This window comes from Euleptes europaea, chromosome 18, assembly GCF_029931775.1.
Source record: "Euleptes europaea isolate rEulEur1 chromosome 18, rEulEur1.hap1, whole genome shotgun sequence".
Lineage (NCBI taxonomy): Eukaryota > Metazoa > Chordata > Lepidosauria > Squamata > Sphaerodactylidae > Euleptes > Euleptes europaea.
This window is the reverse complement of record NC_079329.1, coordinates 17,955,439-18,026,634: the sequence shown is the minus strand read 5'-3', so window position 1 is coordinate 18,026,634 and position 71,196 is coordinate 17,955,439. Positions and strand designations below refer to the sequence as shown.

The 71,196-nt window shown below is 41.9% G+C and overlaps 8 protein-coding genes and 2 pseudogenes across 8 annotated transcripts in view; 1 reads left to right on the top strand and 9 right to left on the bottom strand.

Annotated features, from left to right (window-relative positions):
• Positions 1–942, bottom strand: part of LOC130490610 (olfactory receptor 14A16-like) — a 969-nt gene extending 27 nt beyond the window's left edge. Inside the window, exon 1 of the mRNA XM_056864427.1 lies at positions 1–942. This exon is cut by the window's left edge and continues 27 nt beyond it. Within this exon, the coding sequence (XP_056720405.1) occupies positions 1–909 (909 nt within the window). The 5' untranslated portion in view covers positions 910–942.
• Positions 943–6,630: 5,688 nt separating this feature from the next.
• On the bottom strand, positions 6,631–7,667 carry LOC130490609 (olfactory receptor 14A16-like). The gene is made up of 2 exons (XM_056864426.1): positions 6,767–7,667; positions 6,631–6,671 (listed from the first exon to the last, which is right to left on the bottom strand). The coding sequence occupies exons 1-2, from the start codon at positions 7,665–7,667 to the stop codon at positions 6,631–6,633; spliced, it is 942 nt and encodes a 313-aa protein (XP_056720404.1).
• A 10,644-nt stretch (positions 7,668–18,311) lies between these two features.
• LOC130490608 (olfactory receptor 14A16-like) lies at positions 18,312–19,292 on the bottom strand. Its single transcript, XM_056864425.1, has one exon. The coding sequence runs from the start codon at positions 19,278–19,280 to the stop codon at positions 18,312–18,314; it is 969 nt and encodes a 322-aa protein (XP_056720403.1). The 5' UTR covers positions 19,281–19,292.
• Positions 19,293–27,908: 8,616 nt separating this feature from the next.
• On the bottom strand, positions 27,909–28,901 carry LOC130490607 (olfactory receptor 14J1-like). The gene has a single exon (XM_056864424.1). The coding sequence runs from the start codon at positions 28,875–28,877 to the stop codon at positions 27,909–27,911; it is 969 nt and encodes a 322-aa protein (XP_056720402.1). The 5' UTR covers positions 28,878–28,901.
• A 4,662-nt stretch (positions 28,902–33,563) lies between these two features.
• Positions 33,564–34,541, bottom strand: LOC130490606 (olfactory receptor 14A16-like; annotated as a pseudogene).
• A 7,376-nt stretch (positions 34,542–41,917) lies between these two features.
• On the bottom strand, positions 41,918–42,435 carry LOC130490605 (olfactory receptor 14A2-like; annotated as a pseudogene).
• Positions 42,436–47,841: 5,406 nt separating this feature from the next.
• LOC130490604 (olfactory receptor 14A16-like) lies at positions 47,842–48,777 on the bottom strand. Its single transcript, XM_056864422.1, has one exon. It carries the CDS (start codon positions 48,775–48,777, stop codon positions 47,842–47,844), a length of 936 nt encoding a protein of 311 aa, XP_056720400.1.
• An 8,103-nt stretch (positions 48,778–56,880) lies between these two features.
• LOC130490603 (olfactory receptor 14A16-like) lies at positions 56,881–57,837 on the bottom strand. Its single transcript, XM_056864421.1, has one exon. It carries the CDS (start codon positions 57,835–57,837, stop codon positions 56,881–56,883), a length of 957 nt encoding a protein of 318 aa, XP_056720399.1.
• Positions 57,838–62,585: 4,748 nt separating this feature from the next.
• On the bottom strand, positions 62,586–63,539 carry LOC130490601 (olfactory receptor 14C36-like). The gene has a single exon (XM_056864420.1). It carries the CDS (start codon positions 63,537–63,539, stop codon positions 62,586–62,588), a length of 954 nt encoding a protein of 317 aa, XP_056720398.1.
• A 4,499-nt stretch (positions 63,540–68,038) lies between these two features.
• LOC130490600 (olfactory receptor 14A16-like) lies at positions 68,039–68,965 on the top strand. The gene has a single exon (XM_056864419.1). The coding sequence runs from the start codon at positions 68,039–68,041 to the stop codon at positions 68,963–68,965; it is 927 nt and encodes a 308-aa protein (XP_056720397.1).
• Positions 68,966–71,196: the final 2,231 nt, after the last annotated feature.

Below are 71,196 nucleotides of genomic sequence, written 5' to 3'. Positions count from 1 at the left end.
ATCTGAGAGCTTCCACAATGCAATTTTGATTTCTTTGTTTCTCATGCTATAGATGAATGGATTAAGCACGGGAGGAACTATAACATAAATTATTGCAAAAAGAACATTCAGGCCAGAGGAAGAGTAACTGTGAGGCTTCACATAGGCAAAAATGCAACTAAATACAAGCAATGACACCACAGTGAGGTGGAGAAGGCAAGTGGAAATGGCCTTTTTCTGACCGTGCACTGAAGGGATTCTGAGCACTGCTCTAAAAATCTGCACATAGCTGACAATAATGAAGATGAAACATACTATTCCAAGGAAAAAGGTAAATATAATCACACCAACTTCAACTAGATACATGTCAGAACAGGAGATTTTTAGAATCTGTGGTACTTCACAGAAGAACTGATCAATCGTGTTGGAGCAGAAAGTGATGGCAAAGGTTCCTCCAGTGTGTAACATACCATTGAGTATACCAGCCAACCATGCTCCAACTGCCATCAGAAAGCAGGCTCTACTGTGCATAATTGTCTCATATTGCAATGGATTGCAGATAGCCACATACCGATCATGTGCCATTATTGTTAAGATGGCAAAATCTGATCCTCCAAGGAAGAAGAGGAAGAAAACTTGAGCTACACATCCTGCATAAGAAATTGACCTGCTGTTCAGGAGGGAATTGGCCATGGCTTTGGGTACCATGACAGAAACTGTGCCAAGGTCCAGAATGGCCAAGTTCATGAGAAAGAAGTACATGGGAGTGTGCAGATGATAATCCAGGGATACAGTGAGGATGATAAGAAGATTGCCAGTCACTGCAGTCAAGTATACTGTGAGGAACATAAAGAAGTGTAAGATCTGTAGTTCTCGGATGTCTGAGAATTCCAAGAGCAGGAAATCAGATGTTGAGGTAATATTGGGCATTGTGCCCTCAATATCCAGCTGCAGTCTGCCTGTAGGACATATTATAGAAGCCATTTTATTTTAGTAATGTCAATTAACAATTCGTCTGGCTTCCTTGTTTTACCAGCTCATTCTACAAGGCAGCCCTGTATTCAACTGAATGTGGAGAAAATTAGATATTCTTCATCGTGGACAAAACAGAGAGGTAACAGGGTCTCTTACCTGCTGTCCTCAAACACAACCTCCTCATATTTAATAGAACTGACATTAGCTTGTACAAATTCTATGCTTATCGATTCTGGCCACTTGATCTGAAACTATATCTAACCTCACAAAATGACTCGATTTGTCTGTAGCTTGTTAATGCATTGACATTGTGCATACAGAATTATCTGTACATGGAAACTGAGACAGTGGATACTTTCCTCAGCACTGATCCACACTCTTATTCTATACTTAAAGGTCCTGCTGTAATCTTGGATTTGTGCTCAATGTAACAATTTCAAATAGTAAAGTAAAAGGATAAAAATATTGTCGAAGGCTTTCACGGTCAGAGTTCATTGGTTCTTGTAGATTATCCGGGCTGTGTAACCGTGGTCTTGGTATTTTCTTTCCTGACGTTTTGCCAGCAGCTGTGGCAGGCATCTTCAGAGGAGTAACACTGAAGGAAGTGTCTTTGTGTCTCTGTCCTTCAGTGTTACTCCTCTGAAGATGCCTGCCACAGCTGCTGGCAAAACGTCAGGAAAGAAAATACCAAGACCACGGTTACACAGCCCAGATAACCTACAAGAACCAATAAAAGGGTAAAGTTGATGGGAAGAAGTCACTTTAACACTGTTCTGCAATAACACACAAACACACACTATCTAATATTATAAATTATTGAATACCTAGGAGGAGGCAGTATTCCAAGTTGTTATAGTTTGTTTATTTCATCTTGGAGTATCTTGTGCCTATTTCTGCTGAGACTGTCTCTGAGTTTGCATATATCAGGTCTTCATTCCATATGCTCATATGGTCAGAATGATGAGCAGCATGAATAATAAACACAAAATTCAGGATAGAAGAGAGTTCAGGATGCTGTGATAACAGTGCAAAAGAAACCAGCTCTACAAACACAATACAATAAAATGTATAAGAACTTTGATAGAAACAGATTCCATTTCTTCTCCAGCTGCTTGAATACAAACATCCTGTCACCCAAGTCCTTCCTTAGATCATGTTGCGGGACTTTTTACAATGTACGCTCCCAATTTCGGTCTAACCAATACCAAAAAGGCTGTGTATATGAGAAAGAGATCCATTTATATTATGTGCTTGGCAACTTATTCCCAAGAGTTCAGCTGATGTAACTACAATCTGATGCTGAAACCGTTTTCCCTCTGCTATATTATTTCTTCTGTTTTTGTAACAAACCTGACTTGATAATTAATACAGCATGTCTATGTCTGAATACATGAAGTAAGATCAAGGTCAGGAGAGAAAAATCCACATTTAATTCTACATCAGATTTCTTCCATTATGCCTAAATCCAGTGGCTAAATGACATAGGATCTATTTTCTAGGATGTGCAAAGAAGGTATGTATGAGATCAGAAAAAAAACTTGAAGAAATCCAGTGTGGTGCAGTGATTAAGAGCAGCAATAATCTAATCTGGTGAACTGGGCTCCATTTCCCGCTCCTTCACAAGATGCCTGCTGGGTGACCTTGGGCCTGTTACAGGCTTTGACATATTAGAGCACATGAACTATGGAATTAGTGTTGTACATATGCAGAAATATTCAATGTAAAACCAAGCTACACATATGAAGTACAAACTATACAGCAGAGGCTTAAATTTCCTTTTAAAAGGAAAGAAAGCCTGGATATTCTTTGCCAGAGGCTTATGTTTCTGAATTACTCTGTCAAAGATTTCAGTGTTAGTGCAGATTTGCTCATCACACTTTCAGCCTTTTTCTATGACCTTTCCCAGCTTTCTCAATGGCTAGAGAGCAAAGCCTTTTCAGCACCTCCTATATTTACATTAAGTAATTTTTCCCACACTCCTGTCCCCAGGCTGATGAAGCCCTCCAGCGAAACATTATTAATAATCTAGAGACCACGTTCTGTTCACCTTGTCTTCTGTACCAAGGCTACAGTTCGAATTTCTATGCAGCTAACTATTATAACATTTGAAAGTTGCGCTAATTCTTCCCTGCGGAGCTTGCCTACTGCGCATGAACTATTTCTTCCAGCAGCCACTTACCTTCAATCTTTCTACTGCGCATCTTTCCAACTTCACTCCGGCAGCCGCTGCATTGCGCATGCCCATTAATCTCCGCCTTTGATTGTTTCAAACGGGACAAGCTTTCACACTTACCAACTTTGGGATTGAACTTTTCAGCCACACGCATTGTTGATTTTCATCTGTTTAGCTGTTAAAATATGTTGCTTTTGCCTATATGCCTATGGTACAGTTTGTTTTTTGTATTTGTAGTAGTGTGTGATTCTACATTCCATATTATTCCATACTATTGTCCTAGAATACAGCATTGTTCTTTGTTAAGTTAAGAGCCTGTGCTGTTCTTTTGTATTGGAGTGTCATTTATACAGTGCAAACCATCTGGTGGTGGCTGGAGATCTGCTGAGATTACAACCAATGTCCAGGGCAGGTGACAGAGATAATTTCCCCTGGAGAAAAGGGCTGCTAACAAGAGCAATGCCCCATGTTTGTACCTTGGGTTATTTTTCTGTGTCACAAACACATACTTTGGTGGTAAGGCAAATATTCCCCAGGTTGTCAAGAAGGGCTGTGTTTCTCCACAGCACTTAAATGTGGCTTGATAGATAATAAAATCACGGGGTAAAACATTTCACAGGTTGTTTTTTTACCTCCTTTTTATTAAAAGAAAGTAAATTGTAATATATGTGACTATACTGGATATTGTTTCCTACTGTAAAGGTGACAATATCTGAAGATGAAACATTTCTAGAGACATTTATGTTTGCATTGCGCCAAACAAGTACAACTGAGGTAGCAAACCACCTTAAAAAAAACATATTACATATTGCATGGTGTTCATTTGTATGTTTTATGTACAGTGCCTTCAAGTCGTAGCTGACATGGTGACCCCAACAAGGGGTTTTCAAGGCAAGTAAGAAGCAGACGTGTTTCACAATTGCCTTCTTCCGCACAGGCTTCCTTGATGGTCTCCATTCCAAACACCCGGCTTAGCTTCCGTGATCTGACAAGATGGGGATATACCATGCCACCTTCTCTTCTGTGTATATTTGTACCCCAAGCCAAATTCCCCATATATCTAGTGATGAAAACTGTCCCACCATTTTTGTTGGTTTGTTGTGTGAGAGGTCATAGTGTTTCACAATTCTAACAGCCCATTCCTGAGGGGGGGAACTCTTAGGAGGCGGCCTGACCCTGCTGGCAGGGAGGGTGGCTCTGCCGACGCCCAAGTGCTGCGGAGCCGTGCCTCTCTCCTCCTCCGGCGCGGCCTCTCCGTCGCACAGGCCACAGTGTACAGTGGTTGCACCGGCACAGGGGGGCATTCCGGGGGCATTCTGGGAGGAGGAGCCACCGGTTAGGCAGCTGCCTATCCCTGTTTGGCCCGGTACGCCTGTGCAGGTAACGGCAGTGCTGCACCCTATGGGGTGAAAGACCCCAGTTAAACAAAACAAAAAAAGTCACGAAACGGCTTTTTTTTTTTGGTTTAACGGAGTGCGCGATTCAGCTTAGGAAGACGAGCCGCTGCTCCTCTTCCCCGCCGACTCCACATGCCGTTAGCTCAGGAATGGGCTGTTAGACACCCAGAGTTTGAAAATACACTTTGCCATTGTTGGAATCAGCTGCTACCATTAATCAGAGGTTATGGATCGTGTGGTTATGGCTAGTGATAGAGTTAAGCATTCGCACACACAAAAGACAGAGTTGTTTGTCTTAGTAAAAATAACCTTTACTTTCTAAAAATCAGGAAAAGGTTCACGGGAGATTAAAACAATAAATTTCTCTCTACATTGCTAAGTTCCCTAAACTTGCCAGAATGGTCCTGGCAGGTTCTAAGCTTACAAGCTTGGTATTTCTAAAAAACAGAAATACCCCATCTTCACTAGATGAGATCCAAATTGTAACTGGGAACTGCCTTCACTACAACACAAAGGAAATAGCAAAAGCAGTAAAATGTAGATTAGCTGTGTACGTGACAACAAGCATGTCTGCAATGAAGTTCTCTCTGACCAATAGCTAATGGACACATTTGGGATTACATCATCTTTTACAACTGGTCAGCATCCTATACAATCAATATTAACCCTTGTCTGTCTGACATGCAATGAAGCTTGCTACCTAATTCCCAACAGCCATGAGGCAGAATGTTTCTTTTGTCCAGATTCAACTCTCCCTTTTTTCCATATGGGATAACTTACACCAGTATGATTCCTTTACAAATAAGGTTGTCAGGTCCCTCTTAATCACTGTCAGGAGGTTTTTGGGTCAGAGCCTGAGTAGGATGGGGTTGGGGAGGGGAAGGATTTCAATGCCATAGAGTCCAATTGCCAAAGCAGCCATTTTCTCCAGGTGAACTGATCTCTATCGGCTCGAGATCACTTGTAATAACAGGATATCTCCAGCTAGTACTTGGAGGTTGGCAACCCTATTTACAAAGCTTTATATTTTTGTGTATTTTGAAACAACAAATGGATTTCCATCTAAGATATTGGACAAATGATGTAAACGTTCATGGTTTTTACCATAGAACAGTAAGGATGCCAATTTGAACTCAACACTACTTTTAATCTTGATGCTCCAAAGTAGCTGTGAGAGAGAACATGGAACTAATGCTCCAAATGGCGGCATGCCCCTTCACTACATTCTGTAAATTCCTGTGATTTCTCTTCTTGGGGTTTGATACAGGACTGTGTGTGTGTATGTATATTTAAGTTAGAGGTATTTATTGAGAAAATCTTTATTTTACCACCAATAGTAAAGCATAATTGATTTGTATTACATTGTTCAGTACATTTCTATCCTGCCTTTGGTCCAGAAAGCTCAGGTTGTGTACATTGTTTTTTCCCTTTTCCACTTTATCCTCTCAACAACCCTGTGAGGTAAATTTCTCTGAGAAAGAATGAATGGCCTAAGGTCAACCAGTGTGCTTGATGTGCGGAGTAGAGATTTGAATCTGGGCCTCCCAGATCCTCGTCTGAAATCCTAGCCATTACATGACAATGGAAAATGAAAAAAAATAGATTACATATCATATCTGACAGAAAAACACACAAGGTAGGATTTGATCTACATAAAGTACAATAGGTCAAGAACAATGCATTTTAACTTCCTATTTTAAATTATCATGAAATTACACATGGATTTGTGATTGTTTATTTAATGCTGTCTTGGTGGACTGCAAAATAGCGAATCAAGGGACATTTGAAATAACAATTTTAAACATGTTAGAAGGGTGAGATAACAATCTGTGTCATAAATGGAATTATTAGGTTTAACTTATTACTTCTTTTGCCACCACAAGAAGTCCTCCAACAGAGGCAGAAGCCTGAATATCACCACAGGTGGGTTGGGTGTTTCTGAAGTCTACCTCCTCCACACTGCAGTTATCTGTTCAAGATGGATCCCATTTCTCAAGAAAGCCCACATTCAGCATAGCATTTTCAACCCTCAAAAGTGAATACTAGGGAGAAGGGGAACCAAAAACTTCAACCTCCGACAGCACCTTCTGAAGTTCTTCAAAGAATTCAACCTAAACTTCCTTGTGTACTATATCTCAAGCACAAAAAAAGAAAATAAATTCTTGTCAGAAGGTTATTCAGTCCCATTTTTGTAGAAAAGCTTAACTTGCAATTATTTTAGGAAAATGCCCCAAATCAGAGATCTTCATCAATGCTGTCTTGATTTCTTTGTTTCTCATGCTATAGATGAATGGATTGAGCATGGGAGGGAGTACAGCGTAAATTATTGCAAAAAGAACATTCAGGTCAGAGGAAGAGTAACTTTGAGGCCTCAGATAGGCAAAGAAGTCAGTAAAGGTAAGCAAAGACACCACAATGAGGTGGGGAAGGCAAGTGGATAAGGCCTTTTTCTGACCGTGCACTGAAGGGATTCTGAGCACTGATCTAAAAATCTGCACATAGGTGACAATGATGAAGATGAAGCATCCTAGTCCAAGGAAACAGCTAAACATAATCATACCAACTTCAACTAGATACATGTCAGAACAGGAGAGTTTTAGAATCTGTGGTACTTCACAGAAGAACTGATCTATCATGTTGGAGCAGAAAGTGATGGCAAAAGTTCCTCCTGTGTTTAATATACCATTGAGTATACCAGCAATCCATGCACTGACTGCCATGTGAATGCAGGCTCCTCTGTGCATAATTGTCTCATATTGCAATGGATTGCAGATAGCCACATACCGATCATGTGCCATTATTGTTAAGATGGCAAAATCTGACCCTCCAAGAAAGAAGAGGAAGAAAACTTGAGCTACGCATCCCGTACAAGAAATTGACCTGCTGTTCAGGAGGCAATTCGCCATGGCTTTTGGTACCATGATAGAAACTGAGCCAAGATCCAGAATGGCCAAGTTCATGAGAAAGAAGTACATCGGGGTATGCAGATGATGATCCAGGGCTACAGCAAGTATGCTAAGAAGATTGCCAGTCACTGCAATCACGTATATTGTGAGGAACACAAAGAAGTGTAAGATCTGTAGCTCTCGGATGTTTGAGAATTCCAAGAGTAGGAAGTCAGATGCTGAAGTAAGATTGGGCATTGTGCCCTCAATATCAAGCTGCACAGTCTGCCTGTAGGATATATTACAGACACAATTTTATTCTAGTAATATCAATTAACAATTAAACTGGCTTCCTTGCAGCCATGTATTTAACTGAGTGGAGAATATCAGACATTCTTCATTATTGAAAAAGTGGAGCGGGATCTAGATCTCTCACCTACTGTCCTCCTCAAACACTGCCCCCTATTAACCTGCATTGAACTAAGCTTGTACAAATTCCATGCTTATAGATTCTGGCCACTTGATCGGAAACTATATCTAACTTCACAAAATGATTAAACATGTCTGCAGCTTATACATGCATTGAAATTATGTGTAAAGGATGATCTATACATGGAAACGGAGACAGAGGATACTGCCCTGAACACTGATCCACACTCTTACCTTATACTTAAATATTCCACTGTAACTTTTAGATTTGTGCTCAATGCAACAATATCAAATAGTAAAGTAAAAGGTTAAACTTGATGAGAAGGAGTAACTTTAACACTTTTCTGCAAAAATTCTATACACACAAACACACACACTTACTGATTGTCTAATATTTTAAATTATTGAATACCTTGGAGGAGGCAGTATTCCAAGTAGTTCTATTTTCTTTGTTTCATCTTGGGAGCTCCTGTGTCAATTTCTGTTGAGTGTCTTTGAGTTGGCAAATACTGGGTTTTCACTCCATATGCTCATGTGGTCAGATTGATGAGCAGCATTAATTATAAAAAAAACAAAATTCAGGATAGAAGAGAGGTCGGGATGCTGTGACACCAGCCCTACAAACGCATGATACAAGAACATGTATAAGAAGATAATGTCAGATTCAATTTCTTCTCCAGTTGCTTAAATACATACGTCCTTCCTTGTTGTGGGACTTGCTACCATGGGAGCTCCTAATTTCTATCTCACCAATACCAAAAAGGCTTTGTAAATGAGAAAGAGATCCATTTATATGATGTGCTTGGCAACTTATTCCCAAGAGTTCAGCTCACTTAACTATAATCTGAGGCTGAAACTCTTTCCCCTCTGCTATATTGTTTCTTCTGCTTTTGTAACACACCTACCTTGATAATTAATACCGCATGTCTGTGTCTCAGTACATGAAATAAGATCAAAGTCTTGAGAAAAACACCCACACCTATTACTACATCAGATTTCTTCCATTACGACTAAATCCAGCTGCTAAATGACATAGGATCAATATGCTAGGATGTTCAAAGAAGGTGTGTATGAGGTTAGCAAAAAAACTTGAAGAAATGATATGAATAACATGAACAGAATAAAAGCTCTTTATTTTCTCTCATTTACAGGAAAATATTAGGATTTTGTATGGAAATATTAGGAAGGGTGACATACAGGGACCCAGATATATGCACCTTGTGGTGGTTCGATGTGCAATTAATTTCTGAAATCAAGTCTGATTACTCGGATACTGATTACTTGACACTCAGAATCTAATTCATATCTTTCAAATCAGTGTATTCCAAATTATTGTCTGTATACTAATTAGATTCCTCCTTACAGTGTCCTAACAAAGCATTTGAAAAAAAGGAAGAGAACATGTGAAATTAGGACACTACCAGATCATTCCTGAGGAGGGGGTGGATCCATGGTGGCTGGGAGCAGCGTATTCATGAGCCCCCTCAGAGGCTTCCTGGCTGCCCCAGAGAATTAAAAAAAAAACCTTTTCTAAAAATAAAAAAAGGCAAAAATGGGGGAAATGCCCTCATTGAAACTGGGGGGCTGCAATACCCAAAAAGGTGTTATAGCAGTGGAAGGGGCATTCCTGGGCTGGAAGGGGCTAGGAAGCTGACTAAAGTCAGCTCTGCCGTTTGGAACTCCCAGGACCACCCCCTCCCATGCCAATGCCATTCTCTTCTGGGATTTAGTTCCTGGAAAGGCTGCGCCAGTGGGGGAACCCCGCACAGATCCGTAGCACCCAGGTGGCAATGTGAATGCCACCCATGGCAGTGGAACTGCCCTTTATACAGTGATAAGTAGTCACTTACGCTGGGGCGGGATCATGCCACCTCCAAATGACTCCCCTCCTCAGGAATGTGCTCTACATTTTTGAAATTAAAGATGGCTATCCCAGGGTGCTTTGGAGCACTGTTGTCTTCTTCTATCCTGAATAAATAGAATCTGTTCATCCATATATATATATATTCTGATATATATATTCTGAAGATAGGATTAAACTTCTCCATAACAGCCCCCATAAGCCCCGAATCACTTACAAACACTCTTCAACTCCAATAATAAAGTTCCATTCAAAAATTGTAATAGGAATTGGTTCTTGTAGGTTATCCGGGCTGTGTAACCGTGGTCTTGGAATTTTCTTTCCTGACGTTTCGCCAGCAACTGTGGCAGGCATCTTCAGAGTAGTAACACTGAAGGACAGTGTCTCTCAGTGTCAAGGGTGTAGGAAGAGTAATATATAGTCAGAAAGGGGTTGGGTTTGAGCTGAGTATTGTCCTGCAAAAGTATTGTCCTGTAAGTATCAAGATAATGTGCTAATGAGGGTATGGTATGTTAATATGGAACCATTGTATCCTGAAGTGATCTGTTAATGTGTGTAATCCAAAGCTAATCTGTATGGCTATTGTTGAATGTTGTCTTTGTCTGGAGGTTTTTCAGGGCAGGAAGCCAAGCCTTATTCATTCTTAAACTCTCCTCTTTTCTGTTAAAGTTGTGCTGATGTTTATGAATTTCAATGGCTTCTCTGTGCAATCTGACAAAATAGTTGGTAGAATTTTCCAGTCTTTCAGTGTCTTGGAATAAGACCCTGTGTCCTGTTTGTGTCAGTCCATGTTCAGCCACTGCTGATTTCTCAGGTTGGCCAAGTCTGCAGTATCTTTCATGTTCTTTTATCCTTGTTTGTATGCTGCGTTTTGTGGTCCCGATGTAAACTTCTCCACAGCTGCAAGGTATACGATATACTCCTGCAGAGGTGAGGGGGTCTCTTTTGTCTTTTGCTGATCGTAGCATTTGTTGTATTTTCTTGGTGGGTTTAAACACTGTTTGTAGGTTATGTTTTTTCAAAAGTTTCTCCATCCTATCAGTGACTCCTTTAATAAATTTAAAGCACACACCAACTATTTTGTCAGATTTGTCAGAGGAAGGTGGGGTTTGCAGAGGGGAAGGACTTCAATGCCATAGAGTCCAAGTGTCAAAGCGGCCATTTTCCCCAGGTGAACTGATCTCTTGGCTGGAGATCAGTTGAAAAGAAAAGTTGAATGGCAAATACTGTACTTCTGTGTCTCACTCAAGACGGTCATGGTATTGGAGTTCTTCGATTGTGCCAGCACACACCCCAAAGAAAGATCCCACAACAGTTTTGGGGTTAGGCTTACATTTCTTACATTTTTAAGGTGAAGTGTATATAATTAAAAAAAAAATTGGTTGACCTTCTGTAAGGTTTCCTAGAGTTTATATAGTTGGGTAGGCAGATAACTCTGGTTCCAAGCTTGCCTTGGTATTAGGGCTGTCAAAAAAAAAAATTCGGTACAGTTTGGATTCGGCCAAATTTGGCCCTTGTGGGTTTGGTACGTGCCGAAGTCCAAACTCCCCCACTTCGGATCCGTTCAATTCGGCGGGAATTCAAAGTTCGGAAAAAAATTCGGCCGAATAAAGCCATTAAAAACACAATTGCGCCTTTCCGCGGCTCTGGGGGGGCATTTTTGGGGTTAGAGGTCCCAAACTTTTGGCAGAGCTTCAAAGGACGTTTATTGAAAGACTCCCCAAGTTTTGTTAAGATTGGGTCAGGGGGGGGCTGAGATATGGGCCCTGAAAGGGGTCCCCCCCACCCTTAATGTGCATCTCTCAGCAGAGCTTGCCGCCCACGCACAAAGCTCCCAGCCCCGACAACAGCGGAGAAATTAGCAAAACAACTGCAAACACAACCTTGTTAAACAATACCTTTGCAACACACAACTGAAACCTCCCCCCTCAAACCAGGGAGCGAGAGACTCGAGGGGAACACACACCCCAGGCAGAACCGACGAAAGCCCCCTTTGGCTTCCCCCCCACCCACAGAAACTGCTCCCTCCCCACACACACACAGACTCTGCTTTCCCCCACACACACACACATACACAGGAGAAAAATTATAGATTAAAGCCCCCAAAGGGGTCTTACTGTGGCTGTCTTCTGTTCCATCAAGAGGGGCTGAAGAGAGGACTTGTAATCCAAGATGATTCCAATTAGGCTCGGAACGTTTTGCTCTGGAGAAGATGCACAGGATCTGATCCATTCATCCCAATAGGGAAAAGGGGAAAGGGGAAAGCCCATATCTCGGGACCCCCTGACCCAATGTTCACAAAACTTGGGGGGTATCTTAAGAACACTGGTCTGAAACTCCGCTCAAAGTTTGGGATCTGCACCCCCCAAAAATGCGCCCCCTGCAGCCATGGAAAGAGAAAAGGGGGGGAGGCGATATTTCTGCCCCCACTGAACCCATCTTTACAAAACTTGGGTAGTATCTTAAGAATAATTCACTGAAGCTATGCTAAAAGTTTGGGGGCTATATCCCCAAAAAAGCGCCCCCTGCAGCCACATAAATGGAAAAAGGGGGGAGGGAAAAGGGGGAGAGCCCATATCTCGAGACCCCCTGACCCAATGTTTACAAAACTTGGGGGGTATCTTAAGAACACTGGTCTGAAACTCCGCTCAAAGTTTGGGATCTGTACCCCCAAAAATGCGCCCCCTGCAGCCATGGAAAGAAAAAGGAGGGGAGCCCATATCTCCGGACCCCCTGACCCAATGTTTACAAAACTTGGGGGGTACCTTAAGAAGCTTCATCTGAAGCTCCAGTGAAAGTTTTGTGTCTGTACCCCAAAAAATACGCCCCCTGCAGCCACAGAAAGGAGCAAATGTGCACAAGCACCCCCCCACACACACACATGAGGATTTCGCTCTCTCTCTCTCCCTGGCCAGGCCGCACATCAGCTGATTCCTCCAGTACTCAATCCTGACTGATTGGCCAGAAGAAGACCCAGCTTGCCCACCGATTGGCCGGGGGAGGAGAATGCTGCTTACTGACGGCCCCAAATTTGCCGAATTTATTCGCGAACTCCCAAACTCGCTGAATTCGGCTCCCCCGGTTGCCCTCCATTTTTGAGTTCGGTTCGTCCCAAACTAAAAACCACCGAATCAGGGGAAATTCGGCTGATTTTCAGTTCGGGCCGAACTGAATTGACAGCCCTACTTGGTATTCTCACCACACCTTGCTTTTCTTTGCAGATACAGTCAGCCTGTGCTTAGAGATGTTCAACGACACCCTTTCTCTTTACTCAGCTTATGAGTACAAGGGATGATGCTGAATACTGAGAGTACCACAACAAGTATGCAGGCTGCTGAGCCTCCAGTGCATGGATCCAACTTATCTCCCCATCCACTGATGCCTCAGGAAAGGGTCAGACAACAAGTGACATATGTCAGAACTGTAGGGAAGCCCCTTCAAGTCGTAGCTGATTTGGCCACCCCAGCAAGCGGCTTTCAAGGCAAGTGAGAAGCAGAGGTGGTTTGTTATTGCCTTCTTCTGCACAACCTTCCTTGATAGTCTCCAATCCAAGTACTCATCCAATTTACCTTCTGAGATTTGACAAGATCAGGCTATACCATGCCACCTTCCCTTCCTGATATATTTGTACCCCAAGCCAAATTCCCCATATTTAATGGTAACACATGATTGACAATTTTTGTTTGTTTGTTGTGTGAGAAGTCATCATGATTCACAATACTAAGACTCCCAGAGCTTGAAAAGACACTTTGCCATGAGGCAAAATGTTTCTTTTGTGTAGATTCACCTCTCCCTTTTTGCATATGGCATACCATACACCAGTATGATTCCTTTACAAAGCTATATATTTCTGTTTAATTTGAAACAACTATTTTCCACCTAAGATATTGGACAAATGATGTAACTCAACACTAATGTTAACAATGAAGCTCAGAAGTAGCAGTGAGAGAGAAACTGGAGCTGACAAGTTAAATGGCCGCACGCCTCGTCACCTGTACATTCCTGTGATTTCTCTTCTTGGTGTTTGACAGAGGACTGTGTGTGTGTGTCCGTGCGTGTGTTTGCGTATGTGTATAAAAGTCGGAGTCGTTTATTGAGAAAATCTTTATTTTACCACCAATAGTAAAGCATTATTGTTTAGTACATTTCTATCCTGCCATATGGCCCAGAAAGCTCAGGCTCTGTATATTGTTTTTTTTTTCCTTCTCCTCTTTATCCTCTCAACAACCCTGTGAGTAGGTTAAGTTGAGAAAGAGTGACTGGCCCAAAGTCATCCAGTGTACCTGATGGCAGAGTAAAGATGGCAAAACAGCAAACCAAGGAAAATATGGACTAACAATTTTCAACGTGCTACAAGGGTGAAATAACTATTGGTGTCATAAATTGAATTATTAGATTCGAATTACTACTTGTTTTTGGAAGACGTCTTCCAAGAGAGGCAGAAGCCCCAGTGGCACCATAGTTAGGAGGGGTGTTTCTGAAGCCTTTTTCCTCCTCACTGCAGTTACCTGTTCAGGAGAGATCCCATTCCTTATGAAAGCACCAATACTTAGTATCATATTTTCAACTGTCAAAAGTGCATGCCAAGAAAAAGGGGAAACCAAAAACTTCTACCTCTGACAGCACCTTCTGAAGTGATCCAAGAATTCAACCTAACCTTACTTGTGGGCTATATGTGAGGCACAGAAAAAGAAAGAAATTATTTACAGAAGGTTATTCAATCCCATTTTTGTAGAAAAGCTTTGCTTGCCATTAATTTAGAAATATGCCCCAAATCAGAGAGCTTCAACAAGGCAGTCTTGATTTCTTTGTTTGTCATGGTATAGATGAATGGATTGAGCAAGGGAGGGACTATAGTATAAATTATTGCAAAAAGGACATTCAGGTCAGAGGAAGAGTAACTGCGAGGCCTCAGATAGGCAAAGATGCCACTAAATACAAGCAAGGACACCACAGTGAGGTGGGGAAGGCAAGTGGATAAGGCCTTTTTCTGACCATGCACAGAAGGGTCAAAACAAAAGACAGAGTGAGCTGGGGTGGGCCCCGCTCCCCCTTAAATACCTTCAGGGCGGGGCTAGCCCGTCCTCGCCCGACTCCCACCCATTCCTGTGATTACTCTTCTTGGGGTTTGACAGAGGACTATGTGTGATGCATGTGTATAAAAGTTGAAGACATTTATTAAGAAAATCAATATTTTACCAATATTTTACCACCAATAGTAAATCTTTATTGATTTGTATTACATTGTTTAGTACATTTCCATCCTGCCCTTGGTCCAGAAAGCTCAGGCTGTGTACATTGTGTTTTCCCTTCTCCACTTTATCCTCTCAACAACCCTATGTTGTAGGTTAAGTTGAGAAAGTGCCTGGCCCAGGTCATCCAGTGTATTTGATGGCAGAGTAAAGATTGCCGAATAGCAAACCAAGGAAAATATGGAAGAACAATTTTGAACACGCTAGAAGGGTGAGATAACTATCTTTGTCATAAATGGAATTATTAGATTCAACTTACTACTTGTTTTTGCCAGCACAAGAAGTCTTCCAAGAGAGGCAGAAGTCCCAATGGCACTATAGCTAGGAGTGGTGTTTCTGAAGTCTTCCTCCTCCTCACTGAAGTTATCTGTTCAGGATGGATCCCATTCCTTGTGAAAGCCTCAACACCTAGAATAGAGCCTGGAGATCACTGGCCACCTCCTCACAGATAATGTGGATCATGTGGATGACTGTCTAGGCGGAAGCAGTCCAGGCCCTTGCTGTGCAAGAGCCAGAGGGTGCTGATGCACCCCCTGTACCTGCGGCCCTGACGACGGTGCGACCACCGGAGAGCCGCCCACAAGTCCAGAGCTGGCAGCAGGTGGACCACTCGCAGGTGGCCCAGGGTCGCCCCAGAGAACAGGAGACACAGGCGGGACTGGAAGATTGCTCCTGGTGATTCCTTGGGAGGGACACTGGCAGTTATGATAAGGGAAGGTGTGGTGCTTGGATGTGACCGAAGGTTGGGGCGGTGACTCGTGGTGGGGGCGATTCTGGCTAGACAGTGCTCCATATTTCCGCCGCAGTTGTCTTTCTTGCCGAAACAACTTGTGGTCCCCCCCAGACATCTAGCCTTCCTCTCCTGCCCTGGCCCCACACCCACCCTCCCAGACCCTGCCCCCAATCTTCTTCTCTTTTTTTTTGTATAAATTTTATTAGGTTTTATACTATAAATTTTCCATTGCAATAAACAACATCTATAACAATATAAAATTTCAGTTCTAACTTAAAGTTGTTATAATTCCATAACATATAGTAATAAAAAAAAGAAAATGGAAAATCTGTGACTTCCCCCTCACCTCCATCTGCCTCTTAATAAGAAATTCATCCCGTCGTAGTTAATCTAATCTTGATGCTCTATCAATATCATTTAACAAAAAGAAAACCATAATCTGTTAGTAAATATAATTATACTTATTCATTATAAAAAAGACAAAGAAATCCTCTGGATCAGATTAGAAAATATTCTTCCATTTTTCCCAATTTTAACTCATATTCACAATAATGCATCCACGCCTCCCATTCCCCCAAAAACCGAGCCTCACTTTCTTCATTTAAAATAGCTGTGAGTTTTGCCATTTCTGCCACTTCAAACATTTTAACAATCCAGTCTTTTTTCTCGGGAGTTTCGATCCCTTTCCATTTCGCTGCATAAAGCAGTCTCGCAGCTGTTGTGGCATAAATCAAGAAGGTTCTTTGTGTTAATAAGTCGTCTGGAATCATACTCAGTAACATCATTTCTGGTGTTTTGGGTATATTTTTTTGTAATATTAGTCTCAATTCATTGTAGATCATGTCCCAAAAGTCTTTAGCTTTATCACAGGTCCACCACATATGATAGAAGGAACCAATTTCTTTGTTACATTTCCAACAGATAGGGGACATTGTTTTGTAAATCTTTGCAATCTTCTTAGGTGTTAAATACCATCTATACATCATTTTATAAATGTTTTCTCACACTGACTGTGCTTTTATTCCTTTTAGATCTTTAGACCATAGTCGTTCCCATTTATTTAAGGCAATATCATGTCCCACATTTTGAGCCCAATCGATCATAGTTGGTTTGATCGTGTCCTGCTCACAATATAATGTTAAAAGGAGATTATACATTTTAGAAATCAGTTTTGTATTATTATCTAATAGAATCCTTTGAAAAGAAGATTTTTCTTTAGAAAATCCTTTTTTGACATCTTGTACAAAAACTGATTTAATTTGATAGTATTGAAGCCATTGTAAATCGTCCTTAAGAAGTTGAAAGTCTTTTAGTGAGCATTTCTTTCCATCCCATTTAATTAAATCTTGATAGGTGATAAATTTGTCTGGTCTAAGTGGGCGCAGTGTTAACATTTCTTGAGGCGATATCCACATTGGTGTTTCTGGTTCCAAAATATGTTTATATCTCATCCAAATACGGAATAAAGAGGACCTGATTATATGATTACGGAATGTTGCTTGTAATTTAATTTTATCATACCACAAGTAGCCATGCCATCCGCTTAAGTTATTATAACCTTCCAAGTCTAGCAAACGTGTATTTGACAAGTCCATCCAGTCTTTTATCCATACTAAAGCTACCGCTTCAGCGTAAAGTTGAAGGTTAGGTAGTGCTAAACCTCCTCTAGTTTTTAGATCCACTAAATATTTATAAGCAGTCCTTGGTTTTTTCCCTTGCCAGATGAAATTTGAAATGTCTTTCCTCCAGGTATCAAAGTATTTAGTATGTGATATTATTGGCAAATTTTGGAATAAAAAGAGCATCCTTGGTAGAACATTCATTTGAATCGTTGAAATACGTCCCATTAATGACAATTTTTTATTTGACCATATAATCATATCAGTTTTAATCTTACCCCATAACTTGAGGTAATTGTTAATTATCAGATCTTTATTCTTTGCAGTAATCCAGATTCCCAGGTATTTAACTTTGTTGGCTTTCTCCCAACCAGTATATGATATAAATTCCTGTTGCTGTATTTCCGGTAAATTTTTAAATATTATCTTTGTTTTTTCTTGATTCACTTTAAAGCCTGATATTTTCCCAAAATCGTCCAAAGTCTCCCGAAGTATGTTCATTGACTGTGTTGGATTCTCCAAAATTAACAGGAGGTCATCCGCGAATGCTCTCAACTTGAATTCATGTTTTTTAATTCTTAATCCTGCCCCCAATCTTCTGATGGCCCTTTCTGGGCTCGGGCTGCATCGTGGCAGCCCAGTGCCACTGCCACCCTGCAACTCACCTTCTCCCTTCTTTTTCGCTACTATTTTCTGTGGCAGCACATGCTGCCAACAAGCCCCTTAGGAAGCCTCCTGGCTGTGCCATTGCTGTGCATCTCCCCGCTGTAGTGCAGAGCCTGTGGCCTCAGGAATGAGCTATTAGTATAGTAAAACAGAGAGCTGACAGATAGTCTGAGAGATACTTTAACAAGTCAACGTAACAGGAAAACAGCAGCGTTCCAACTGACAACAAAACCTCCCAGAATGCTTTGCTCTCTCCCTCCAGGAGAGAGGAGGATGTACTAATGCAATGCTGAAACATCCCAACATAACCAAGGCACAAAAAAGGAAGAAATTATTTGCAGATTACTCCTTCACTTTCTGTAGAAAAGCTTTGCTTACAATTAATTTAGACATATGCCCCAAATCAGAGAGCCTCAACAATGCACTCTTGATTTCTTTGTTTCTCATGCTATAGATGAATGGATTGAGCATGGGAGGGACTATAGCATAAATTATTGCAAAAAGAACATTCAGGTCAGAGGAAGAATAACGGCGAGGCCTCACATAGGCAAAGACAGCACTAAATATAAACAAAGACACCACAAAGAGGTGGGGAAGGCAAGTGGATAAGGCCTTTTTCTGACCATGCACAGAAGGGATTCTGAGCACTGCTCTAAATATCTGCATATAGGTGACAATGATGAACACAAAGCATCCTGCTGCAAGGAAACAGCTAAACATAAGCATACCAACTTCAACTAGATACATGTCAGAACAGGAGAGTTTTAGAATCTGTGGTACTTCACAGAAGAACTGATCTATCATGTTGGAGCAGAAAGTGATGGCAAAAGTTCCTCCTGTGTTTAATATACCATTGAGTATACCAGCAATCCATGCACTGACTGCCATGTGAATGCAGGCTCCTCTGTGCATAATTGTCTCATATTGCAATGGATTGCAGATAGCCACATACCGATCATGTGCCATTATTGTTAAGATGGCAAAATCTGACCCTCCAAGAAAGAAGAGGAAGAAAACTTGAGCTACGCATCCCGTATAAGAAATTGACCTGCTGTTCAGGAGGCAATTCGCCATGGCTTTTGGTACCATGATAGAAACTGAGCCAAGATCCAGAATGGCCAAGTTCATGAGAAAGAAGTACATCGGGGTATGCAGATGATGATCCAGGGCTACAGCAAGTATGATAAGAAGATTGCCAGTCACTGCAATCACGTATATTGTGAGGAACACAAAGAAGTGTAAGATCTGTAGCTCTCGGATGTTTGAGAATTCCAAGAGTAGGAAGTCAGATGCTGAAGTAAGATTGGGCATTGTGCCCTCAATATCAAGCTGCACAGTCTGCCTGTAGGATATATTACAGACACAATTTTATTCTAGTAATATCAATTAACAATTAAACTGGCTTCCTTGCAGCCATGTATTTAACTGAGTGGAGAATATCAGACATTCTTCATCATTGAAAAAGTGGAGAGGGATCTAGATCTCTCACCTACTGTCCTCCTCAAACACTGCCCCCTATTAACCTGCATTGAACTAAGCTTGTACAAATTCCATGCTTATAGATTCTGGCCACTTGATCGGAAACTATATCTAACTTCACAAAATGATTAAACGTGTCTGCAGCTTATACACGCATTGACATTATGTGTAAAGGATGATCTATACATGGAAACGGAGACAGAGGATACTGCCCTGAACACTGATCCACACTCTTACCTTATACTTAAATATTCCACTGTAACTTTTAGATTTGTGCTCAATGCAACAATATCAAATAGTAAAGTAAAAGGTTAAACTTGATGAGAAGGAGTAACTTTAACACTTTTCTGCAAAAATTCTATACACACAAACACACACACTTACTGATTGTCTAATATTTTAAATTATTGAATACCTTGGAGGAGGCAGTATTCCAAGTAGTTCTATTTTCTTTGTTTCATCTTGGGAGCTCCTGTGTCAATTTCTGTTGAGTGTCTTTGAGTTGGCAAATACTGGGTTTTCACTCCATATGCTCATGTGGTCAGATTGATGAGCAGCATTAATTATAAAAAAAAAACAAAATTCAGGATAGAAGAGAGGTCGGGATGCTGTGACACCAGCCCTACAAACGCATGATACAAGAACATGTATAAGAAGGTAATGTCAGATTCAATTTCTTCTCCAGTTGCTTAAATACATACGTCCTTCCTTGTTGTGGGACTTGCTACCATGGGAGCTCCTAATTTCTATCTCACCAATACTAAAAAGGCTTTGTAAATGAGAAAGAGATCCATTTATATGATGTGCTTGGCAACTTATTCCCAAGAGTTCAGCTCACTTAACTATAATCTGAGGCTGAAACTCTTTCCCCTCTGCTATATTGTTTCTTCTGCTTTTGTAACACACCTACCTTGATAATTAATACCGCATGTCTGTGTCTCAGTACATGAAATAAGATCAAAGTCTTGAGAAAAACACCCACACCTATTACTACATCAGATTTCTTCCATTACGACTAAATCCAGCTGCTAAATGACATAGGATCAATATGCTAGGATGTTCAAAGAAGGTGTGTATGAGGTTAGCAAAAAAACTTGAAGAAATGATATGAATAACATGAACAGAATAAAAGCTCTTTATTTTCTCTCATTTACAGGAAAATATTAGGATTTTGTATGGAAATATTAGGAAGGGTGACATACAGGGACCCAGATATATGCACCTTGTGGTGGTTCGATGTGCAATTAATTTCTGAAATCAAGTCTGATTACTCGGATACTGATTACTTGACACTCAGAATCTAATTCATATCTTTCAAATCAGTGTATTCCAAATTATTGTCTGTATACTAATTAGATTCCTCCTTACAGTGTCCTAACAAAGCATTTGAAAAAAAGGAAGAGAACATGTGAAATTAGGACACTACCAGATCATTCCTGAGGAGGGGGTGGATCCATGGTGGCTGGGAGCAGCGTATTCATGAGCCCCCTCAGAGGCTTCCTGGCTGCCCCAGAGAATTAAAAAAAAAACCTTTTCTAAAAATAAAAAAAGGCAAAAATGGGGGAAATGCCCTCATTGAAACTGGGGGGCTGCAATACCCAAAAAGGTGTTATAGCAGTGGAAGGGGCATTCCTGGGCTGGAAGGGGCTAGGAAGCTGACTAAAGTCAGCTCTGCCATTTGGAACTCCCAGGACCACCCCCTCCCATGCCAATGCCATTCTCTTCTGGGATTTAGTTCCTGGAAAGGCTGCGCCAGTGGGGGAACCCCGCACAGATCCGTAGCACCCAGGTGGCAATGTGAATGCCACCCATGGCAGTGGAACTGCCCTTTATACAGTGATAAGTAGTCACTTACGCTGGGGCGGGATCATGCCACCTCCAAATGACTCCCCTCCTCAGGAATGTGCTCTACATTTTTGAAATTAAAGATGGCTATCCCAGGGTGCTTTGGAGCACTGTTGTCTTCTTCTATCCTGAATAAATAGAATCTGTTCATCCATATATATATATTCTGATATATATATTCTGAAGATAGGATTAAACTTCTCCATAACAGCCCCCATAAGCCCCAAATCACTTACAAACACTCTTCAACTCCAATAATAAAGTTCCATTCAAAAATTGTAATAGGAATTGGTTCTTGTAGGTTATCCGGGCTGTGTAACCGTGGTCTTGGAATTTTCTTTCCTGACGTTTCGCCAGCAACTGTGGCAGGCATCTTCAGAGTAGTAACACTGAAGGACAGTGTCTCTCAGTGTCAAGGGTGTAGGAAGAGTAATATATAGTCAGAAAGGGGTTGGGTTTGAGCTGAGTATTGTCCTGCAAAAGTATTGTCCTGTAAGTATCAAGATAATGTGCTAATGAGGGTATGGTATGTTAATATGGAACCATTGTATCCTGAAGTGATCTGTTAATGTGTGTAATCCAAAGCTAATCTGTATGGCTATTGTTGAATGTTGTCTTTGTCTGGAGGTTTTTCAGGGCAGGAAGCCAAGCCTTATTCATTCTTAAACTCTCCTCTTTTCTGTTAAAGTTGTGCTGATGTTTATGAATTTCAATGGCTTCTCTGTGCAATCTGACAAAATAGTTGGTAGAATTTTCCAGTCTTTCAGTGTCTTGGAATAAGACCCTGTGTCCTGTTTGTGTCAGTCCATATTCAGCCACTGCTGATTTCTCAGGTTGGCCAAGTCTGCAGTATCTTTCATGTTCTTTTATCCTTGTTTGTATGCTGCGTTTTGTGGTCCCGATGTAAACTTCTCCACAGCTGCAAGGTATACGATATACTCCTGCAGAGGTGAGGGGGTCTCTTTTGTCTTTTGCTGATCGTAGCATTTGTTGTATTTTCTTGGTGGGTTTAAACACTGTTTGTAGGTTATGTTTTTTCAAAAGTTTCTCCATCCTATCAGTGACTCCTTTAATAAATTTAAAGCACACACCAACTATTTTGTCAGATTTGTCAGAGGAAGGTGGGGTTTGCAGAGGGGAAGGACTTCAATGCCATAGAGTCCAAGTGTCAAAGCGACCATTTTCCCCAGGTGAACTGATCTCTTGGCTGGAGATCAGTTGAAAAGAGAAGATGAATGGCAAATACTGTACTTCTGTGTCTCACTCAAGACGGTCATGGTATTGGAGTTCTTCGATTGTGCCAGCACACACCCCAAAGAAAGATCCCACAACAGTTTTGGGGTTAGGCTTACATTTCTTACATTTTTAAGGTGAAGTGTATATAATTTAAAAAAAATTGGTTGACCTTCTGTAAGGTTTCCTAGAGTTTATATAGTTGGGTAGGCAGATAACTCTGGTTCCAAGCTTGCCTTGGTATTAGGGCTGTCAAAAAAAAAATTCGGTACAGTTTGGATTCGGCCGAATTTGGCCCTTGTGGGTTTGGTACGTGCCGAAGTCCAAACTCCCCCACTTCGGATCCGTTCAATTCGGCGGGAATTCAAAGTTCGGAAAAAAATTCGGCCGAATAAAGCCATTAAAAACACAATTGCGCCTTTCCGCGGCTCTGGGGGGGCATTTTTGGGGTTAGAGGTCCCAAACTTTTGGCAGAGCTTCAAAGGACGTTTATTGAATGACTCCCCAAGTTTTGTTAAGATTGGGTCAGGGGGGGGCTGAGATATGGGCCCTGAAAGGGGTCCCCCCCACCCTTAATGTGCATCTCTCAGCAGAGCTTGCCGCCCACGCACAAAGCTCCCAGCCCCGACAACAGCGGAGAAATTAGCAAAACAACTGCAAACACAACCTTGTTAAACAATACCTTTGCAACACACAACTGAAACCTCCCCCCTCAAACCAGGGAGCGAGAGACTCGAGGGGAACACACACCCCAGGCAGAACCGACGAAAGCCCCCTTTGGCTTCCCCCCCACCCACAGAAACTGCTCCCTCCCCACACACACACAGACTCTGCTTTCCCCCCCACACACACACATACACAGGAGAAAAATTATAGATTAAAGCCCCCAAAGGGGTCTTACTGTGGCTGTCTTCTGTTCCATCAAGAGGGGCTGAAGAGAGGACTTGTAATCCAAGATGATTCCAATTAGGCTCGGAACGTTTTGCTCTGGAGAAGATGCACAGGATCTGATCCATTCATCCCAATAGGGAAAAGGGGAAAGGGGAAAGCCCATATCTCGGGACCCCCTGACCCAATGTTCACAAAACTTGGGGGGTATCTTAAGAACACTGGTCTGAAACTCCGCTCAAAGTTTGGGATCTGCACCCCCCAAAAATGCGCCCCCTGCAGCCATGGAAAGAGAAAAGGGGGGGAGGCGATATTTCTGCCCCCACTGAACCCATCTTTACAAAACTTGGGTAGTATCTTAAGAATAATTCACTGAAGCTATGCTAAAAGTTTGGGGGCTATATCCCCAAAAAAGCGCCCCCTGCAGCCACATAAATGGAAAAAGGGGGGAGGGAAAAGGGGGAGAGCCCATATCTCGAGACCCCCTGACCCAATGTTTACAAAACTTGGGGGGTATCTTAAGAACACTGGTCTGAAACTCCGCTCAAAGTTTGGGATCTGTACCCCCAAAAATGCGCCCCCTGCAGCCATGGAAAGAAAAAGGAGGGGAGCCCATATCTCCGGACCCCCTGACCCAATGTTTACAAAACTTGGGGGGTACCTTAAGAAGCTTCATCTGAAGCTCCAGTGAAAGTTTTGTGTCTGTACCCCAAAAAATATGCCCCTTGCAGCCACAGAAAGGAGCAAATGTGCACAAGCACCCCCCACACACACACATGAGGATTTCGCTCTCTCTCTCTCCCTGGCCGGGCCGCATATCAGCTGATTCCTCCAGTACTCAATCCTGACTGATTGGCCAGAAGAAGACCCAGCTTGCCCACCGATTGGCCGGGGGAGGAGAATGCTGCTTACTGACGGCCCCAAATTTGCCGAATTTATTCGCGAACTCCCAAACTCGCTGAATTCGGCTCCCCCGGTTGCCCTCCATTTTTGAGTTCGGTTCGTCCCAAACTAAAAACCACCGAATCAGGGGAAATTCGGCTGATTTTCAGTTCGGGCCGAACTGAATTGACAGCCCTACTTGGTATTCTCACCACACCTTGCTTTTCTTTGCAGATACAGTCAGCCTGTGCTTAGAGATGTTCAACGACACCCTTTCTCTTTACTCAGCTTATGAGTACAAGGGATGATGCTGAATACTGAGAGTACCACAACAAGTATGCAGGCTGCTGAGCCTCCAGTGCATGGATCCAACTTATCTCCCCATCCACTGATGCCTCAGGAAAGGGTCAGACAACAAGTGACATATGTCAGAACTGTAGGGAAGCCCCTTCAAGTCGTAGCTGATTTGGCCACCCCAGCAAGCGGCTTTCAAGGCAAGTGAGAAGCAGAGGTGGTTTGTTATTGCCTTCTTCTGCACAACCTTCCTTGATAGTCTCCAATCCAAGTACTCATCCAATTTACCTTCTGAGATTTGACAAGATCAGGCTATACCATGCCACCTTCCCTTCCTGATATATTTGTACCCCAAGCCAAATTCCCCATATTTAATGGTAACACATGATTGACAATTTTTGTTTGTTTGTTGTGTGAGAAGTCATCATGATTCACAATACTAAGACTCCCAGAGCTTGAAAAGACACTTTGCCATGAGGCAAAATGTTTCTTTTGTGTAGATTCACCTCTCCCTTTTTGCATATGGCATACCATACACCAGTATGATTCCTTTACAAAGCTATATATTTCTGTTTAATTTGAAACAACTATTTTCCACCTAAGATATTGGACAAATGATGTAACTCAACACTAATGTTAACAATGAAGCTCAGAAGTAGCAGTGAGAGAGAAACTGGAGCTGACAAGTTAAATGGCCGCACGCCTCGTCACCTGTACATTCCTGTGATTTCTCTTCTTGGTGTTTGACAGAGGACTGTGTGTGTGTGTCCGTGCGTGTGTTTGCGTATGTGTATAAAAGTCGGAGTCGTTTATTGAGAAAATCTTTATTTTACCACCAATAGTAAAGCATTATTGTTTAGTACATTTCTATCCTGCCATATGGCCCAGAAAGCTCAGGCTCTGTATATTGTTTTTTTTTTCCTTCTCCTCTTTATCCTCTCAACAACCCTGTGAGTAGGTTAAGTTGAGAAAGAGTGACTGGCCCAAAGTCATCCAGTGTACCTGATGGCAGAGTAAAGATGGCAAAACAGCAAACCAAGGAAAATATGGACTAACAATTTTCAACGTGCTACAAGGGTGAAATAACTATTGGTGTCATAAATTGAATTATTAGATTCGAATTACTACTTGTTTTTGGAAGACGTCTTCCAAGAGAGGCAGAAGCCCCAGTGGCACCATAGTTAGGAGGGGTGTTTCTGAAGCCTTTTTCCTCCTCACTGCAGTTACCTGTTCAGGAGAGATCCCATTCCTTATGAAAGCACCAATACTTAGTATCATATTTTCAACTGTCAAAAGTGCATGCCAAGAAAAAGGGGAAACCAAAAACTTCTACCTCTGACAGCACCTTCTGAAGTGATCCAAAGAATTCAACCTAGCCTTACTTGTGGGCTATATGTGAGGCACAGAAAAAGAAAGAAATTATTTATAGAAGGTTATTCAATCCCATTTTTGTAGAAAAGCTTTGCTTGCCATTAATTTAGAAATATGCCCCAAATCAGAGAGCTTCAACAAGGCAGTCTTGATTTCTTTGTTTGTCATGGTATAGATGAATGGATTGAGCAAGGGAGGGACTATAGTATAAATTACTGCAAAAAGGTCATTCAGGTCAGAGGAAGAGTAACTGCGAGGCCTCAGATAGGCAAAGATGCCACTAAATACAAGCAAGGACACCACAGTGAGGTGGGGAAGGCAAGTGGATAAGGCCTTTTTCTGACCATGCACAGAAGGGTCAAAACAAAAGACGGAGTGAGCTGGGGGTGGGCCCCGCTCCCCCTTAAATACCTTCAGGGCGGGGCTAGCCCCGTCCTCGCCCGACTCCCACCCATTCCTGTGATTACTCTTCTTGGGGTTTGTCAGAGGACTATGTGTGTGTGCGTGCATGTGTGCACGCGCACATGCATGTGTATAAAAGTTGAAGACATTTATTAAGAAAATCAATATTTTACCAATATTTTACCACCAATAGTAAATCTTTATTGATTTGTATTACATTGTTTAGTACATTTCCATCCTGCCCTTGGTCCAGAAAGCTCAGGCTGTGTACATTGTGTTTTCCCTTCTCCACTTTATCCTCTCAACAACCCTATGTTGTAGGTTAAGTTGAGAAAGTGTGCCTGGCCCAGGTCATCCACTGTATTTGATGGCAGAGTAAAGATTGCCGAATAGCAAACCAAGGAAAATATAGAAGAACAATTTTGAACACGCTAGAAGGGTGAGATAACTATCTTTGTCATAAATGGAATTATTAGATTCAACTTACTACTTGTTTTTGCCAGCACAAGAAGTCTTCCAAGAGAGGCAGAAGTCCCAATGGCACTATAGCTAGGAGTGGTGTTTCTGAAGTCTTCCTCCTCCTCACTGAAGTTATCTGTTCAGGATGGATCCCATTCCTTGTGAAAGCCTCAACACCTAGAATAGAGCCTGGAGATCACTGGCCACCTCCTCACAGATAATGTGGATCATGTGGATGACTGTCTAGGCGGAAGCAGTCCAGGCCCTTGCTGTGCAAGAGCCAGAGGGTGCTGATGCACCCCCTGTACCTGCGGCCCTGACGACGGTGCGACCACCGGAGAGCCGCCCACAAGTCCAGAGCTGGCAGCAGGTGGACCACTCGCAGGTGGCCCAGGGTCGCCCCAGAGAACAGGAGACACAGGCGGGACTGGAAGATTGCTCCTGGTGATTCCTTGGGAGGGACACTGGCAGTTATGATAAGGGAAGGTGTGGTGCTTGGATGTGACCGAAGGTTGGGGCGGTGACTCGTGGTGGGGGCGATTCTGGCTAGACAGTGCTCCATATTTCCGCCGCAGTTGTCTTTCTTGCCGAAACAACTTGTGGTCCCCCCCAGACATCTAGCCTTCCTCTCCTGCCCTGGCCCCACACCCATCCTCCCAGACCCTGCCCCCAATCTTCTGATGGCCCTTTTGGGCTCGGGCTGCATCGTGGCAGCCCAGTGCCACTGCCACCCTGCAACTCACCTTCTCCCTTCTTTTTCGCTACTATTTTCTGTGGCAGCACATGCTGCCAACAAGCCCCTTAGGAAGCCTCCTGGCTGTGCCATTGCTGTGCATCTCCCCGCTGTAGTGCAGAGCCTGTGGCCTCAGGAATGAGCTATTAGTATAGTAAAACAGAGAGCTGACAGATAGTCTGAGAGATACTTTAACAAGTCAACGTAACAGGAAAACAGCAGCGTTCCAACTGACAACAAAACCTCCCAGAATGCTTTGCTCTCTCCCTCCAGGAGAGAGGAGGATGTACTAATGCAATGCTGAAACATCCCAACATAACCAAGGCACAAAAAAGGAAGAAATTATTTGCAGATTACTCCTTCACTTTCTGTAGAAAAGCTTTGCTTACAATTAATTTAGACATATGCCCCAAATCAGAGAGCCTCAACAATGCACTCTTGATTTCTTTGTTTCTCATGCTATAGATGAATGGATTGAGCATGGGAGGGACTATAGCATAAATTATTGCAAAAAGAACATTCAGGTCAGAGGAAGAATAACGGCGAGGCCTCACATAGGCAAAGACAGCACTAAATATAAACAAAGACACCACAAAGAGGTGGGGAAGGCAAGTGGATAAGGCCTTTTTCTGACCATGCACAGAAGGGATTCTGAGCACTGCTCTAAATATCTGCATATAGGTGACAATGATGAACACAAAGCATCCTGCTGCAAGGAAACAGCTAAACATAAGCATACCAACTTCAACTAGATACATGTCAGAACAGGAGAGTTTTAGAATCTGTGGTACTTCACAGAAGAACTGATCTATCATGTTGGAGCAGAAAGTGATGGCAAAAGTTACTCCTGTGTTTAATATACCATTGAGTATACCAGCCATCCATGCACTGATTGCCATGTGAATGCAGGCTCCTCTGTGCATAATTGTCTCATATTGCAATGGATTGCAGATAGCCACATACCGATCTTGTGCCATTATTGTTAAGATGGCAACATCTGATGCTCCAAGGAAGAAGAGGAAGAAAACTTGAGCTACACATCCTGAATAAGAAATTGACCTGCTGTTCAGGAGAGAATTGGCCATGGCTTTGGGTACCATGACAGAAACTGAGCCAAGATCCAGAATGGCCAGGTTCATGAGAAAGAAGTACATGGGGGTGTGCAGATGATGATCCAGGGCTATAGCAAGGATGATAAGGAGATTGCCAGTCACTGCTATCAAGTATACTGTGAGGAATGCAAAGAAGTGTAAGAACTGAAGTTCTCGAATATCAGAGAATTCCAAGAGTAGGAAGTCAGATGTGGAGGTTAGGTTGGGCATTGAGCCCTCAATATCCAGCTTTAGTCTTCCTGTAGGATATATTACAGAAGCCATTTTATTCTAGTAATGTCAATTAACAATTTGTCTGACTTTCTTGCTTTACCATCTCAGTCTCCAAGGCAGCCCTGTATTGAATTGAAAGTGGAGAAAACCAGACATTCTTCATTACTGGCGAAATGGAGAGGGAACCAGGGCCTTCTATGCAGGGATGTTTCCCTGCAGTCACCCCGTCGACTGCTTCAGGGCTTCCTTTTGATTATGCATGCCTTTCCTGACCCTCAGAGGTCGCCTCACTCTTCCTGTGTGTTTTGCCTGCATCTTTCAGATTCTGGCTAAGGGTTGCATCTTAAAATTCAGGACAGAAGAGAGTGTGATAACATAGCAAAAGACACCAGCACTACAAACACATGATACAATAAGATGTATAAGAACATTGAAAACGTCAGATTCAATTTCTTCTCCTACTGCTTAAATGCATATGTCCTTTCATCCAAGTCATTCCTTAGATCTTGCTGTAAGAATTGCTACCATCTGTGCTCCTAATTTCTGTCTAACCAATACCAAAAAAAAACTGTGCAAATGAGAATGAGATCATTGGTTCTTGTAGGTTATCCTGGCTGTGTAACCGTGGTCTTGGTATTTTCTTTCCTGACGTTTCGCCAGCAGCTGTGACAGCATCTTCAGAGGAGTAACACTGAAGGACAGTGAATGATATCCATTTATATTCTGTGCTTGGCAACTTATTCCCAAGAGTTCAGCTCACTTAACCTGAAACCCTTTCCCCTCTGCTATATTGTTTCTTCTGTTTTGTAACAAACCTAACTTGATAATTAATACAGTACGTCTGTGTCTCATTACATGGAATAAGATCCAGGTCATGAGAGAAAAATCCACACCTATTACTACATTAGATTTCTTCCATTATGACTAAATCCAGCTGCTAAATGACATAGGATCAATATTCTAGGATGTGCAAAAATGTGTGTATGCAGTCATGGAAAAAAACTGAAGAAATGACATGAATCACATGAGCAGAATAAAAGTTCTTTGGTCTCTCTCGTTTATAGGATAATATTTGGATTTTGTACGGAAATGTTGGGAAGGGTAACACACATCTGCATAGCATTTTCTTCCAATGCAGGAAAGTTGATTCCTAGGGCTGTAGGGTCCATGTAAACTAATGACCTCAATGGTTTGTGGCCCTTGAGGAGAAGGAAAGGGAAGCAATTACATCCACTTCTCTCTTCTGCTGGTGCAGCTCTGCAGATGTCAGAGGGAAGACGAGCAATTCCTCCCTCCCTCCTCCTCGGTACAGCCCCCTCAACATGCATGGCTAATAGTGTGTGGTGGGTGGATGACCAATAAGAAAGGATTGCTTGAGGTGAAGAATGTGGCAAAGAACTCCATCTGCAAGCATTTTCTGCTGGCTGTTTCCTGGATCCAATTCATTATGCTGAATTACTGGTGGCTAAAATTATTCAATGTGTACAATGGTAATGCAGTAATTTATAGTGAGGAACTAGCCAATGATACGAAACTAAATAACCATAGGTTTAGTTTGCGTAGGTTAAAGGAAGAAGACAACAAGTTGGTTTTTATATGCCGACTTTCTCTACCACTTAAGGAAGAATCAATCTGGTTTACAATGATCTTCCCTTCCCCTCCCCACAATACACACCCTCTCAGGTAGGTTGGGCTGAGAGAGCTTTAAGACAACTGTGATTAGCCCAAGGTCACCCAGCTGGCTTTATGTGTAGGAGTTGGGAAACCAACCCAGTTCACCAGATTAGAGTCTGCTGCTCCAAACCACCACTCTTAACCACTACACCACGCTGGCATCTAACAATAATAATGTCCGTGTTTCTACCTTGGATTATTTTTCTGTGTCACAAACATATACTTCTCTGGTGAGGCAAATATTTCCCAGGTTGTCAAGAAGGACTTTATTGCTCCACAGCACTTAAAAGTGGTTCGCTGGATAAATAAAGTCATGGGGTAAAAAAAAAACTAGGAGAAGAAGAAGAACACTTGGTTTTTATATGCCGACTTTCTCTACCACTTAAGACAGAATCAAACTGGCTTACAATCACCTTCCCTCCCCCTCCCCACAACAGACACCCTTTGAGGTTGGTGGGGCTGAGAGAGTGTGACTAGCCCAAGGTCACCCAGCTGGCTTTGTGTGTAGGAGTGGGGAAACAAATCCAGTTCACCAGATTAGTGTCTGCCACTCATCTGGAGGAGTGGGGAATCGAACCCAGTTCTCCAGATCAGACTCCACCACTCCAAACCACCGCTCTTAACCACTACACCACTCTCGCTCAGTGATATACACTTCCCAGGTAGTTTTTATGTCCTTTTTAAAATTAAAAAAACCCAATCATTTATGTGGCTGTACTGAAGTGACATTGTTTACTACTGTAGATGTGACAATATTCAAAGATGAAAAGGTTCTAGAGACATTTATGTTTGCATTGTGCCAAACTAGTACAACTGAGTTAGCAACTATCCCCTAATTGTTCTTTTAACACTCAAACCACCTTAAAAAAACATATTGCATATTGCATGGGGTTCATTTGTGTGTGAGTGTGTACAGTGCCTTCAAGTCGCAGCTGATATGACGACCCCAGCAAGGGGCTTTCAAGGCAAGTGAGAAGAGGAGGTGTTTCACCATTGCCTTCCTCTGCACAGCCTTCCTTGGTGGTCTCCAGTCTAAGTACTCACCTGGCTTATCCTCAGAGATTTGACAACATCGAGCTATACCATGCCACCTTCCCTCCCCAGTATATTTGTACTCCAAGCCAAATTCCCCATATTTATTGGTAACACATTTCCGACCCTTTTTGTTAGTTTGTTGAGTGAGAAGTCATCATCAATACTAAGACTTCTAAAGCTTGAAAACACACTTTGCCATGTGGCAAAATGTTATTTTTCTGTAGATTCAGCTCTCCCTTTTTGCATATGTGTGTGTGTGTTAAGTGCCGTCAAGTCACTTCCGACTCATGGCGACCCTATGAATGAAATTCCTCCAAAATGTCCTATCTTTGACAGCCCTGTTGAGATCCTGCAAACTGAAGGCCGTGGCTTCCTTTATTGAGTCAATCCATCTCTTGTTGGGTCTTCCTCTTTTCCTGCTGCCCTCAACTTTTCCTAACATGACTGTCTTTTCCAGTGACTCTTGTCGTCTCATGACGTGACCAAAATACGACAGCCTCAGTTGAGTCATTTTAGCTTCTAGAGTCAGTTCAGGCTTGATTTGATCCAGAACCCACTGATTTGTTTTTTTGGCAGTCCACGGAATCCGTAACACTCTCCTCCAACACCACATTTCAAAGGAATCTATTTTCTTCCTATCATATGCACATGGAATATGTTAAATCAGTATAATTCCTTTACAAAGCTATACATTTCTGTTTAATTTGAAACAACAACTGTTTTTCACTTAAGATATTGGACAAATGGTGTAACTCAACACTAGTTTCAACAATGAAGCTCAGAAATAGTTTTGAGAGATAAATTGGAGATGACACTCAAAATGGCGGCGTGCCTCATCACCTGTACATTCCTGTGATTTCTCTTCTTGGGGTTTGAATGAGGACTCCGTGTGTATGTGTGAGTGACTGAGTGAGTGAGTGAGAGAGAGAGAGAGAGAGAGAGAGAGAGAGAGAGAGAGAGAGAGAGAGAGAGAGAGAGAGAGAGAGAGAGAGAGAGAGAGAGAATGTGTATAAAAGTCAGAATCATTTATTGAGAAAATCTTTATTTTAACACCAATACTAAAGCATTATTGATTTCCATTACATTATTTAGTATATTTCTATCCTGTCTTTGGTCCAGGAAGCTCAGGCTGTGTACACTTTTTTCCCCTCTTCCACTTTACCCTCTCAATAATCCTGTGACATAGGTTAAGCTGAGAAAGAATGACTGGATCAAGGTCATCCAGTGAACTTGATGGCAGAGTAAAGACTGCAAAATAGCAAACCAAGGAAAATATGCACTAACAATTTTGAACACGCTACAAGGGTGAAATAACTATCTGTGTCATAAATTGAATTATTAGGATAGACTTACTACTGGTTTTTGCCAGCCCAAGAAGGTAGCCAGCGTGGTGTAGTGGTTAAGAGCAGTGGTTTGGAACAGTGGAGTCTGATATGGAGAACTGGGTTTGATTCCCCACTCCTCCACATGAGCGGTGGAGGCTAATCTGGTGAACTGGATTTGTTTCTCCACTCCTACACACAAAGCCAGATGGGTGACCTTGGGCAAATCATGCTTTCTCAGCCTCACCTACCTCACAGGGTGTCTGTTGGGAGGGGAAGGGAAGGTGATTGTAAGCCAGTTTGATTCTGTCTTAAGTGGTAGAGAAAGTCGGCATATAAAAACCAACTCTTCTTCTTCTTCTTCCAAGAGAGACAAAAGCCCCAATGGCACCATAGCTAGGAGCGGTGTTTCTGAAGTCTTCCTCCTCCTCACTGCAGTTACCTGTTTGGGATAGATCCCATTTGGGATAGATCCCAACACTCAACATCACATTTTCAACCCTCAAAAGAGCATGCTAGGCAGAAGGGGAAACCAAAAACTTCTACTTCTGATAGCACCTTCTGAAGTGCTTCAAAGAATTCAACCTAATCTTCCAAGTGAGCTATATAACTGGGGCACACACACAAAAAGAAATTATTTGCAGAAGGTTATTCAATCCCATTTTTGTAAAAAAGCTCTCCTTGCAATTCCTTTAGAAATATGCTCCAAATCAGAGAGCTTCAACAATGCAGTCTTGATTTCTTTGTTTCTCATGCTATAGATGAATGGATTGAGCATGGGAGGGACTATAGCATAAATTATTGCAAAAAGAACATTCAGGTCAGAGGAAGAGTAACTGCGAGGCCTCACATAGGCAAAGATGGCAGTAAATATAAACAAAGACACCACAATGAGGTGGGGAAGGCAAGTGGAGAGGGCCTTTTTCTGACCATGCACAAAAGGGATTCTGAGCACTGCTCTAAAAATCTGCATATAGGTGACAATGATGAAGGTGAAGCATCCTGCTGCAAGGAAACAGCTAAACATAATCATACCAACTTCAACTAGATACATGTCAGAACAAGAGACTTTTAGAATCTGTGGTACTTCACAGAAGAACTGATCGATCATGTTGGAGCAGAGAGTGATGGCAAAGGTTCCTCCAGCATGTAACATACTGTTAAGTGTACCAGCCGTCCATGCACCGACCGCCATCTTAATGCAGGCTCCTCTGTGCATAATTGCCTCATATTGCAATGGATTGCAGATGGCCACATACCGATCATGTGCCATTACTGTTAGGATGCAAACATTTGCCCCTACGAATAGGAAGAGGAAGAAAACTTGAGCTACACATCCTGAATAAGAAATTGACCTGCTGTTCAGGAGGGAACTGGCCATCGCTTTGGGTACCATGACAGAAACTGAGCCAAGATCCAGAATGGCCATGTTTATGAGAAAGAAGTACATGGGGGTGTGCAGATGATGATCCAGGGCTATAGCAAGGATGATAAGAAGATTTCCAGTCACTACAATCAAGTATATTGTGAAGAACACAAAGAAGTGTAAGATCTGTAGTTCTCAGATGTCAGAGAATTCCAAGAGCAGGAAGTCAGATGTGGAGGTCAGATTTGGCATTGTGCCCTCAATACCCAGCTTCAGTCTTCCTGTAGGATATATTACAGAAACCATTTTATTCTAGTAATATCAATTAACAACTCATCTGGCTTCCTTGTTTTACCACCTCAGTCCGCAGGGCAGCCCTGTATTGAAGTGAATGTGGAGAAAATCAGACCTTCTTCACCAGTTACAAAATGGAGAGGGAACTAAGTCTCTCACCCGCTGTCCTCAAACACAACCTCCTCATATTAAATTGCACTGACCTAAGCTTGTACAGATTCCATGCTTACAGATGCTGGCCACTTGATCCAAAACTATATCTAACCTCATGAAATGACTCAACGTGTCAGCAGCTTATTCGTGCATAGACATTGTGCATACATAATGATCTATACATGGAAACTGAGTCAAAGGATACTTTCCTAAGCACTGATCTACACTCTTATTCTATACTTAAAGTTTCTGCTGTAACTTTGGATTTGTGCTCAATGCAATAATTTCAGATAGTAAAGTAAAAGTTTAAAGTTGATGGGAAGGAGTAACACTGTTCTGCAATAATTATATACACAGAAACACACACACTTAATGATTGTCCAATGTGAAACATTATGGAATACCTTGGAGAAGGCAGTATTCCAAGTAGTTCTATTTTCTTCATTTCATCTTGGGATCTCCTGGGTCAATTTCTGCTGAGACTATATCTGAGTTTGCAAATACCGGGTCTTTGTTCCCTATGCTCATATGGTCAGATTGATGAGCAGCATGAATTATAAACACAGAATTCACGATAGAAGAGAGTTTGGGAAGCTGTGATTCAGAGCAAAAGAAACCAGCACTATAAACACGATACTATAAAATGTATAAGAACTTTGATAATGTCTGATTCAATTTCTTCTCCAGCTGGTTTAATACATACGTCCTTTCACCCAAGTCCTTCCTTAGATCTTGTTGTGGGACTCGCTACCTTGGGCGCTCCTAATTTCTATCTTACCAATACCAAAATGGCTGTGTCAATAAGAAAGAGATCCTTTTATATTTTGTGTTTAGCAACTTATTCCCAAGAGTTCACCTCACTTAACTATCATCTGAAGTTGAAACACTTTTCCCTCTGCTATACTGTTTCTTCTATTTTTGAAAGATGAATGGCAAGTGCTTCTATGCCTCACGCAAGACGGCAGGGCTGTTACTTGGGGGGCGGCGAGGAGGGCAGCCACCGCCCCTGTGGCATGCAGAGAGGGTGGAAGAAGTGCCTCTCCTACCTGGCACCGAGGTGCCTACAAGAGAGGCAGTTCTGCCACCCTCTCTACATGCCACAGGGGCAGCGGCTACCCTCCTTGCCCACCCCCCTAGTTACAGCCTGCAAGATGGTCATCATTGTGATCAATAGAATGGTTTCTGAATAAGGGTTGACACAGATACCCCGATGGATCACTCTGCTTGGATACTGCTGCAGAACTCATGTACCAAGGAATTAGCAGGAGAGGTAAAGACGGGAGGAGACTGGGTTTCTACTGAAGGAAACAATATGTATTTAATGTCCACTATGCAGGAACACAGAACGGTTTGGAACTGCACCCAAGGCTTCTGCCATTTGTACAGCAGAGAGACCCTTCTGAGACAGAGGAGCACATCAGTATAATTCTGGCATCTAAAAGATAGTGAACAAAAGTGTTCTAGCTCAACTATATGACTGATATTTCTGCTATAGTATTGGACAGGGATGAAGGAGAGTGGTAGACTCCAAAAAAATGTTTCCCAGGGTATAAGCTTGTTAGAGTCAACACTTCCTTCCTCAGATTAATTAAATAGACACTCCTGAAATACCCGAAAATGAACTGATGTTGTGACATCACTGTACTATAATCAATTATGATTAAAATACAGTGATGCCACTGCATAAGTTTCAGAGCAAGTAAAAGGCTCCCTTACCCTCTGCAAGTGCGACATCGGCGTTTCCACATAAACGGGAAGTTATGTCATCATGCAGGGGCTGCCCATCATTCCCACTCCCTTCCTCCTGCCTGCTGCTGTTCGGCGACCAGCTGAGTCTCAGCGGACAGCCAAACCAATTGGTGGGCAATTGCCCGCCATTACCAGGCAATTGGGAACCCTACTTACAGGAAGCCTTTTCCTTGCCATGAAACCCACTGGGTGCTCAGCCTACCATTTCATAAATCAGTCTCTTTCACTGTGTTGAACTAGGGATGAAATATGCATTTATAAATTTCTTTATGTAATGACAAGTGATATATAAATTGTAGTAACTATTATCAGCCTATCTCACTGCTCCTCCAGAAGACTTGATTCTAGCAATGCCTTTACATCAGCACTCTTCTAGGAAAGGAACTACATTTCCCAACTTGTACTTCATGACCCTTTTCCTGTTTTCCAGTCATACCAACCTCTGTGATCTATAGCTCTCTCCACTGGAAAAAAAATCTACTTTCTACATATCTGACATATCTACATATGTTGTAATAGCAGGAGATCTCCAGCTAGTTCCTGGAGGTTGGCAACCCTAGGTAGGACTGGAACCACTGCAAAGTGGTACCTCCAAGACCCAATCCACAAAGGTGGTCAAGAAGGATATTCTGGTCAGTGGTATTAAAATGGGGCTGCAAGGTCTCCCACTATGGCAGGAGGCCTCCAGCCGACAGCCATCCTTTCCCACAGCTGCTCCAAGTGGCAGTGGGAGAATTTTTTTTAAGGCCAGGGTTATGTGCGCCAGTACATCACGTCCAGGGAAAAACTGAATAAATCTTGCCAGTCCCTTGGTCAGGGTAGTGATCCCTTGTACCCATGTTCTACCACCCGCTGCTGCTTAGAGTGACAGCAGGGATTTTTAAAATTCTGATTTAGGCTTTGTCACTCTATGGTTTTACCATAGAGTTTCAGGTGATCCCTAGAGCTCCCATATATCACTTCTGGGTTTTCCTTGCAAGTGACATAGTGGTGCACACAAGGTTAAACAGCCCTCCTGCCCCTGCCCCTGAATGTCCCATTGGCTACCATGCATGGCCTGGCAACCCTACATTGAAAACCACTGAAAGGTTTAGGAAAGTCAATAGAGCTGCACTCCCTCTATCCATCTCCCACAGCAGGTCATCCACCAGGGTGGCCAAGACCGTTTCAGTCCCATAACCAGACCTGAGAACAGGTTGTAAAGGATCGAAACAATCTGAACAATGTTGCCATTGGGGGTGGGCAGATGGAGATGCTTCAGTTATATGAATATCAAATCAGTGGTCATCCATCTGCTTCCCTTTTGGCTGCAAAAAGAGGACTAGACAATGTTTTAATTTTAAAAGATTATTTGAAATTAATTCACCCTTGTCCTGTGTGAAGTATTTTTAATATAGTGTACTTTATTAACAAAACACGCAAAGTAAAACACACAAACGAACTGCAAAAATGCCCTATTCTTTTTGGAAAAGATATTGGACTAATGAATCAAAGAGAAATTATTGCTTTCTGTGAGCTCTCTTAATTAATCTCCTAGGAAATGAGGAGAAGAAAAAAAGATGATTCTTTCTGGCTCATTTATTAAGTAATACCATCAGAGCTAGGATTAGAACAATGTTGGCATTAACTTGAAGTTGAACTCTGTAATGTTATCATTATTGCCACTCTTTAAAACTTTAGATCATTTCAGTCACATTCACATTTAATTATCTCTCTGAAGAGAGATGGAAAGAAAATTAGACATGTTCATGTGAATGCTTTGGATAATGATGCTTTCCAATTAGTACAACGAAGCACAGTTAACCAGCAGCTTCCAAAGGGTTTTGCAGACTCTTTTTAGAAATTAATTGATCCTCAAGTGGTCACATTGCATCTCTGTACAAGTTTAGCTAAAAATACCAAAGTTTAAAATAGTGATTAACAGCATGTTTTCCATGCAGGTTTATACATATGACAAAGATAAAGTTACAGATACATTCCAAGTGTTAAACATAATATTTCGGCCAAATCATGATCTACAACCTACATCTTCTATTGGCAAGGGGTGATTTGGGGTTGGATCGAACCTGCTTTTCTGCTGCTGGTGAAAAAAGGGGATTCCCTTTGACCACACAAAAAAACAATGCCAGGGATAAAGGGACATGCATAGACAAAAGCCACATGGGATGGGAGCTATAGTAAGGAAGGGAATTGGACAAGATTGAAAAAAATCATTGTCTGGATCCAACCTTTTGAAACTCACATTCCTGCAGTTTCAAACTTGAATCTCTGTTTTAAAGTTATGTTATCTTTGTGCTGATTGGACGTTTTTATGATCTCAACCATATTTTTCCTGTAACATGTTCACATTTTCAATACTACTAGCAGCAGGTTTACATTAAATATATGGGTTACATATTTGGGCATATAAATCTCACATACTTGCACATAAAAACTGTAGAACTTGTGTACATAATAGAAAGCAAATAATCATCATGCCCTTCCCAAAAATAAGGAATGAAATGAAAATGATAATTTTTAAAGTGCGCAGTCTTACCTCTAGTTGACAAAATACGATAAACCAGGAATAACTTTGCTTAATCACAGGTGAGCAAATGCAATGCATTCCAGCAGGGAGCAGATTCCTATCACCCTAGCAAGACAATGTTCTGGCTGCTGTGGTTGATGGAGAAAAGAAAAGCCTATGGAGGCTAGATAGGGTTGTTAACCTCCAGGTGGGGCCTGGAGATCTCTTGAAATTACAATTTAATTCCAGTCTACAGATGATCTTCTCAGACGTCTGGATTGGGGTGGGTCTGCGCTGCTGTTGTTGTTAGATCCTTCAGCAGTGTTTGACATGGTCAACCATGATTTGTTGACCTTCCACCTTGGCGACATTGGAGAACGTGGGACAATCCTTCAATGGCTGATCTCATTTCTGTAGGGTCAGGGACAGAGGGCGGCATTGGGGAACAGGGTCTCGACATGGTACCTTTGGATGTGTGGAATTCCACAAGGGGCGATCCTCTCGCCAATGCTCTTTAACATCTACTTGTGTCCCCTCACCCAGCTAGTTAGGAGTTTTGGACTGGGTTACCATCAGTATGCAGATAACACCGAGCTATATCTGTTGATGGCCAGCGGGCCTGACACAGTCCCAGAACATCTGGCCTGGTGTCTGGAAGCTATGGCTAGATGGTTGAAACAGAACCACTTAAATCGAACCCATCAAAGACAGAGGTCCTGTCAGTTAAGGGGGCTGCCCATCTCCCTTCAGGCCAGCTGAAGGGGGACAATTAACATCACTTCTGGGTTGATCCTGAAAGTGACAAAGATGCTCTAGCACATTCCTCCAAAAACTCTGTTCTCTATGATTCAAGGTCTCCACTGTTATTATTGACTCAGAACAGTTTTGTAAGAAACAGTGGGTTGGTTCCAGCCAACTTTTAAGGTCAGTCTCATATGATTCTCCTCCATATGACAAACAGGCACATGGCCTGGCAGAGGATGCAATGGGGAGGGGAAGAATGGGAAATCACCCCTCCTCCCTCTCGCACCAGCAAGTGTCTGTTGCAAAAAAAACTTTAATTCATTTTGTTTGTACGGAATTGTCATGTTGTTGAAGTTGGGTTGCCATTTCTACCTAGAAATACCTAGAAATTTGGGAAGGGGGGAGCCTGGGGAAGGCAGAGTTTGGGGAGAGACCTTAGCAGGGTATAATGGCATAGACTTCACCCTCCAAAGCAGCCATTTTCTCCAGGGGAACTGATCTCTATAGTCTGTGGGTCAATTGTAATAGTGGGAGATCTCCAGGCCTTACCTGTATGTTGGCAACCTTATACAATAGCCTGTATAACACAAGTGCCACCTAGGGAAGGCACAAAGGAAGTCAGACACACCCATGCACCATGTTTCTGGCTACACATGACAATTCCTCCAAAGAAATATTTATTAGAAATACATATTTAAAAGGCCACAACATTTTTTACAAATAATTTTGCTATGGAATCTTAAATAGAAAATATCTTCATTCCCACATCTTTGCATTGAAGCCTGACATTCCTTTCTGTCCTAAGGTTTCCAGGTCCCATCCTCTCCATTGGCGGGAGGTTTTAGGGGGCAGGGCTGGGGCGATGGCATGCGAGGATGCACATGGCATGATTACGTTACTTTTGAGTTTCACAGCCGGGTGGATTGGCAGGCAATTGCCCACTGAAACCCCCCACCTAGCAACCCTAATCTCTCCCCTGCAATATAGCACTCTTGTTTATCCAAGGCCAGCATTTTCATAACAGGAATGCACAGAAAAAATCGCATTTTATATTATGGAGTCAGTTTTGAAAAAGGGACAGAGTTACATTACAAAATGATTGTCACGATGAATATACATCTGTATTAGAGAAATTGCAAGGAGGACGTGTGAAATGGTGGGGAGAAAATATTGGGTCCTCTGCCCTCCCACAAGACATTTACATCTTCTCCTCCAAAAGTCTATAAACTGTCAGAGATTTGGGCAAGTCATTTTCCCCATCTATCGCTGTTTCCCCTTTATCAGCGTGGTGTAGTGGTTAAGAGTTCTTTTTGAGCTCTCTCAGCCTCACCTACCTCACAAGGTGTCTGTTGTGGGGAGAGGAAGGGAAGGAGACTGTAAGTCGGTTTGATTCTCCTTAAAAGATAGAGAAAACCGGCATATAAAAACCAACTCTTCTTCAACCCCCAACAGCTTTCAATATTCCTTATCTTATAGAGAATATTCACTCCTCTCTGGGACATTTTTGGGTGTCCTCCTTCCCCTTTAGTTAATTTTCTTTTTCTGCCTAACCTGGACTGTCCCCAAAGGTACAGGAACCTTTTTCTTGCCTGTGGATGGTCTGGTTTCTCTGCTTTCATGATTGACATAGACACAAGCTTACAATTTCATTATGAGAGATACTGGCATTGTATTGGATATACATGCCGATGGTTCCACTGCCTGTTTCTGATCAAATGCTAGCCACCACACTTTACTAGACCCCCCCAAAAAACAATTATACAAAATTAATTAATATGTTGAAATGTTCGACTTCTTGCAATATTTTAATACAATGAGGCATTTTAATCAACTTTCTTTTAAAAAAAGGTTTTTTGATGTTACTAAAAAAAAGCCTAAACAGCCAGTTTTTACACAATCTCACCCAATTCTCCTCCTTACTAGAGTTCCCACCACACATGGCTTTTGTCCACAAATGATCATAGCATAGCCTGTTTGGGTGCTCAAATGGAACCCCTCTGCCCCTTTTCACCAATCGAAAAGCAAGCTGAATCCAACCCCATTTCCAGAATTTAGCCAGTTTTATTTCCATTCTTTTATTTCCCATGAATTGTATTTACACTTTGAAAATTTCCATAAAACCACATGTTAAATTGAAAACTACCTCTAGTTAATCAGTTTCCACAGAGCTCCTTTGATATCTTTGTTTCTCATGCTATATACTAAAGGGTTCATGAATGGTGGCACAACGTAATAAGCTACACCAGCCACCAGATCCATCGTTGATGGAGCCCTGTTGATTGGTCGGAAGTAGGCAAAGACACCAAAGAAATAGAACACGGAAAGCACAGTGATGTGGGGCAGGCAGGTAGAGAAGGCCTTTTGTCTTCCCTGTGCAGATGGGATTCTCATCACTGCTTTGAAGATCTGGATGTAAGAAATGATGATGAAAAGGAAGCAGGTAAAACATAAGCAACAAGTTAGGATAAGAACCCCAACTTCAAGGAGATACATGTCAGAGCAGGTGAGCTTCAGCAGTTGTGGGATTTCACAGAAGAACTGGTTGATGATGTTCGAGCAGAACGGGCCTGCAAATGTGGCTCCTGTATGTAAAGTTGCGGCTAGAATGCCAGATGTCCATGCAAAACCTGCCATTTGGATGCAGGCCCCTCTGTTCATGACAGCTTCATAATGCAGTGGGTGACAAATGGCAGCATAGCGATCGTAGGCCATAACCGTCAGGAGAGAGTTCAGATGCTCCAAAGAGAACAAATATCTGGGCAACTCAATGTGAATACAAAATGCACTTTGTTTTCATTAAGAAGTTGGCCATTGCTTTGGGGACGGTGACTGAGATGTATCCAAGGTCAACAACAGACAGATTTAAGACAAAGAAATACATTGGAGTATGGAGGTGATGGCTGACAGCTATTAGGGTGATGATGATAAGATTGCCCATCACAGCCACAAGGTATGTTATGAAAAATAACACAAAAGTGTAAATGTTGTACCCCCTGGACTTCAGGAAAACCTACAAGTAGAAAGTATGTTATTGTGCTTTGGATGGGCATTACTTCTTCTGGAGATTCTCCTATTACCTCTGCAATGGAAAAGCAAAGAAAATAGTTAGAAGTTCAGACAGAAAATAAGGTCAGGTTGCTTGAGCCAATGAAGATAAAGGTTCTGTAGCACTCTCAGGGTCCTGTTGATTTCATGGAACCCATACTGAAATGTTTTAACTAAAATGATCCAAAGTAATCTGTCCAAATGACACAGCATTCACTGCACTGAAAAACTTGATATTTTGAAACATTGTTCATTTTAAAATCATTTTGAAGGACTGATCACCTCCTGTTTCAAGGTCTGGAAATTGTTTTTCTTGGTCTTGGTTGTTGTTCCAGAGAATCAGATCTATTTTCCTGAAACATAAAAAGAAGGGTAGTGATCCATCGCCCACAGAAAAACAAATATGGTCATTCTTAAATCTTTTTTAAGTAGGGAGCTGTTCCAGCTTTGACCTGGATGGTCCAGGCTAGCCCGATCCTGTCAGAAGCTAAACATGGTTGGCCATGGTTAATGTGTGGATGGGAGACCAACAAGGAATTCCAGAGGCACTATGCAGAGGAAGGCAATGGCAAACCACCTCTGTTAGTCTCTTGCCTTCAAAACCTTATGGGGTCACCATAATTTGGCTGTGACTTGATAGCACTTTATACACACACACACACACACACAGTTCATGTCTTGGAACCCACACTGGAATATGTTTAACAAAAATGATTTAAAGTCATCTATCCAAATTAGATTAAAGTTTATAGCATTGAAAAACTTGATGTGCTAAAATGTTGTTCCATTCCCCTCCTTTCCTCTCATATTTGCATCTATGCCAGAAGCTGATCCTCATTTAGCATATGGTAGCAAGCTACTGTACATAAGCATGGGTATTATAAAAAATACAGCTGGGGATGTTCTTTCTTTCTTTCTTTCTTTCTTTCTTTCTTTCTTTCTTTCTTTCTTTCTTTCTTTCTTTCTTTCTTTCTTTCTTTCTTTCTTTCTTTCTTTCTTTATCTCTCCAAAGAGGCTCAAGTTGACCTACATCCCAATATACTGACAGACACACCAATTTAAACAATACAGTATTTAGACAATCAAAAAGCACACAAACACAGATGCTAACATCTGGCCATCACAATACAAACAAATTTTGATTCAACCCAGACAACAGCAGAGCCTTTTGCAGAACAGATTAGAGAATTCAACTGTTTCAGACAGTTCCCTGCTAAACTTCTCCTGCAACCTGCTCCATAAACATGGGGCAGTAAGCCAAGAGGAACACTTCTCTTCAAAGGATGTAACAGAAAGCAGGGCCGGATAGGAGAAGTGCAGTTGGCATCTCGGTTTGTGTGGGTTGACAAGATTTGGTTTCTTTGTAGATTTCTTCCACTAGCCCACATTCTTTCCCTTCTTGCAATACCTTTGTGTGCTATGTGCAATTTTTGAAGAAATTGTCCATCCATTTGATACTCTGTACCTCGGGACAGAGCAATAGTAATAAAGGCTTTGCCTGGAAAGAAGCTTTTATTCAAATCTCGAATAGTTGGATGTTCAGGGATTCATTCCCTGAAGCAAGCAAAGCTCAAAGTGGTGATTCTATAATTTGTGTACACATTCAGTGAAATTAAAAAGGAATACTGATCAGACATACTGATCTATAGGCAATAGTCTTAGTACTGGTGTGAAGAAAGACTAAACCTTTGACACCTTCTTTCAAATATATTACTGGAATTATCAGCATCAGGGCGGTATGGACCATATTGATGAGTAGGGTTGCCAGCTCTGGGTTGGGAAATACCTGGAGATTTCTGGGGTGAAGCCTGAGGTCGGGTTTTGGGAGGTGTTTGGACTTCAATGCCAGAGTCCAATTGCCAAAGTGGCCATTTTCTCCAGGGGAACTGATCTCTGTCACCTAAAGATCAGTTGTAATAGAGGGAGATCTCCAGCTACCACCTGGAGGTTGGCAACCCTATTGATGAGCTATTTCATTAGTTAGGGCCCAGCCAGTCCTACAACCAGGCCTTTTAAAATTAATTGTCTCATGGTATAGCAACGTGAAGCAAGATAAAAGGGCTTTTCAAAATCCAGCCAGAAAGTACCCCCCAATTCCTGCTTGGACCCAAAGTGACTTGCTCATCCACCAGTGCTTAAAGGAAGGTGAGAGGCTGGGGAAACCCCAGACGGCAATTGCCAGTTGGTGGGTGGGGCATGCATTTTCCTACCCAAATTCCAACTGGTTGGGGCAAAATGATCCTCGCATCCTTATTGCCCTCCTTTTATGAAAGAGGGAGGTGGGGAAAAGCAGCTCCTGTTCCATGGTTTCAAAGCAATTGACGGTTGTTTGTTTGCTTTTATTTTCCTTGGTTTTTCTTTTGTAGTGATGATTACAGGTTGGACAATACAAATCTTTCTCTAACCCCCCCCAACCCCCCCTTTTTTTGCCCAGGGGAATGTATTGGAGTTCACTCTGGGAGACAAAGGTTTTTCCCCCCAACTCTTTAACTTCAGATCCATTTCAGTCTTCCTTTCCACGATCTCATTCTTGCAGATCATACACTGTATCACTGAAATATGGTCACTTTAAGAGAGCTGAAAAAATGTTTACTTATTTACTAAGCTTTGTTTCTATTTACTGAAGCTTTGGCCAAAATTAAAAAAGTTCATTAAAGAGCATGATTGTAACAGCCCTACTTTTCGTGCTCACCACGTTTGTTCATCTCAGTGTTTCAGAATATCACCACCACACAGTTTGCCTGTTTATACTTATTATTTAACAACTCCTCGTCTTTCTAGAGCCTTCTGTTTAGCTAGACTGAATGCTAACCTCTCTATGGTTATGCAAGGCAGAAATTTGAATATACTATACCCAGACAGGACCTGTCCTTGCTCTTCTGGCTTTATTGATTCATTATTGATTCATTAGCTCATGCCCTTTTACAATGCCGGTTTTATGAGGAACTTAGATGACGTTATACGGTATCTCTCCCCTTTTACCATATAAATCTAATGCCTCTGTGTCTGACATAATGCCTTTTTTTAAGTGACGGGAGCCCAAGGCTACATTGTCAGTGGCAAGATTTATTTCAGTCCTTATATCCCTCATACATTAGATTTAAAATCACGCTGCTCAAGATCAATGGATCAAGGAGCTTCTAAGGGATAAAGGATAAGGAATGCTCTATTTACTCAGATTCATTTTTATCCTGTCATTGGATCTGGTTGGACAGTGGATTAACATTTTTGTGTGTGGGGGCGACAAGACTATATGAAAATTCTCTCGACATGGCTTACTGGGTGCTAGCTTAAACAGGGAAGTCTTACAAAGGTTCACAGAGGTATTGTGGACACATTCGTGGAAGAAAAAAGGGGAATAAAACCCAACCTGAAAACAGAAGCTGGGTACCCAAGGTTGGGTAGAAAGAAATGCGTCTGGTATGTGGTTACAGATATCAACCCTAGGAAATGCCATTGTGCTATTTTAATGTTTTTAAATATTTTTAACCTTTACATAGCACTTCAAATAAATTATATTTTCAGTATTTATTTATTTATATATATATATATATATATATATATATATATATATATATATATATATATATATATATATATATATATATATATATATATATATATTCTTTCTATCCAACCTTGGGTACCCAGCATTGTGGACACATTCTCCATGGGAATTAAGTTACCACTTATTTAACACAGGTCATTTTTTTAAAGAATACTCTTATGTTGGACAATGAACAATGGAAAGAAATAGATGAGAGGGAATGAGTGATCATTAGATAAAAATACTTAACTTCCTTTATGGAGTCAATCCATCTCATATTGGGTCTTCCTCTTTTCCTGCTGCCTTTGACTTTTCCTAGCGTTATTGTCTTTTCCAGTGAGTCTTGGCTTCTCATAATGTGTCCAAAGTACAATAGCCTCAGTTTAGTCATTTTAGCTTCTAGGGGCAATTCAGGCTTGATTTGATGTAGAACCCACTTATTTGTCATTTTGGCAGTCCACGGTATCCATAAAACTGTCCTCCAACACCACATTTCAAAGAAATCTACTTTCTTCTTTTCAGGTTTCTTCCTTGTCCAACTTTCATACCCATACATAGTAATAGGGAATACTATGGCATGAGGTGAGTTTATATACCACTAAACACGCTAAGGCATAGGAAGATGGTTTACAATTGGAGAATGGGAGGTGATGGAAAAATTAAGAAAAAAAATATTCCAGCTGCAAATATAGTATACATGGGCCCTGGGATACCAAAAAGCCAAGGAAATGATCAAACAAAGACTCTGGGACCACACCCTTCAATCAAATAGGGCTCAGATTCATAAATACTCACCCATCCTGCAATACGTTATACCTTTTCATTCTGCAGACTATCTTGGATTCCTGGAAGTATGTAAATACCAAAGGGACTTTACTCTTGCACATTTCAATGTCCTACCTTCAGGCTTCCTGGATGACAGGTATCACCGAACTCCTTTTTATCAATGATTATGTCCATGCAAAACAGAGAAAGTAGAAACCATAGAACATGTCCTGCTGCAATGCTCTTTCTACAATGATATAAAATCACACTTTATTCTCCCCATATTGTCAACCTTTCCTGGGAGATCTGAAGTATCTCAAGCTTCCCTTCTCTTAGCAGACTCCTCTTGGGAGATAAACCACCCAAGTAGCCAAATGTTGTCTTTGGTCTTGTGGGATTCATAAATGGCTGACTGAAAATCTTACCCCATAGATTATTTTTCCTCCCCCTTTCCAAACCTCTCCCAGAATCATCAAATTATTTCATTATTTTAACCTAACTTTTTAATCTTTATTCAGAGCTGATCTTGTATCAAAATAAAGATGATTTGATTTGATGTATACATGATTTTTTTAAAAAAAACAATTGCAGTGAACTGCAAGATATTAGTTTTTATAAAGGCATAGGCATCAAACCAGCTAAACTTAGTCCCTTTGGAAGTCCCGCAACTAGTTAATTGACACTAACATTCCACCAGGTTTGTCTGAAATTAACCACAGCTAACATAACAGATCAGGGCTGTGCGATCTGAAAACACATTTCTAAATGGAACTTAGATTTTTGTTTTTATGTGAAAGCTTCCAAAGTATGGCTATGATGTCCTTGTTCCTCATGCTATAGATGAGGGGGTTCATAAAAGGAGGGACCATTGAATACAGCATGGCAAGAAGAAGGTCTAAACCTGACGATGTCCGAAAGGTTGACCCCAGGCAAGCGTAGAGCCCGGAGAAATAGAACAAACAGAGCACGGCAAGGTGTGGCAGGCAGGTAGTTAGGGCCTTTTTTCTTCCCTGTGTTGAAGGCATATTAAACACAGCTCTGAAAATGTGCACATAGGAAACAGTGGTTAAACCACAACTGGTCATACACATCAGTGCAGTAAAGATAAGAGCTCCCATTTCCATGAAGTAGGAGTTGTTGCAGGAGAGCTTCAGCAGCTGCGGGATTTCGCAGAAGTACTGGTTGATGACATTGGAGCAGAAGGTAATTGCAAATGTGCACACGGTGTTCAGGGTGGCGTCCAACATCCCAAACATCCATGCACTGGCAGCCAGTTTTATGCAGACTCCCATGTTCATTTCTTTCACATAGTTGAGGGGATTGCAGATGGCGACGTAGCGATCGTAGGCCATGACCGACAGGAGGAAGAGTTCCGACGCCCCTGCCCAAAAGAAGAAGAAGACCTGTGCCATGCATGCAAAATAGGAGATCCGCCTGGTGTTCATCAGAGAATTGGCCAAGGCATTGGGCACCGTGACAGAGATGAAACTGAGATCAATGACAGCTAAGTTAGCCAGAAAAAAATACATCGGAGTGTGAAGATGTTGGTTGAGGATTACAATAGTTATCATGAGAAGATTCCCAACCAAGGCTGCCACATAGATAAGCAAAAAGCCCAGAAAGTGTAAAATGTGCAGCTCTGGAATGTCAGAGAATCCTAGAAGCTGGAATTCAGTCACAACACTTTGGTTGGCCATTTCCTTCTGGACAAAACTGTATGCTGCCTGTAGTTAGGAAACAAAAACTTTAAAATAGGTCTATGACACATGTGTACAACTGATATCTCTCCAAACTTGTGGCAGGTCAGGATGCTTTGAAATGTCCTATCCCTGTTGTTTCTACCAGAAAAGCTGCATTTTGATCTTTCACATGTGCAGATCATACCTGGGCTTGTTTATCTTTCTCACCATGTTCTGTTTCTTCACACCATGAAATGCACATGTTGTTTCAATGTTTTTATGGTGTCAGTATATTAGCATTGTACATTCTATGCCGATTGCACATTGAAATGCCATGTAGATGATATGTTAATTTTATTTATTTATTTATTGTTAGTTGCCTTTCTCCCTTGTGGAACTCAAGGGGGCTTACGACATAAATAAAACATCATGAAAAGCACAGCAGAAAATTATAAAAACCCATACAATCACAGTTTAAAAACTCCAGTAGAACTGCCAATAATTAAAGCTAAATAAATCTAAAGGCACTCCTAAATACAACTTGTATTTTACCGCCTCCTGAAAATCCATAAAGAGGAACCTGGACACACCTCCCTAGGAAGGTTGTTCTATAATTGTGGGGCTACCATGGGAAAGCTCTTTAATTGGTGGGACAGTCAGGAGGGCATCTCCCTGTAATCTTAATTCCTGGACAGGAACATATGGGAGATGATGGTCCTTCAGATACCCTGATTGCAAACCCTGTAGGGCTTTAGAGGATAAAACCAACACCTTAAACTGGGAGACGTCATCAGGAGGTATGGGCTGTTGTGTCACGGTCAAGTTCTCTGTGGCCTCAGATTGGGGGTCCCCTCTGGATTTACCAGCAGGGGTCACCCTCCCGAGTTCCCCAGGAAAACAGGGCATATTCTTTTCAGAATACTTTACCTGCTGTGAATTCTGACTTATTTCAATGGCATCTGCGAGGTGGGAATCAGCAACTGTCGAGGAAGGAGCCAGACCTGTCTGAATACTATCAGCCTGACCAGAAATCAATGTACCTGCCAGCCTTTTCAGTGAGTGAATTTTTTCCTTGCATTCTGAGATTTTCTTCCTAGAATTCCTTAGTCAAGCCTGTGAGTTGCCACTAAGCTAATGTCCTCTCAGAGTAAATAAGAAGACTCTGTGATGCTAGCTTATGATATTCTGCCCATGCTTCAGACAAACCACATCTGGAAGCAGTTGTTTCCCTCTCATGATGAACATATGCAAGAACTTTGTGTGAGGGAAATTAAGCATAACTGGAGAACATTTTGCACACACACAATCTCTTTTGTACAGCTCTTATGCTCTCCCAGTTACACAGTTGCTTGTGCTATATTATGTGGCAGTGAAGAATAAATGATGTACTGACTTGTACAAGTGGAATATCATAAGAATTTTCAATAACTAAGCAAAATGAGTCACAATGATGCATTCCAAAAAAAAAAAAAGTGGATATGTGAAAGAAAGATAGTAAAAACACTTACTTTTTCACTGAACAGAATTCTTCCAAGGCCTATAAACCATACTCTAGTGTTCTTCCAATATTTACCTTGAGATGTATTTTTTATTTCTGTAACTCGGACAAAATCATCTGTCACCATGAAAGGAACTGTCATACCCAAGCTTATTTTGCTAAAGCGATTCACTGCTAACCATAAGCAGTGGCCAATTCCTTGTTTGGGGAGGAAGTTTATCTCTGCTTCATCTATGAGAGTGTTCAGAGATTTCTACTCTGGAGCTTATGGTAATTAACCCCTAAGGAATGAGAGTTATATCTAAATGTTTAACTGGGTAAACACGAAGACATGGCCCCATGGAGAAACATTCACAGACAACAAGGCAGATGATTCAAGATATAACGTTTGAATGGCCCACTCCCAGTATATCATTAAAATATTATTTATTGACTCAGAGTGTTTCATGACCAACTTTCCTCCACAGTAGACACCCAAAGTGGATTACCACAAATGTCAATGTATTAAACAACATCCTGGGCTCATCTCAGATCCACTGAGCTTATCTCTCAAGGTCACAGGCTGAAAGATATGGGCTAAGGGCCAAGAGCTCTTTGGTTCTTGCCCTTTGGATTGCAGCAAAATTGATTTATTTTATTTGGAAAATGTCTATGCCACCACTCCAGGGAACATCCCAAGAAAGCTTACAGAAGAAGAGCCAGATGAAACATGGTGGCTGCCATCATTTTACAGTGATTTCAAAATTTTGCAAGGCCCTAATAAGTCTCAGGCCCATGGTGCAGAACTCTTCCCCCCTCCAAATACACACACCTTTTCAAATACCAAAACACTTGTGGACCTTATGGCATTTAAAAATCACTGTAAAACTGTGATGGCAAACTTGTGGGGGCCGTGAGTTAACCATAGGATTGCCAGGTCCCTCTTTGCCTTCAACAAGAGGTTTTTGGGCCAGAGACTGAGGAGGGTGGGGCTTGGGGAGGGGTGGGACTTCACTGCCATAGAGTCCAATTGCCAAAGCGGCCATTTTCTCCTGGTGAACTGATCTCTACCGGCAGGAGATCAGTTGTAATAGCAGGACATCTCCAGCTAGTACCTAGAGGGTGGCAGCCCTATTTCACCACCGCAATTAGTTGGGAATGGATCAGTTTCAACAAGTGGACAGCAAACTATGCACAAAAACAAAAGAAATGGCAATAAGAACAGCTGGCAGCATGGTTAGGGTAATAGACAGGTGACCTACATTAAAATCCCCATCTGACCAATTCTAGCTTCCAACTGGAGCTTTATTATAAGCCCTACAAGTGAGGGACATGTAAGGACTTGGGGTGAGATCTCATTGTCCCATTCCCTCTTCCATTTCCTGTTTACTTCCCTCTTCCATTTCCTGTTTACTTCCTGCAGTGCTTGCAACCTATCCTGTTTCCTTCTCTCGCAACCACCTCCCCACCTCTTTTGTTTTCCCTTCCTGGCAGCCTCTGCCCCCTCCCTTCCTGAACCTTTTCTGTTCCCCTCCCCAGCTGCCGATTTCCCTGTCGACCTTTTCTGCTCCTTCCCCCTCCATCTTTACCTTCCCATCCTCCTGCCTTTTTACCGTTTAAAATCTATCTCCATCCCCTCGGCAAAAAAAAAAAAAAAAGCAAAGATTTGAGAGTGGGAGATATGGGCGGGCCTGTATTTCAGCGTCGGAGCATGTATATTGAATGCAAAAGCAATCTCTGTTACGGACCCATGGCATAATAATTTACGGAGCAGTTTTATACGTTCGGAGGATTCACACAACTTGAATGGCCTGATTTAGGATACATGCGATGTTTAGTTTTAAAAAACATTGGAACATTTGTTGCAGCAACATTTTAAAATACTTGCTATGATCCAGAGGTGTCGGTTCTTCTCAAAAACGATCTCAAATGGCCAGAAGCCATGGCAGAGGAGTATAACTCTTAATCTAACAGCCCATTCCTGAAAGCTGCCATCATGGCCAGGGATGGCGGGCTGTGGTGCCACCGCGGTGCCTCCAAAGAGGTTTGGAGGCTGTTGCGGGCGTTGTCCTCCTGCCGGCCCTGCCCCCCAGCCGCCACATCCGGGCCTCCCATGGAGCTGCTGCCCGGTAAGTGCAGCTGGAAGGGGGAGTGCCGGCCGCCACTAGAAAAGCTGGTTGGATCCAATCCATTAACTTTTATATGAACTGTGTTGTTTATCACTTTTTAAACGTGCAGATAACTAGGATGTACTTTGGATACTCCTTGATGCATAGGCATTCTGGAATGTTCTCAATACAATTTAGTATTATGAAAACATCATGAAGATCCTGCCAGTCCAATCCTAAGGGGAGTTCCACCACCATTGAAGCCAATAGATTTAGAATGGTTTAATTCTGTTTAGGATTGCACTGAAATATTGTACTCTTATTCACATGTATTTCTGACATACCTGGTCACAGTTACTCAATTTCAAATAAGATCTTTGCTAATTCACACAGCATACTTTCTAGTAACCCAGGATATATGATCAATTCACATTGATAGATATTGGGTTGCTTCCATACTGCTTTTCTACTAAATTTTGCCCAGTTCCCCTTTATTAGAGCCCCTATCACACATGCAGATCTCATAATGCACAGTTCTGGCAAAAGGTCACTGCTTCTGTTCTTTACTTGTGTGTTACCTGGATCTAATCCACTGACAATATATTGAAGTTTTCTTTGCTTCTCTAAACTACAACAGATTGAGATCAATGAAGCTATCTGGAAATCAGACATGCTACTCATATACATATTCCCAGATCAATGGACACACTCACTGATGGTCTAATAGTTATTGTTAAAGCAATCAAGATCTCTAGTGTTCACCAAACATCAAAAGCAATTGCATTCACATCTGATATTTCTTGCTTGAAAAAGTAGTATTAGAGTTCAAATATAATATTTGCAAGTATCGACCTTGATGTAGTCCTCACTCCCTTGTCCCTGAAGAAGAATTGATTTTTATATGCTGATTTTCTTGGCCTTTTTATATGCCGATTTTCTTGGCCTTTAGAGTTCAAATATAATATTTGCAAGTATCGACCTTGATGCAGTCCTCACTCCCTTGTCCCTGAAGAAGAGTTGATTTTTATATGCCGATTTTCTTGGCCTTTTTAAGGAGAATTAAACTGGTTTACAATCTCCTTCCCTTCCTCTCCCCACAACAGACACCTTGTGAGGTAGTTGAGGCTGAGAGAGCTTGAAGAGAACTGTGATTAGCCCAAGGTCACCCAGCTGGTTTCATGTGTAGGAGTGGGGAAACCAATCTAATTCACCAGATTAGAGTCCACCGCTCATGTGGAGGAGTGGGGAATCAAACCTGGTTCTCCAGATTAGAGTCCACCACACTGGCTGGTGACTTGCTGAAGATGAAATGACTGATTGACAACAAGCATTTTGTGAAAACAGGAGGAAAGGAATAACTGTTGGAAGGGGAGAAACATTTGCTAATAAACTGTGGGCATACCAAACTGCACGTGTGGACCGGTGTAAGTATACATCAGTGTGAAAGGGAACAAGAGAAGAGATAGGGATATTGGTTTAATGCATACATTCAATTATTATGTTTCTACCTGGGTTGTGTCTCCACCACCCTAAGAGATGCAGAGGTGAGATTACCATATGGTGATATTACACAATTCTTCCTACCATGCAGAAGCAAAGCTAGGGAACCATGATCACTGGTACAGAATATGAAAGTGTGTTTCTATAGAAATACAAGGTGGTGCGTTGCTTTGCATAGTGGGGAATAGCATATTGAGATATGTAAAATATCAGTTGGATCCAATCAGCTTTGCCTGGACAAAACCCATGTGGTTCAGGACCTGTAGTCCGGAGAAGAACTGGGCAAGGTTCTGCTCAGTAACTATACAATGCTAAAGGCAGGCATGATGCCTCACTCAGTCTAAACAAGCTTACTTATTACATTCCCAAGTATTTCACCTTCATAGCTAGTTTGCAACATTTAGGTAGCATATTCAATATGTTACAACTGCTACCATCCATTATTGTAGTAATGATTACAATAACTTTATAAATTAAGTTTATGGAGGAAGGATGTTTATCCTGGAAGAAGATTATGTCTTCACCCTCTAGAAAGTTCATATATTGTTAATTTTTCAGAGAAGATTCTTGTTGGATGACAATGGAAAAGGCTGAGATGACTGAGAGGGTTTTACCTTTCAGGGAGGCACTTTCTCATTGGATGTCTTCTTTTCACGAAGAGATTTCCAAAAGGTGACAGTGAATTCTATGTCCATCCACATCCTCTGCAATAATGAGCTCTTTGAGTTAACAGTAAATGTATACTTTGTGGGAAAGAAGTTTTATATATGTATGCTCCACATAGTTCTTGAGGATATTCACCACATATTCCAGAAGAGTTCCGTAACACAGGTCCCAGGAGAAGTTATTCCTCTCTGTAGCCTGTAACAACTTTGTGATAAAAATATTCACTGGACTATGTGCCTGTAAGGATAATTCTCCAATTCTCAAAGAGGATGAACATCATATCCCACCCTTTCTAGAACAAGATTGAAAGAATTAGTGTTTATTTTTTAGGACAGCAACATTTCTGGTTAAAAAATCAGTGGTCACTGGTGTTCCTGAAAGTGACAATGGACTGTGCTCAAAACTCCACCCGTCTCACCACATCTATTCTGCCCATTCAAATTTCCTCTGGGGGATTTTTTCAAAAACACTACATAAGAACATAAGAAAGGCCCTGCTGGATCAGACCAAGGCCCATCAAGTCCAGCAGTCTGCTCACACAGCGGCCAACCAGGTGCCTCCAGGAAGCCACAAACAAGATGACTGCAGCAGCACGATCCTGCCTGTGTTCCACCGCACCCAAAATAATAGGCATGCTCCTCTGATACTAGAGAGAATAGGTATGCAGCATGACCAGCATCCATTCCAACTAATAGCCATGAATACCCGTTTCCTCCATGAACTTGTCCACTCCCCTCTTAAAGCCCTCCAAGCTGGCAGCCATCACCACATCTTGGGGCAGGGAGTTCCACAATTTAACTATGTGTTGTGTGAAAAAATACTTCCTTTTATCTGTTTTGAATCTCTCACCCTCCAGCTTTAGCAGATGACCCCGTGTTCTAGTATTATGGGAGAGGGAGAAAAACTTCTCCCTGTCCACTCTCTCCAAACCATGCATAATTTTATAGACCTCTATCATGTCTCCCCTCAGCCGCCTTCTTTCCAAGCTAAACAGCCCTAAACATCTTAACCGCTCCCCATAGGACAGTTACTCTAGTCCCCTAATCATTTTGGTTGCCCTTTTCTGCACCTTCTCAAGCTCTGTAATATCCTTTTTTAGGTGTGGTGACCAGAACTGAACACAGTATTCCAAGTATGGTCTCACCATAGATTTGTACAAGGGCAGTATGATATCAGTAGTTTTATTCTCTATTCCTCGTCTAATTATGGCCAGCATGGAATTTGCCTTTTTTACAGCAGCCACACACTGGGTTGACATCTTCATTGAGCTATCCACTACCACCCCAAGATCCCTTTCTTGGTCTGTAGTTGCCAGCACAGATCCCATCAGTGTATATGTGAAGTTGGGATTTTTTGCCCTAATATGCATCACTTTACACTTGCTCACATTGAATCTCATTTGCCATTTTATGCCCATTCTTCCAGTACGCAGAGATCCTTCTGGAGCTCTTCACAGTCCGATTTTGTTTTAACCACCCTAAATAATTTGGTGTCATCTGCAAACTTGGCTACTTCACTGTTTAACCCCAACTCCAGGTCATTGATGAACAGATTGAAAAGCATCGGTCCCAACACAGATCCCTGAGGCACCCCACTGCTCACATCCAGTCATTGGGAGAACTGACCATTGATTCCTACTCTCTGCTTCCTATTTTTCAGCCAGCTCTCAATCCATAAGAGGACTTTTCCTCTTATCCCGTGACTGTGAAGTTTGCTTAGTAGTCTTTGGTGGGGGACTTTGTCTTTACATTTAAGGTGTTATGTAAAAACCACCTTCAGTTAGATCCTATCATTTCTTCTGCTTGATTTCTTTCTGCTTGATTTCTTCCCCTTCCATCCAATCCCTGTTATGGACCCGTGGCACAATAATGTGCAAATAAGTTTTATATGTTCTGGGGATTCAAACAATTTGAAGGGACTGATCTAAATTACACGCAGTATTTACTTTTAAAGCCGATGGATAATTTGTTGCAGCAACATTTTAAAATCCATCCTATTTACTACGGGTGTAGGTACTTCTGTAGAATAATCTCATATGGGATAAGATTATAACTCTTATGCTAAATGTTGCTACCACATTAAAAACTTTAAGAAAACAACAAGATTTTTAGGGTGGGATAAGCTTTCAAGGGTCAAAGCTTATACCCCGAAAATCTTGTTGGTCTGCAAGGTGCTACTGGACTCCAATCTAGTTGTTCTACTGCAGACCTCTGACTCTATTGTAAAGAAATGCACTAGTTTGCAAAGCTTCCCTTCAGAACTATTCATGCATAAGGAAAAACAGTTTTGCTGAAGTTGTGCCCTACTTTCTTGGAGACCTTTTAGCTATAAAAATGATTTTATTATTATTTGACAAATTATGCCAGGGCATTAGATTGATGGGAGAAACCTTGCTTTTCTTCCAGAAAAAATGCCACACTGAAACATTTTCCAAAGTGCAGTTTTGATGTCTCTGTTCCTCATTGAATAAATAATTGGATGCATCAGTGGAGGTATGACAGAATACAGGACAGCAACCACCAAATCCAGATCTGAAGGGGATTGTGAGTTGGACTTCATGTAGGCAAAGCATCCAGTGCTGATAAACAAGGAGACCACAATCAGGTGGGGTACACATGTTGAGAAAGCTTTGTTCCTTCCCTGTGTGGTGGGGATTCTGAGCACTGACTTGAAAATGTGCACGTATGAAACAGTTATGAAACCAAAACATGAGAAGACCATAAACGCACTGAAAACAACCACTCCAACTTCAATGAGGTACAAATTGTCACAGGATACTTTCAGTAGCTGTGGGATTTCACAGAAGAACTGGTTGATGACATTGGAGCAGAAGGTGATGGCAAAAGTACAACCGGTATGTAAACCTGAGTAAAGAAGACCAACAACCCATGCGCTGGCTGCCATCTTGATGCAGACTTTTCTATCCATCACTGCCTCATAATGCAGCGGGTCACAGATGGCGACATATCTATCATAGGCCATGCCTGTGAGGAGGAACAAGTCCGATGTCAAGAAAAAGAGCAAGAAATACACCTGTGCAACACATCCAGAATATGAAATTTCCCAGGTGTTCAAGAGGTAATTAATCATGGCATTTGGGATGGTGACAGATATGGATCCCAGATCGACGACAGATAAATTCACCAAGAAAAAGTACATGGGAGTGTGTAACCGCTTGTCCAGAGAAACAGCTGAAATGATGAGGAAGTTTGCTGTCAGAACTGCCAAGTAAACCACTAATAAAAGAATGAAGTACAATACATTTTGCTCCCATGTATCAGAGAAACCCAGAAGAAGAAAAGTCGTAACCATGCTTGAGTTTGACATTTCCTTGTAAGGACTTCCCGTGTATTGCTGTTGAGAGAAAAACAGCTTGATTAAGATTTTATTAATGAAGGGAACTGTCTCACTGGGTTGGATCCAGCCATCTTCTGTTGCTCAATCTCACCCCATTCCCCTCTTTACTGCGGTCCCTATTCCATATGGATTCTCTGAGCTTTCAGAGTAGTACAGTAAAAACAAATGAATTGTGTTTGGCAACATATTTTTTTCTAAATGACAGAAAGAGGGTGAAGAGAAAGAGGGCATTCACAAGTGCCGAGAAAGATACCGGTATGCGGCTGAAGGCAACCAGCTTTTCTGCTGGCAAATCTGCTATCAGAACACAAGTGTTCATTGTTTGTGGTCCTTTGGTTTTGTGCTTTGTAATGCTGGCATTGAAGACCAGCTTTTTCATTATTCCAAAGAAACCACAGTTTGTCATTTTGTCCAGTTGGGACAAAAGTGTTTTTTTATGCTGACAGAACAGGACTGCAAGCCAGGGACTAAACTGTGTGTGTTAAGTGCGGTCAAGTCGCCTCCAACTCATGGTGACCCTATGAATCAATGTCCTCCAAAATGTCCTATCTTTGACAGCCTTGCTCAGATCTTGCAAATTGTGGGCTGTGGCTTCCTTTATGGAGTCAATCCATCTCTTGTTGGGTCTTCCTCTTTTCCTGCTATCCTCAACTTTTCCTAGCATGACTGTCTTTTCCAATGACTATTGTATTCTCATAATGTGACCAAAATACGATAGCCTCAGTTTAGTCATTTTAGCTTCTAGGGTCAGTTCAGGCTTGATGTGATCTATAACCCACTGATTTCATTTTTTGGCAGTCCAGGGTATCCATAACACTCTCCTCCAACACCACATTTCAAAGGAATCTACTTTCTTCCTATCAGCTTTCTTCAATGTTCAGCTTTCACACCCATACATAGTAATAAGGAATACGATGGAATGAATTAACTTAATCTTGGTGGCCAGTGACACATCCTTACACTTCAGAATCTTTTCTAGCTCCTTCCCAGTTTCAATCTCTTTCTGATTTCTTGGCTGCAATCTCCCTTTTGGTTGATGATGGAGCCAAGGGATAGAAAGTCTTCAACAATTTCAATTTCCTCATTGTCAGCCTTAAAGTTGTGTAATTCTCCTTTGGTCATTACTTCTGTAGGGACTAAACTAGAGAATATGAAACATGTTTCTATGGAAATACAAGGTGATGTATTGGTTTGCATAGTGGGGAATAAAATATTGATAGATTTTTAAAAAGTTTGTTGGGTGTGAATCATGGGACTTGCCTGGATTTGACTGTGGATCAGGACCTGTAGTCCAGAGAAGAATTGGGCAATGTTCTGCCTAGTAACTACATGATGCCAACTGCAGGCATGAAGGCTCACTCGCATACTTCAAATAGTAGGCTGTAAGCCTAATTACTTCATTCCTCAGAATTTCACCTTCAAAGCTAGTTTTCAACATTTAGGCTACATATTCTAAATGTTCCCACTGCTTCCGTGCATTATTGTAGCAATGATTACAAGAAATCAATAAGTTTATGGAGACAGGAGGAAGGATGCTCATCCTGAAAGAAGATTATGTCTTTACCACCTAGCAAGTTCATATACTGTAGACTTTTCAGTGAAGGTTCTTGTTGGATGACAAAAGAAAAGGCTAGATAAGGAGATGACAGAAGGACTTTTACCTTTCAGGGAGGCACTTTCAGTCTTCCTCATTTGATTTCTTCTTTTCACACAGAGATGTCCAAAAGTTGACAGTGAATTCCATGTCCTCCACATCCTCTGCAATATTGAGCTCTTTGACTTCAAAGTAAATGTATACTTTGTTGGAAAGGAGTTTTATATATGTATGTTCTGCATTGTTCTTGAGGATGTTCACCATATATCCCAGTAGAGTTCAGTAACAGGGATCCCAAGAGAAGTTATTTGTATCTGTAGACTGCAATGACTTTCTGATAAAAAAATATTCCATGGATTATGTGCCTTCAAGCATGATCTGCCAATTTGCAGAGTGGATGAGATTAATGTCCCATCCTTTCCAGAACCCGATATTTAATGTATGATGTTTCCATTGCAAGAATTAGTGTTTCTTTTTAGGATAGCAACATTTCTGCTTAAAAAAAACAACAGTGGTCACTGATGTTCCTGAAAGTGGCAATGGAGTGACAAAACTCCATCTATCTTACCATATCTATTCTGCTCACCCAATATTTGCTCTGGGATATTTTTCACTACCATCTTTATATTTAAGGTATAATGTAAAAACCCACCTATGGTTGGATCCTACCATTTCTTCTGTTTGATCTCACCCAGTCCCCTTCTCATTGTAACCCGTCCCATGTGGCTTTCATAAACACAAATGCTAAGAATCACAGCATAGCCTTTTGGATGGTTTCACTAATGGGAATGTTTGTAAGATACAACCCACTATGATTGAGAGCATGGCAGGCCGCTCTCAAGAGATTTTTGTTTAAAGAATACTTGTCTGGGACTTTGCATCGGCATCCATGTGCCCAAATCTCTGCTCCAGGGTCTGATCAGCTCTGGGACAGAAGGTAAATGGGCCACATTTGTATTGTATACATGGTATGTATTCAAAGATCAGGCTTCAAGCATTCAAAAATAAAAAGAGTACACATGGTGTCTTCAAGCATCAGGCTGAGCAAGGATACAAGAAAAGGTGAAAATATGAAGTCCTCACCCTACACTTGGTAATAATAATAATAATACATTTTATTTGTGGCTAATATGCCAGCTAAAACAGAAACTGACCATACAGAGTAGATATTTAAAACCAAGGCCAACAACATTAGGAATCGGCCACTTTTACACTTCCACAGATTAGGGAACATTGAGGTGACGTAGCTTCATTGCTACTGCACAATATTTTGCAACCTGGGTGGTGATTGGTGAGCTGTCTCCCAGCAGAAACCTTTTGGTTCATTCACCCTCATCAATAAAGCCCATTTCTTTAATCAAAGGGTCAATAATATTGAAGCGGGCTGACTTGTAAAGGGGACATCTAAAAAACACATGCTCAATGGTTTCCAGTTCCCCTGTGTTACATGGGCAAAGTCTCTCCACCCTGGGGATCTTCTTAAAACTCCCTTCTAATATGGCAGATGGTAGGGCGGCACATCTGGTCAGGGTATTGGCCCTCCTATGTGTGTTCCTTTCCAAGGAGTATATGCAGCTGGTGCTAGAATATACCTGGAATGTTGAGGTGCTATAAATGCAGGGGATCTCAAGAGATCCGTTTGACGCTCATCCCTACACTTGGTAGTTATCCTGAACAATTTTATCTAGGACAGGCATGGGCTTTTTCCCATTGTCTCTCATCACATGTGCAAGGTGGAGTCCATAGATAAAGACGGAGGCCGTGGCTTTTACCCCTCCGTGAAGAACAAGATTGAAGAGAGCTTTGTTCCTGTGTCCTGGGAATTTATCATCTCTTCTTGGGGTCCCATTCCTTCTTGTGGTCATTCTGATCTTTCTTCCTTAAGAGGAAGAGAAAACTAGCCATTTGGCTGTCCATGACTTTGTCCCTTGAAGTGTGACATCCTAGCAAGGTGTGAGGTGTCAAACCCTTTGTTTCTCCAGGCATTCCATTTGCTGAACTAAGAGCTTGGGTGCTCTGTGCTTGGGAAGGGATGCATCATTCCTAGTACCTGTCACTTCTGCCAGCTACAGATTTGTAGAGGGGTTCCTCAATACAGTGTGACTAATGGTTGAATTACTGGGGGGAATTACGTGGTGGATGGCATTTCTCTACAGGGCCTCTTTTGGTTCAGCCAAGGTTCAGCCACTCTGCCCTCCTGCCTTAACTGCTTCCCAAATAAACTTCACAGACAAAAGCAAACTTTTTCAACCCTCTTTGATACAATTGTTTTCTCAAAAAAGTAAACACTTCCAAAGCAAAATACTATGTCAACTAGTCCATAATGAAAGGAAAGCCAGGCTGGAAGAGGTTAGGGGCAAATTGTGCAGCACATAGAATAATGTGTAATTGTTCTTTATGGAATACATGCAATGTATGTTTGCACAATGAATAAAAGGATGTGCTTTTGCAAAATCTTCTACCTCAATGCCACTGAATCTTACTTTGGCATTGGCTGAAGCTGCACAATCTGATTTGGTGAGCCATTACTATCTGGGAGAGATATGGGAGGCTGCAAGGCAGACAGAGAGAAGTGCAAGACATGTCCTGGGCGAGCACTGACAACAGCAGGAACCACCACTTGGTTTCAGTAACTCTGTAGCTGTAACTCACTACCTAGAGGAGATGAACCAACGATGAACCAGGATTCTGCATTAAGGCATCAAAACAAATCATACTTAGTAGAAGCCCATATTTACAAGCAAAGAAGGAGGAGGACAAGGAGGAGGTTGGTTTTTACATCCTGCTTTTCTCTACCTTTAAGGAGTCTCAAAGTGGCTTACAATCACCTTCCCTTCCCCTCCCCACATCAGACACCTTGTGAGGTAGGTGGGGCTGAGAGAGTTCGGAGAGAACTGTGACTGGCCCAAGGTCACTCAGCAGGCTTCGTGTGGAGGAGTGGGGAATCAAACCTCTAGATTAGAGTCCACTGCTTTTAACCACTACACCAAGAGGGCTAGGGAAAGGAAGTATTCAAATAATTTCATGTGTACGTTTAAAGAAAATGGCCCTTACATGTCCATAGCCACGAGAGCCAATCATTGACACAACCCTTCCTTCCCTCCCTCTCATGATCTGCCTAAGTTCATCTCCTGGGGGAAGCTCTTTGAGTCCACCATGTTGCTTTCACACCTGTTCTCTTCCTCAGAGCTGCTTGGATGTCTTTGTTTCTCAGGGTATAAATGATAGGATTCATGAGTGGTGGCAAAATGGCATACAGAATAGCAGCAAACAAGTCCACAGATAGAGATGACATCTCTTTTGGTCTCATGTAAGAAAACATGACAGTAAAAGCAAACAGAGAAAACATTGTCAAATGAGGGATGCAGGTGGAGAAAGCTTTATACTTCCCTTGGCCCGACTGAATCTTGAACACAGTAGAGAAGATGCAACTATAGGAAACCAATAGGAACACAGAGCCAACCGCCCCCATAGTGAGAACACAGGCGAAATTGAAGATCTCGTTAAACTGGGTATCTGTGCAAGAGAGCCTTAATAACTGGGGGATGTCACAGAAATATTGTTCAACAACTTGCCAGCAGAACTGTAGCCTAAATGTGTTTGCTGTTTGTGTTATTCCATTAATGAGACTGAAGACCAATGCAGCGGCTGTCATTTGGAAGCAGGCATTCCAGTTCATGATCAGCATGTACCGTAGGGGATGGCAGATTGCCACAAAGCGGTCATAAGCCATGACAGCAAGCAGGGAAAGTTCTGCCGTGGCACATGCAATAACACAGAAAACTTGGACGACACATCCTTCAAAAGAAATCCTGTTGTCATTTCTCAAGGAGTTGACCATGGATGTAGGAACAGTGGAAGAAATGAAGCAGATGTCTACCGATGACAAGACAGCCAGGAAAAAGTACATGGGGGTGTGAAGGTGAGGAATCATTGCCACAGAGGTAATGATGAGAAAATTTCCCATCAGGGTTGCTAAGTAGAGGGAAAGGAACACCATAAAATGTAAAATCTGTAGCTCTCGCATATCAGAGAATCCTTGAAGGATGAATTCTGTCACAACTGTGTTGTTTACCATTCGTTTTTTGTTAAGAAAATTATGTGGAGAGAAAGAAGAAGCAGAAGCAGCAGAAGCAGAAGCAGAAGCAGAAGCAGAAGCAGAAGCAGAAGCAGCAGCAGCAGCAGCAGCAGAAGAAGAAGAAGAAGAAGAGTTGGCTTTTATACCCCCATTTTCTCTACCATTAAGGAGTCTTCAAACCGGCTTACAATCTCCTTCCCTTCCTCTCCCCACAACAGACACCTTGTGAGTTAGGTGAGGCTGAGAGCGTTCAGAAAGATCTGTGACTAGATCAAGGTCACCCAGCAGGCTTCATGTGTAGGAATGCAGAAACAAACTCTAATCACCAGATTAGAGTCCACCGCTCTTAACCCCTATACCAGCAGAATGTTTATAAATTTCTCTGCCTTGGTCTCTGTCTCTCTCTGTTTCCATGACAAATTGATCGAGAGCATTATAGAAAGGTACTAAAAAGTCAAATAAAAATTCCCATTTGTCAACTGCATGTGCAAAGTGAGAAGGGAAGAAGTCCACTTGCGAATATATAATGAAATTGCTTGGAAGCCTTGACGCCTGCCCCAGCTTCTTTAGCATGGATCCATAGCATGTTCAAGATGAAGTTCTCCCCTACAATGCATGAAAAACAGAATTGTATTTCAACCGGACAGCAAGCACCATGGTTATTTTCCCCCAAGAATTTAAGTAAAGGATATCATGGTGTCAAACACACCAAGACTAGCCTCGAACAGCAAACTTGGGATTCCCAGCTCAGTATTTGGTACTTAAAGGGGGTGTGAGTTGGGGAGATGAAGACAGTGATGGTGGGCTGCTGGACTCTTTCCCAGCCTTCACTATCCTCTTCTCAGCATGGCCCCACATCAATTCTTGTCCTCCATCCATGCTCTGAGACCAAAAAAGAAGGACCTCTTCCCATTCAGCATATATTTCCTGTAAATGCCCACCTCTGCATTCAGATTAGGTGGGAAACATGATCGTTAAATCAGCTTTTGCCATGTAATCCCTAATTCCAGGCGTCAATAAAATTAAAAGTACATGTTGGGTTTATATTTATGCACAGTTTGGAAAACAATTCTGATGTGGTCGACAGAAATGTGCTAGAAAGATCCGTTGTGCTAGACAGAAAGAGAACACCCACCTGAGCAGATACACTTCGCAGAACAAAATAATAAGGTTACTGACCTCATCAATTCTTTTCAGATTTGCTGGACTTGGATATAAAGACAGGGTGTGGAACTGGGAGAAGATAGAGGATATAACTGTATAGACCATTGCCTCTTCTCTTCTCTTCTCTTCTCTTCTCTTCTCTTCTCTTCTCTTCTCTTCTCTTGTAAAGGATTCTAGGGTCTGTTCCCCAAAGCTCCACATGAGTAGTAATAGAGAACCAGAGGGAGAAATTAAAACAGCTCCTGACATGGGAGAGTGAGATGCCCTGGTCCCTCCAGGGATATTCAGAGACCTTTCATTGAACATTGAAAGCTGCTGCTGAGACTTGGCCAGGCAACGACAGAGGTCAGAAGTCAGCAGGTGTGAAAAGACTCTCCCTCACTTCTTCCCCAGCTCTTCAGATGCCCTAGTGCAGGGGTGTCAAACTCATTTGTTACGAGGGCTGGATGTGACATGAATGTCACTTGTTCGGACGGGCCATGTGTATTATAAAATTTAGAAGACATCAGCAAAGTCAATTTATGATATTTTTTTAACGTTACCTTTTACTTAAAATACAAACAAACAAGGGACCAAGTTTTGAAAAGTGGCCATCAACCAGTCTCAGAACCGACACCAAATCATTCATAAATGAATTTAAAAGACAGCGAGCCAGAACACACCCCTGTTTAACCCCCCCTGTTTATAGCTCCAAATCAACATGTATTTCTTATCAACCTATATTTTGTAGACTTCTGCCATATTTCGATCACTGTTCCATAATATCTAGGGGATTCTTTAATAAACAACAAAGATTTCATTCTTGGGATACGTAACCCAAGTCTTCTTGCTTAACACATGTGCACCTGGATCAGTTGTTGTTTCTGGCTCCTCTGGCGCATGACTTCTATGCAGCAATCTGTCAACTTCTCTACTATAAGCTGATCCTATGTTGGAATGCCTATTTTTCAACTGGTGAATGCTCCTTGGGCCGTTGTTGTAGTCAGTGCAGTGGTACAAACTGAGTATGACATCTCTCAGCTCCTGATAATAACTTGCACTGATACAGTGACCCAATAAAGAATCTTCGTGGTTACTGCTTTGGTTCCAGAGTCAGTGTTTGTGTTGCTTATATTGATTTCATATATGTTCATCATGTCAACTGTATGCATTCAGCCAATAGCAGGCATAAATCTATTTCCATTTGCATTTCATACTTGACTGTTTCTGCTTGTCTGTGATCCCTGGTGCATTTTCTTACTTTTGATTACAACCTCGTCCTCTCTATCTCTGGGCTTATTGACTGCTCTTTAGTTCTACCACCAGTATTCCATCTGTTCGTCCGTCCGTCCGTCCATACATTCATTCATTCATTCATTCATTCATTCATTCATTCACTCACTCACTCACTCACTCACTCACTCACTCATTCATTCATTCATTCATTCATTCATTCATTCATTCATTCATTCATTCATGTGTTTACATTATTTATAGTCCAGTTTCTCACTGAGATTGAGGGTGAAATACACAATGTAAATCAATGCAATCAATAGGGTGAGATCTCTAATAAGCAATGTAATAGGACTAGGAATGGTAGAAATCTGAAATGAAGCTGCCGTCTGCACAGCATAAATATTAAAGATGACATATCAAACAATACAGACCATGGTATTACATCAGGAGAAACACAGTGCTCCCCACCCCCACCCCTCGGGACAGTGTGGTGCAATGTACCTCTTCATCATTGTATACTGAGGAACAAAGAGTTCCAGATACCTCTGAGAAATATGCTAAAGGAGAGTTTTAATTTTGTCATAGTGCCCTCATAGACCTTTCCAAAGATTTTTCAATTCCTAGAGTATGAGAAAAATGAGGTTACATATAGCCTCTTCAGCTGTATTATGGTGAATTCTAATGTTTCATTTTGATATAATGTTCCTGAGTGAAACCTATTTGTATCAAAAAATTATATAAATTCTAAAATGAAACGGGTTGCATCCTAAAAGCATCTCTGCTGGCATAAGATAAAGAAAGAGTGATCTCTCTTGGTTCCTGTCTTCACTGCTAGCCCTTCCTGCATCTCATTATTTCCAATAGAGACCTTAATAGGGTTGCAGTGGAGATCCTTCTCCCCACTGGATCTTCCCACTGTCATTCATCTGACACCTAAATCTATTAACTGTTGGGTGAAACCTGGCCCCAGGTCTTGAGAAGTTTTGTCCAATTCATGAAAAATGAGAGGTCTCATGTCCCCTTCTCTAAAATGGAACTTGGTTTGAAGAAGGAGCTTGGAACATCCCTAGAGAGACTGTATCATCAAGAGCTCCCAAGGGGCTGTAGGCAAGTTTATTCAAGAGACATTTCAATTTCTCCCTCTGGGAAGCGTACACATGTGGATCTATGGAAAACAGATGACTGAAATCCAAACAAGAAGAGATGAGGCAATCTCATCTGTGCAGCTAAACCACATCTTCTCACAGTCAAGTCCAGTCATTCTAAAAACAAGAAGTGAACAGGTCAGTGATCTTATTAGGTTATTCTGTGAACAGAATCTGGTCAGATAAGATGTTTCATTTCTGGCTAGCACATAAACTAGCATTCAGCATCCAGCATTAAGAGATTAATTCCAAGATGAATAGCATCAGATGGACCACAAAATTAACAGAATTCCATCTAGAGGTAGTGAAATTTGATGAAAGAGATGCATGGTGTAGGTAAAAAATCTGGGGAAGTTTTAAAGGTATGTTCTATGCCTTGGGAGGCTGACTCATTTTTCATGTTCACAAAGCCCATTTCTGCCAGAGCTTGGCTGGACTATAAAATGGGGGAAAGTGACTGGGGACTAGGTTGTGAAAGGGAAAGCTATGGATGGAAAGAGATTGTGTATCTAATCTGCCATCCCTCTCTTAATATCACCTCCCACATCCCCTTTAAGCATCAAATACTAAATTGGAAACACTTGGTTGCTGTTCAAGTGTTTTTGACACCTTGCAAAAGACAGGTATTGTATTCTTAATTGAATTTAAGGGGGAAAATATCCATGATGATCTCTTTATCGTTTCAATCTTCTGCCTGATCCTCTGCCTTTCAAAATGTAGGAGAGAACATGTCTTTACATACGGTAGACACATATTGAGGACATTGGGACCCTCAGCAAGCTGTATATTTGCAACTGAACATATCCATTTCTCACCTTGTGTCTGCATTTGGCAACACATGGCTTTTTAGTTGCCTTTTAAAATAGACTTCCATAAGTCTTCTCACAAGCGATGCATCATGGAAACAAAAAAGTATAACCAATAGTAAACCTCGTTCATTCCTTTCTCTCCACAGAATTTTACACAAAGGGACGCATGATAAACCAAACAGCCGTGACAGAATTCATCCTTCAAGGATTCTCTGATATGCGAGAGCTACAAGTTTTACATTTTATGGCTTTTCTCACTCTCTACTTAGCAACCCTGATGGGAAATTTTCTCATCGTCATAACTGTGGCCCTGGTTCATCACCTTCATACCCCCATGTATTTTTTCCTAGCTGTCTTGTCATCAGTGGATGCCTGCTTCATCTCTTCCACCGTTCCCAAATCCATGGCCAATTCCTTTATGAACGACAACCGGATTTCATTCTGGGGATGCGTCAACCAGCTTTTCTTCGTCGTTGCGTGCACCACAGCAGAGGTTTCCCTACTCACTATCATGGCTTACGACCGCTATGTAGCAATCTGCCATCCTCTACAGTACATGCTGATCATGAACTGGAACGCCTGCTTCCAAATGGCAGCTATTGCCTTGGTCTTGAGTGTCATCAACGGAATAATACAAACAGCAAACACGTTCAGGCTACAGTTCTGCTGGTCCAATGTAGTTGAACAATATTTCTGTAATATCCCTCAGTTGTTAAGGATCTCTTGCACGGACACCAAGTTCAATGAGATCTTCACTTTTGTCTGTGTTCTTACTGTGGGTTTTTTCTGTTCTGTGTTCATCGTGGTTTCCTATAGTTATATCTTCTCCGCTGTGTTCAAGATAAAATCAGGCCGGGGAAAGTATAAAGCTTTCTCCACCTGCATCCCACACTTGACTATGTTTGCTCTTTTTGCCTTTACTGTCATGTTTACTTACATGAGACCACAGGAGATGCTGTCTCCATCTGTGGACTTGTTAGCTGCTGTTCTGTATGCAGTTGTGCCGCCACTCATGAATCCCATCATTTATAGCCTGAGAAACAAAGACATCCAAGCGGCTCTGAGAAAGTGGAAAGGTTTGAATGTGACATGATGGCCTCAAAGAGCTTTTCCAAGATGGTTTGCAGTATTGGACAAATATGACCTTCTGCCATCTTAACAGTGGGGCTTGGCTTTCCACTCAGCAAACTCAGTTTGGCATCTATGAGCCCATTCCTGAAGGGGGGTGAAGCTCCTTAGGAGCCAGCATGACCCCATGTTGGAGTAGGGGAAAACACACCAATTTCTGGGCACTGCCAGCCCCCCGCCACCAGTGCAGCCATGCCGGCAGGGCTTCCTGGAAGGGAAAGCCCACACTGGTGATGGTGGAGCATTCCCAGGACATTCCTCACCTCTTTCGCCCCAGGAATATCCCCTTGTGCTGCAGTGGTGCTCTGCTAACTTTTTTGGTGGCACAGCCCCATTGAAGGTAGGGTTGCCAAGTACCTCTTCGCAACTGGCGGGAGGTTTTTGGGGCGGAACCTAGGGAGGGCAGGGTTTGGGGAGGGGAGGGACTTTAATGCCATAGGGTTCAATTGCCAAAGCAGCCATTTTCTGCAGGTGAACTGATACCTATAGGATGGAGATCAGTTGTAATAGCAAGAGATTTCTTTTTTTAAAAAAATATTTTTTATTGATTTTATTAGGGATACAGAAAAGAAAAAAAGGGATAGAGGTGTGATGGGGTAAATTTAACAACATTTCAGGGGTTAACGTCCCAGACAATTCCTCAACTATCCTAACCCTTGTTTTACTTCTATCATATTCATTTTTGTCTCTATTATCTATTGGATCTGTTTTAGTCTTATGTCTAGTTTTAACTTCATTTGTCTATAATATTTCACAAATTTTATACTATAATACTACTGTAATAATATCACTTTTCATTATTTCTATTCAAACAAATATCTAAAATCTTATCTACAGATTTTGCTTCTAACATGTTTAACTTAAATTCCCCATGTATTTTTTGTAAAATAGTTGCCATTTCTGTTCGTATTCTTCTGCCATAGGGTTCAATTGCCAAAGCAGCCATTTTCTGCAGGTGAACTGATCTCTATCGGCTGGAGATCAGTTGTAATAGCGAGAGATTTTGAGCTACTACCTGGAGGTTGGAATCCCTGGTTGTAGGTAATGGGGGATTTTCCCCCTTTTCTCTATTTTATGTTTTAATATTCCTTTTTTGCCTCTGTCGCAGCCGGAAAGACTCTGAGGTGGCGGCGTGGCTGTGCTGCTCCCAGCCTCCACGGATCTGCCCCCTCCCTTCAGGATTGGACTGCCCGTACTCTTTATGAAGCACAACATGGAAATTTCACCTGTGTTTATTTATTTCAACTCAAATCCTCTTAGACTTTTGTGGTGTAGTGGTTAAGAGCGTGGTGTAGTGGTTAAGAGCAGTGGTTTGGAGTGGTGGAGTCTGTTCTGGAGACCTGGGTTTGATTCTCCACTCCTCCACATGAGTGGTGGAGGCTAATCTGGTGAACTGGGTTGTTTTCCCCACTCCTACACACGAAGCCAGCTGGGTGACCTTTGGCCAGTCATGCTCTCTCAGCCCCACCTACCTCACAGGGTGTCTGTTGTGGGAAGGGGAAGGGAAGGTGATTGTAAGCAGGTTTGAGTCTGCCTTAAGTGGTAAAGAAAGTCAGCATATAAAAACAACTCTTCTTCTTCTTCTATTCTTGTTTGAGCTTGATATGGGAATGGATTTCTGGAGTGTTCAAACCTTTACCACATACATAGGGGCCAAGATGAATTCTAGGATAGAAGTCCAGCAGAATTCTGGAGATGTGGGCACAACATTTGGTGAACATCAAAACAGAAGAAGAAGAAGAGTTGCTTTTTATACCCCGCTTTTCTATACTGAAAGGAGTCTCAAAGCAGCTTACAATCACCTCCCCACCCACCCCTTGCCACAACAAGCACCTTGTGAAATAGGTGAGGCTGAGAGAGTTCTGAGAGAATTGTGACTGGCCTAAGGTCACCCAGCAGGCTGCAAGGGGAGGAATAGGGAACCCAATCTGGTTCTCCAGATCAGAGTCCACCGCTCATGTGGAGGAATAGGGAACCCAATCTGGTTCTCCAGATTAGAGTCCGCTGCTCCTAGTCACCACACAACGCAGGCTCTCGTTCAACAGCTGATTTCTGACAGAATAATTTTTAAAAGTCTACATGCCTCTTTATGCTCTGAAACAGGATGCAAGGAATTCTAGAACAATATGCAATTAACATAATTGATCCATGTTTTGCTAGATACCTTGAAACATATTTTTGAACATTCATTTCAAG

What these genes read in the sequence shown, in the direction of transcription:
- LOC130490609 (XM_056864426.1), bottom strand. Translation starts at nt 7,667, where the DNA reads ATGCCCAATCTTACTTCAGCATCTGACTTCCTACTCTTGGAATTCTCA. An exon ending in CAAGACAGCATTGATGAAGA is followed by an intron (nt 6,672 to 6,766) that starts TCTCTGATTTGG and finishes TTTATTTTCTTT; the next exon opens with TTTTGTGCTTGAGATATAGT.
- LOC130490608 (XM_056864425.1), bottom strand. Translation starts at nt 19,280, where the DNA reads ATGCCCAATCTTACTTCAGCATCTGACTTCCTACTCTTGGAATTCTCA.
- LOC130490607 (XM_056864424.1), bottom strand. Translation starts at nt 28,877, where the DNA reads ATGCCCAACCTAACCTCCACATCTGACTTCCTACTCTTGGAATTCTCT.
- LOC130490604 (XM_056864422.1), bottom strand. Translation starts at nt 48,777, where the DNA reads ATGGCCAACCAAAGTGTTGTGACTGAATTCCAGCTTCTAGGATTCTCT.
- LOC130490603 (XM_056864421.1), bottom strand. Translation starts at nt 57,837, where the DNA reads ATGTCAAACTCAAGCATGGTTACGACTTTTCTTCTTCTGGGTTTCTCT.
- LOC130490601 (XM_056864420.1), bottom strand. Translation starts at nt 63,539, where the DNA reads ATGGTAAACAACACAGTTGTGACAGAATTCATCCTTCAAGGATTCTCT.
- LOC130490600 (XM_056864419.1), top strand. Translation starts at nt 68,039, where the DNA reads ATGATAAACCAAACAGCCGTGACAGAATTCATCCTTCAAGGATTCTCT.